The sequence below is a fragment of the Carcharodon carcharias genome, chromosome 4 (genome assembly GCF_017639515.1).
Source record: "Carcharodon carcharias isolate sCarCar2 chromosome 4, sCarCar2.pri, whole genome shotgun sequence".
Taxonomy (NCBI): domain Eukaryota; kingdom Metazoa; phylum Chordata; class Chondrichthyes; order Lamniformes; family Lamnidae; genus Carcharodon; species Carcharodon carcharias.
In genome coordinates, this window is record NC_054470.1 from 117,830,684 (window position 1) to 117,899,100 (window position 68,417).

The following is a 68,417-nucleotide window of genomic DNA, read 5'->3' on the forward strand; positions in this document are numbered from 1 at the left end:
CTGAGTGCGAGGTGCTAAGAGGCTGAATGCGAGGCGCTGAGACACAGTGCGAGGCGCTGAGTGCGAGGCGCTGAGACGCTGAGTGCGAGGCGCTGAGACTCAGAGTGCGAGGCGCTGAAGCGCTGAGTGCGAGGAGCTGAGACGCTGAGTGTGAGGCGCTGAGTGCGAGGCGCTGCGACGCTGAGTGCGAGGCACTGAGAGACTGAATGCGAGGCGCTGAGACGCAGAATGCGAGGCGCTGAAGCGCTGAGTGCGAGGCGCGGAGTGCGAGGCGCTGAGACGCTGAGCTCGAGTCGCTAAGATGCTGAAAACGAGGCGCTAAGACGCTGAGAGCGAGGCGCTGAGCACGAGGCGCTGTGCCGCTGAGTGCGAGGCACTGAATGCAAGACTCTGAGATGCTGAGCGCGAGTCGCTGAGACGCTGAGTGCGAGGCACTGAGTGCGAGGCGCTGAGAGGCTGAATGCGAGGCGCTGAGACTCAGTGCGAGGCGCTGAGGCGCTGAGTGTGAGGTGCTGAGTTTAGTCGCTGAGGCACTGAGTGCGAGGCTCTGAGACGCTGAGTGCGAGGCACTGAGATGCTGAGTGCGAGTCGCTGAGTGCGAAGCACTGAGATGCTGAGGGCAAGGCGCTGAGACGCTGAGTGCGAGGCGCTGAGACACTGAGTGCGAGTCGCTCAGAAGCTGAGTGCGAGGCGCTGAGCGCGAGTCGCTGAGACGCTGAGTGCGAGGCGCTGAGCGCGAGTCACTGAGACGCTGAGTGTGAGGCGCTGAGACGCTGAGGCTCTGAGATGCTGAGCACGAGTCACTGAGACTCTGAGCGCGAGGCACTGAGACGCTGAGTGCGAGGTGATGAGTGCGAGGCACTGAGACGCTGAGGGCGAGGCGCTGAGATGCTGAGTGCGAGTCACTAAGACGCTGAGAGCTACGCGCTGAGACGCTGAGCACGAGACGCTGAGAGCGAGGTTCTGAGGTGCTGAGTGCAAAGTGCTGAGATGCTGAGTGCGAGGTTCTGAGGTGCTGAGTGCAAAGTGCTGAGACGCTGAGTGCGAGGCGCTGAGACGCTGAGACGCTGAGTGCGAGGCGCTGAGACGCTGAGTGCGAGTCGCCGAGACGCTGAGTGCGAGTCGCCGAGACGCTGAGTGCAAGTCGCCGAGACGCTGAGTGCGAGTCGCTGAGACGCTGAGTGCGAGTCGCCGAGAAGCTGAGTGCGAGGCGCTAAGACGCAGAGTGTGAGGCGCTGAGACTCCGAGTGCGAGGCGCCGAGACGGTGACCGCAAGGCGCCGAGATGCTGAGCTCGAGTCGCTGAGACTCTGAGCGCGAGGCGCTGAGACGCTGAGTGCGAGGAGCCGAGACGCTGAGTGCGAGGCTCTGAGACGCTGAGTGCGAGGTGCTGAGATGCTGAGTGCGAGGCGCTGAGTGCGAGGCACTGAGGTCCTGAGACACTGAGTTCAAGGCGCTGAGTGCGAGACACTGAGCACGAGTCGCTAAGACTCTGAGACCGAGGCGCTGAGCACGAGGCGCTGTGACACTGAGTGCGAGGCGCTGAGACGCTGAGTGCGAGGCGCTGAGACGCTGAGACGCTGAGCGCGAGGCACTGAATGCGAGGTGCTGAGACGCTGAGTGCGAGGCACTGAGCACGAGTCGCTGAGACTCAGAGAGCAAGGTGCTGAGATGCTGAGCATGAGTCGCTAAGATGCTGAGAACGAGGCGCTGAGAACGAGACGCTAAGACGCTGAGAGCGAGGCGCTGAGCACGAGGCGCTGTGCCGCTGAGTGCGAGGCGCTGAGACGCTGAGACGCTGAGCGCGAGGCACTGAATGCAAGGCTCTGAGATGCTGAGCGCGAGTCGCTGAGACTCTGAGCGCGAGGCGCTGAGACGCTGATTGCGAGGCACTGAAAGGCTGAATGCAAGGCGCTGAGACTCAGTGCGAGGCGCTGAGGCGCTGAGTGTGAGGCGCTGAGTGCGAGTCGCTGAGGCACTGAGTGCGAGGCTCTGAGACGCTGAGTGCGAGGCACTGAGTGTGAGGCGCTGAGACGCTGAGTGCGAGGCACTGAGTGTGAGGCGCTGAGACGCTGAGTGCGAGGCACCGAGACGCTGAGTGCAAAGCGCCGAGACGCTGATTGCGAGGCGCCGAGACGCTGAGGGAGAGGCACTGAGACGTTGAATGCGAGGCACCAAGACGCTGAGTGCGAGGCGCTGAGTGCGAAGCACTGAGACGCTGAGGGCAAGCCGCTGAGACGATGAGTGCGAGGTGCTGAGACGCTGAGTGTGAGGCGCTGAGTGCGAGACACTGAGGCGCTGAGTGCGAGGCGCTGAGGTCCTGAGACACTGAGTTCAAGGCGCTGAGTGCGAGGCACTGAGCACGAGTCGCTGAGACTCTGAGAGCAAGGCGCTGAGACGCTGAGCACGAGTCGCTAAGATGCTGAGAGCGAGGCGCTAAGATGCTGAGAGCGAGGCGCTGAGCACGAGGCACTGAGTGCAAGGCTCTGAGATGCTGAGCGCGAGTCGCTGAGACTCTGAGCGCGAGACGATGAGTGCGAGGCACTGAGTGTGAGGCGCTAAGACGCTGAGAACGAGGCGCTGAGCACGAGACGCTGTGCCGCTGAGTGCGAGGCGCTGAGGCGCTGAGTGCGAGGCACTGAGAGGCCGAATGCGAGGCGCTGAGACTCAGTGCGAGGCACTGAGGCACTGAGTGTGAGGCACTGAGTGCGAGTCGCTGAGGCACTGAGTGCGAGGCACTGAGACGCTGAGTGCGAGGCGCTGAGTGCGAAGCACTGAGACTCTGAGGGCAAGGTGCTGAGACGATGAGTGCGAGGCACTGAGTGTGAGGCGCTGGGACGCTGAGTGCGAGGCGCTGAGCACGAGGCGCTGAGACGCTGAGTGCGAGGCGCTGAGACGCTGAGATGCTGAGCGCGAGGCACTGAATGCAAGGCTCTGAGATGCTGAGCGCGAGTCGCTGAGACTCTGAGCGCGAGGCGCTGAGACGCTGAGTGCGAGGCACTGAGAGGCTGAATGCGAGGCGCTGAGACTCAGTGCGAGGTGCTGAGGCGCTGAGTGTGAGGTGCTGAGTGCGAGTCGCTGAGGCACTGAGTGCGAGGCTCTGAGACGCTGAGTGCGAGGCACTGAGTGTGAGGCGCTGAGACGCTGAGTGAGAGGCGCTGAATGCGAAGCAATGAGACGCTGAGGGCAAGGCGCTGAGACGATGAGAGCGAGGCACTGAGTATGAGGCGCTGAGACGCTGAGTGCGAGGCGCCGAGACGCTGAGTGCAAAGCGCCGAGACGCTGATTGCGAGGCACCGAGACGCTGAGGGAGAGACGCTGAGACGCTGAATGCAAAGCGCTGAGACCCTGAGTGCGAGGTGCTGAGATGCTGAGTGCGAGGCTCTGAGACGCTGAGTGCGAGGTGCTGAGACGCTGAGTGCGAGGCACTGAGTGCGAGACACTGAGGCGCTGAGTGCGAGGCGCTGAGTGCTAGGCGCTGAGGTCCTGAAACACTGAGTTCAAGGCGCTGAGTGCGAGGCACTGAGCACAAGTCGCTGAGACTCTGAGTGCGAGGCGCTGAGACGCTGAGTGCGAGTCGCTCAGAAGCTGAGTGCGAGGCGCTGAGACGCTGAGTGTGAGGCGCTGAGTGCGAAGCACTGAGACGCTGAGTGCGAGGCACTGAGACGCTGAGTGAGAGGCGCTGAGGCGCTGAGTGCAAGGCGCTGAGAGGCTGAATGCGAGGCGCTGAGTGCGAGTCGCTGAGGCACTGAGTGCGAAGCTCTGAGACGCTGAGTGCGAGGCACTGAGACGCTGAGTGCGAGGCGCTGAGACGCTGAGTGCGAGTCACCGAGACGCTGAGTGTGAGTCGCTGAGACGCTGAGTGCGAGTCGCCGAGAAGCTGAGTGCGAGGCGCCGAGACGCAGAGTGTGAGGCACTGAGACTCTGAGCGCGAGGCGCTGAGACGCTGAGTGCAAGGAGCCGAGACGCTGAGTGCGAGGAGCCGAGACGCTGAGTGCGAGGCTCTGAGGCGCTGAGTGCGAGACACTGAGGCGCTGAGTGCGAGGTGCTGAGTGCGAGGCGCTGAGGCCCTGAGGCACTGAGTTCAAGGCGCTGAGTGCGAGGCACTGAGCACGAGGCACTGAGACGCTGAGCGAGAGTCGCTAAGATGCTGAGAACGAGGCGCTAAGACGCTGAGAGCGAGGCGCTGAGATTCTGAGCGCGAGGTGCTGAGACGCTGAGTGCGAGGCGCTGAGACGCTGAGCACGAGTCGCTAAGGCGCTGAGAGTGAGGCGCTGAGCACGAGGCGCTGTGACACTGAGTGCGAGGCGCTGAGCACGAGGCGCTGTGCCGCTAAGTGCAAGGCGCTGAGACGCTGAGCGTGAGGCACTGAATGCAAGGCTCTGAGATGCTGAGACTCTGAGCGTGAGGCACTGAGAGGCTGAATGCGAGGCGCTGAGACTCAGTGCGAGGCGCTGGGGCGCTGAGTGTGAGGTGCTGAGTGCGAGTCGCTGAGGCACTGAGTGCGAGGCTCTGAGACGCTGAGTGCGACTCACTCAGAAGCTGAGTGCGAGGCGCTGAGTGCGAGTCGCTGAGACATTCTGTGTGAGGCGCTGAGGTGCTGAGTGCGAGACGCTGAGTGCGAGACGCTGAGGGCGAGGTTCTGAGGTGCTGAGTGCAAGGTGCTGAGACGCTGAGTGCGAGGCACTGAGACGCTGAGTGCGAGGCGCTGAGGCGCTGAGTGCGAGGCGCTGAGAGGCTGAATGCGAGGCGCTGAGTGCGAGTTGCTGAGGCACTGAGTGCGAGGCTCTGAGACGCTGAGTGCGAGGCACTGAGATGCTGAGTGCGAGGCGCTGTGACGCTGATTGCGAGTCACCAAGACGCTGAGTGCGAGTCGCTGAGACGCTGAGTGCGAGTCGCCGAGAAGCTGAGTGCGAGGCGCCGAGATGCTGAGCTCGAGTCACTGAGACTCTGAGCGCGAGGCGCTGAGACGCTGAGTGCGAGGCTCTGAGGCACTGAGTGCGAGGCGCTGAGGCCCTGAGGCACTGAGTTCAAGGCGCTGAGACGCTGAGTGCGAGGCTCTGAGACGCTGAGCGCGAGTCGCTAAGATGCTGAGAGCGAGGCGCTAAGACGCTGAGAGCGAGGCGCTGAGCACGAGGCACTGAATGCAAGGCTCTGAGATGCTGAGTGCGAGGCACTGAGAGGCTGAATGTGAGGCGCTGAGACTCAGTGCGAGGCGCTGAGGCGCTGAGTGTGAGGTGCTGAGTGCGAGTCGCTGAGGCACTGAGTGCGAGGTTCTGAGACGCTGAGTGCGAGGCACTGAGGGAGAGGCACTGAGACGCTGAATGCGAGGCGCCGAGACGCTGAGTGCAAAGCGCCGAGACGCTGAGTGCGAGGCGCTGAGACACTGAGGGAGAGGCACTGAGACGCTGAATGCGAGGCGCCGAGACGCTGAGTGCGAGGCGCTGAGTGCGAAGCACTGAGACGCTGAGGGCAAGGCGCTGAGACGATGAGTGCGAGGCACTGAGTGTGAGGCGCTGAGACGCTGAGTGCGAGGCGCCGAGACGCTGAGTGCAAAGCGCCGAGACGCTGATTGCAAGGCGCCGAGACGCTGAGGGAGAGACGCTGAGACGCTGAATGCAAAGCGCTGAGACCCTGAGTGCGAGGTGCTGAGATGCTGAGTGCGAGGCTCTGAGACGCTGAGTGCGAGTCTCTGAGACGCTGAGTGCGAGGTGCTGAGACGCTGAGTGTGAGGCGCTGAGTGCGAGACACTGAGGCGCTGAGTGCGAGGCGCTGAGGTCCTGAGACACTGAGTTCAAGGCGCTGAGTGCGAGGCACTGAGCACGAGTCGCTGAGACTCTGAGAGCAAGGCGCTGAGACGATGAGCACGAGTCGCTAAGATGCTGAGAACGAGGCGCTAAGACGCTGAGAACGAGGCGCTGAGCACGAGGCGCTGTGCCGCTGAGTGCGAGGCGCTGAGACGCTGAGCGTGAGGCACTGAATGCAAGGCTCTGAGATGCTGAGCGCGAGTCGCTGAGACTCTGAGCGCGAGGCACTGAGACGCTGAGTGCGAGGCACTGAGAGGCTGAATGCGAGGCGCTGAGACTCAGTGCGAGGCGCTGAGGCGCTGAGTGTGAGGTGCTGAGTGCGAGTCGCTGAGGCTCTGAGTGCGAGGCTCTGAGACGCTGAGTGCGAGACACTGAGTGTGAGGCGCTGAGACGCTGAGTGCGAGGCGCCGAGACGCTGAGTGCAAAGCGCCGTGACGCTGATTGCGAGGCGCCGAGACGCTGAGGGAGAGGCACTGAGACGCTGAGGGCAAGGCGCTGAGACGATGAGTGCGAGGCACTGAGTGTGAGGCGCTGAGACGCTGAGTGCGAGGCGCCGAGACGCTGAGTGCAAAGCGCCGAGACACTGATTGCGAGGCGCCGAGACGCTGAGGGAGAGACGCTGAGACGCTGAATGCAAAGCGCTGAGACCCTGAGTGCGAGGTGCTGAGATGCTGACTGCAAAGCGCTGAGACGCTGAATGGAAAGCGCTGAGACGCTGACTGCAAAGTGCCAAGAAGCTGAGTGCGAGTCGTTGAGGGCGAGTTGCTGAGACGCTGAGATCGAGTTGCTGAGACTCTGAGCACGAAGCACCGAAACGCTGAGTGCAAAGCGCTGAGATGCTGAGTGCGAGGAGCCCAGACGCTGAGTGCGAGGCTCTGAGACGCTGAGTGCGATGTGCTGAGACGCTGAGTGCGAGACGCTGAGGTGCTGAGTGCGAGTCACTGAGTGCTAGGCGCTGAGGTCCTGAGACACTGAGTTCAAGGCGCTGAGTGCGAGGCACTGAGCACGAGTCGCTGAGACTCTGAGAGCAAGGCGCTGAGACGCTGAGCACGAGTCGCTAAGATGCTGAGAACGAGGCGCTAAGACGCTGAGAGCGAGGCGCTGAGCACGAGGCACTGAATGCAAGGCTCTGAGATGCTGAGACGCTGAGACGCTGAGCGTGAGGCACTGAGCACGAGTCGCTGAGACGCTGAGGGCGAGTCGCTGAGACGCTGAGTGCTAGGTGCTGAGGTCCTGAGACGCTGAGTTCAAGGCGCCGAGTGCGAGGCCCTGAGACGCCGAGTGCGAGGCACTGAGTGCGAGGCTCTGAGACGCTGAGCGCGAGGCACTGAATGCAAGGCTCTGAGATGCTGAGCGCGAGTCGCTGAGACTCTGAGCGCGAGGTTCTGAGACGCTGAGTGCAAGGTGCTGAGACGCTGAGTGCGAGTCGCTCAGAAGCTGAGTGCGAGGCGCTGAGCACGAGTCGCTGAGACGCTGAGCGCGAGTCGCTGAGACGCTGAGTGTGAGGTGCTGAGACGCTGAGGCTCTGAGATGCTGAGCGCGAGTCGCTGAGATGCTGAGTGCGAGGCGCTGAGTGCGAGACACTGAGACGCTGAGCGCGAAGCGCTGAGACGCTGAGCGTGAGGTGCTGAGACACTGAGACACTGACCGCGAGTCGCTAAGACGCTGAGAGCTACGCGCTGAGACGATGAGCGTGAGACGCTGAGAGTGAGCTTCTGAGGCGCTGAGTGCGAGGCGCTGAGACACTTATTGCGAGTCGCTCAGAAGCTGAGTGCGAGGCACTGAGTGCGAGGCGCTGAGACACCTAGTGCGAGTCGCTCAGAAGCTGAGTGCGAGGCGCTGAGTGCGAGGCGCTGAGACGCTGAGTGCGAGGCGCTGAGCGCGAGTCGCTGAGACGCTGAGCGCGAGTCACTGAGACGCTGAGTGCGAGGCGCTGAGCGCGAGTCGCTGAGACGCTGAGCGCGAGTCGCTGAGACGTTCTGTGTGAGGTGCTGAGACGCTGAGTGCAAGGCGCTGAGATGCTGAGTGCGAGGTGCTAAGAAGTGAATGCAAGGCGCTGAGACACAGTGCGAGGCGCTGAGGTGCTGAGTGCGAGGCGCTGAGCCGCTGAGTGCAAGGCACTGAGACGCTGAGTGCGAGGCACTGAAAATCAGTGTGAGGCACTGAGACTCAGAGCACGAGGTACTGAGGCGCTGAGAGGCTGAATGCGAGGCGCTGAGACACAGTGCGAGGCACTGAAGTGCTGAGTGCGAGTTGCTGAGGCGCTGAGTGCGAGGAGCTGAGAGGCTGAATGCGAGGCGCTGAGACTCAGTGCGAGGCGCTGAGACTCAGAGTGCGAGGCGGTGAGTGCGAGTCGCTGAGGCGCTGAGTGCGAGTCACCGAGACGCTGAGTGCGAGTTGCCGAGACGCAGAGTGCGAGGCGCCGAGACGCAGAGTGCGAGGCGCCGAGACGCAGAGTGCGAGGCGCCGAGACTCAGAGTGCGAGGCGCCGAGACGCTGACCGCAAGGCGCCGAGACGCTGAGCTCGAGTCGCTGAGATTCTGAGCGCGAGGCGCTGAGACGCTGAGTGCGAGGCACTGAGCGCGAGGCACTGAGATGCTGAGGGCGAGGCGCCGAGACGCTGAGCTCGAGTCGCTGAGATTCTGAGCACGAGGCGCTGAGACGCTGAGTGCGAGGCACTGAGTGCGAGGCGCTGAGACGCTGAGTGCGAGGCGCCGAGACGCTGAGCTCGAGTCGCTGAGATTCTGAGCGCGAGGCACTGAGACGCTGAGTGCGAGGCACTGAGTGTGAGGCGCTGAGATGCTGAGTGCGAGGTGCTAAGAGGCTGAATGCAAGGTGCTGAGAATCAGTGCGAGGCGCTGAGGCGCTGAGTGCGAGGCGCTGAGGCGCTGAGTGCGAGGCACTGAGGTGCTGAGTGCGAGGCACTGAGGCGCTGAGTGTGACGCGCTGAGGCGCTGAGTGTGAGGCACTGAGGCGCTGAGTGCGAGGCGCTGAAAATCAGTGTGAGGCACTGAGACTCAGAGCACGAGGTGCTGAGGCGCTGAGAGGCTGAATGCGAGGTGCTGAGACACAGTGCGAGGCGCTGAAGTGCTGAGTGCGAGTTGCTGAGGCGCTGAGTGCGAGGAGCTGAGAATCAGTGCGAGGCGCTGAGACTCAGAGTGCGAGGCGGTGAGTGCGAGTCGCTGAGGCGCTGAGTGCGAGTCACCGAGACGCTGAGTGCGAGTTGCCGAGACGCTGAGTGCGAGGCGCCGAGACGCAGAGTGCGAGGCGCTGAGACTCAGAGTGCGAGGCGCCGAGACGCTGACCGCAAGGCGCCGAGACACTGAGCTCGAGTCGCTGAGATTCTGAGCGCGAGGCACTGAAACGCAGAGTGCGAGGCGCCGAGACTCAGAGTGTGAGGCGCCGAGACGCTGACCGCAAGGCACCGAGACGCTGAGCTCGAGTCGCTGAGATTCTGAGTGCGAGGCGCTGAGACGCTGAGTGCGAGGCACTGAGTGTGCGGCGCTGAGACGCTGAGTGCGAGGCGCCGAGACGCTGAGCTCGAGTCGCTGAGATTCTGAGCGCGAGGCACTGAGACGCTGAGTGCGAGGCACTGAGTTTGAGGCACTGAGATGCTGAGTGCGATGTGCTAAGAGGCTGAATGCAAGGTGCTGAGAATCAGTGCGAGGCGCTGAGGCACTGAGTGCGAGGCACTGAGGTGCTGAGTGTGAGGCACTGAAGTGCTGAGTGTGACGCGCTGAGGCGCTGAGTGTGAGGCACTGAGGCGCTGAGTGCGAGGCGCTGAGACGCTGAGTGCGACACACTGAGAGGCTGAATGTGAGGCGCTGAGAATCAGTGCAAGGCGCTGAGACTCAGAGTACGAGGTGCTGAGGCGCTGAGTGCGAGGCGCTGAGTCGCTGAGTGCGAGGCGCTGAGGCGCTGATTGCGAGATGCTGAGACGCTGAGTGTGAGGAGCTGAGACGCTGAGTGCGAGGCGATGAGATGCTGAGTGCGAGGCGCTAAGAGGCTGAATGCGAGGCACTGAGATTCAGTGCGAGGCACTGAGGCGCTGAGTGTGAGGCGCTGAGGCGCTGATTGCGAGTCGCTGAGACGTTGAGCGCGAGGCGCTGAATGCGAGACGCTGAGTGCGAGGTTCTGAGGCGCTGAGTGCAAGGTGCTGAGACGCTGAGTGCAAGGCGCTGAGACGCTGAGTGCGACTCACTCAGAAGCTGAGTGCGAGATGCTGAGTGCGAGTCGCTGAGACATTCTGTGTGAGGTGCTGAGGTGCTGAGTGCGAGACTCTGAGCGCGAGATGCTGAGGGCGAGGTTCTGAGGTGCTGAGACGCTGAGTGCGAGGCGCTGAGACGCTGAGTGTGAGGCGCTGAGACGCTGAGGCTCTGAGATGCTGAGCGCGAGTCGCTGAGACTCTGAGCGCGAGGCACTGAGATGCTGAGTGCGAGGTGCTGAGTGCGAGGCGCTGAGTGCGAGGCAATGAGACGCTGCGGGCGAGGCGCTGAGACCCTGAGTGTGAGGTGCTGAGACGCTGACCGTGAGTCGCTAAGACGCTGAGAGCTATGCGCTGAGACGCTGAGCGCGAGACGCTGAGAGCGAGGTTCTGAGGCGCTGAGTGCGAGGTGCTGAGACGCTGAGTGCGAATCGCTCAGAAGCTGAGTGCGAGGCGCTGAGCGCGAATCGCTGAGACGTTCTGTGTGAGGCGCTGAGATGTTGAGTGCGAAGCTCTGAGACACTGAGTGCGTGGCGCTGAGAGGCTGAATGCGAGGCGCTGAGAATCAGTGCGAGGTGCTGAGATGCTGAGCACGAGGCACTGAATGCAAGGCTCTGAGATGTTGAGCGCGAGTCGCTGAGACTCTGAGCGCGAGGTGCTGAGACGCTGAATGCGAGGCACTGAGTGCGAGGCACTGAGAGGCTGAATGCGTGGCGCTGAGACTCAGTGCGAGGCGCTGAGGCGCTGAGTGTGACGTGCTGAGTGCAAGTCGCTGAGGCACTGAGTGCGAGTCGCTCAGAAGCTGAGTGCGAGGCGCTGAGACGCTGAGTGCGAGTCACTCAGAAGCTGAGTGTGAGGCACTGAGACGCTGAGTGTGAGGCGCTGAGTGCGAAGCACTGAGACGCTGAGTGCGAGTCACTCAGAAGCTGAGTGCGAGGCGCTGAGCGCGAGTCGCTGAGACGCTGAGTGTGAGGCGCTGAGACGCTGAGGCTCTGAGACTCTGAGCACGAGGCGCTAAGACGCTGAGCGCGAGACGCTGAGAGCGAGGTTCTGAGGTGCTGAGTGCAAGGTGCTGAGATGCTGAGTGCGAGTCGCTGAGACACTTAGTGCGATTCACTCAGAAGCTGAGTGCGAGGCGCTGAGGCGCTGAGTGCGAGGCGCTGAGAGGCTGAATGCGAGGCGCTGAGTGCGAGTCGCTGAGTCACTGAGTGCGAGGCTCTGAGACGCTGAGTGCGAGGCACTGAGACGCTGAGTGCGAGGCGCTGAGACGCTGAGTGCGAGTCACCGAGACGCTGAGTGCGAGTCGCTGAGACGCTGAGTGCGAGTCGCCGAGACGCTGAGTGCGAGGTGCCGAGACGCAGAGTGTGAGGCGCTGAGACTCAGAGTGCGAGGCACCGAGACGGTGACCGCAAGGCGCCGAGACGCTGAGCTCGAGTCGCTGAGACTCTGAGCGCGAGGCGCTGAGACGCTGAGTGCGAGGAGCCGATACGCTGAGTGCGAGGCTCTGAGGCGCTGAGTGCGAGATACTGAGGCGCTGAGTGCGAGGCACTGAGCACGAGGCGCTGAGATGCTGAGCGCGAGTCGCTGAGATGCTGAGAACGAGGCGCTAAGACGCTGAGAGCGAGGCGCTGAGACTCTGAGCGCGAGTCGCTGAGACGCTGAGTGCGAGTCGCTGAGGCACTGAGTGCGAGGCTCTGAGACGCTGAGTGCGAGGCACTGAGTGTGAGGCGCTGAGAGCGAGGTTCTGAGGTGCTGAATGCGAGGTGCTGAGACACTGAGTGCGAGTCGCTCAGAAGCTGAGTGCGAGGCGCTGAGCGCGAATCGTTGAGACGTTCTGTGTGAGGCGCTGAGACGTTGAGTGCGAGGCTCTGAGACACTGAGTGCGTGGCGCTGAGAGGCTGAATGCGAGGCGCTGAGAATCAGTGCGAGGTGCTGAGGCGCTGAGTGCGACGCGCTGAGGCGCTGAGTGCGAGGCACTGAGACGTTGAGTGCGAGGCTCTGAGACACTGAGTGCATGGCGCTGAGAGGCTGAATGCGAGGCGCTGAGAATCAGTGCGAGGCACTGAGACTCAGAGCACGAGGTGCTGAGGCACTGAGTGCGAGGCGCTGAGTCGCTGAGTGCGAGGTGCTGAGGCGCTGATTGCAAGGTGCTGAGATACTGAGTGCGAGGCGCTGAGGTGCTGAGTGCAAGGCGCTGAGGCGCTGAGTGCGAGGCGCTGAGAGTCTGAATGCGAGGCGCTGAGACTCAGTGCGAGGCAATGAGACTCAGAGTGCGAGGCGGTGAGTGCGAGTCGCTGAGGCGCTGAGTGCGAGACGCCGAGACGCTGAGTGCGAGTCGCCGAGACGCTGAGTGCGAGGCGCTGAGTGCGAGGCGCTGAGTGCGAGGCAATGAGACGCTGAGGGCGAGGCGCTGAGACCCTGAGTGTGAGTCACTAAGACGCTGAGAGCTACGCGCTGAGACACTGAGAGCGAGGCGCTGAGACGCTGACTGCGAGGCTCTGAGAGGCTGAATGCGAGGCGCTGAGAATCAGTGCGAGGCACTGAGTGTGAGGTGCTGAGATGCTGAGTGCGAGGCGCTGAGGCGCTGAGGTGCTGAGTGTGAGGCGCTGAGTGCGAGACACTGAGGTGCTGAGTGCGAGGCGCTGCGACGCTGAGGGCGAGGCGCTGAGACTCTGAGCGCGAGGCGCTGAGACGCTGAATGCGAGGCACTGAGTGCGAGGCAGTGAGACGCTGAATGCGAGGCGCTGAGTGCGAGGCAGTGAGACGCTGAGGGCGAGGCGCTGAGGCGCTGATGTGCTGAGACGCTGACCGTGAGTCGTTAAGGCACTGATTGCGAGGCGCCGAGATGCTGTGTACAAAGTGCTGAGACACTGAGTGCGAGGCGCTGAGGCACTGATTGCGAGGCGCTGAGTGCGAGATGCTGAGACGCTGACGGTGAGGCGCTGAGACGCTTAGTGCAAAGCGCTGAGACGCTGAGTGCGAGGCGCTGAGGGCAAGTGGCTGAGGGCGAGTTGCTGAGACGCTGAGCTCGAGTCGCTGAGACTCTGAGTGCGAGGCGCTGAAACGCTGAGTCCGAGTCGCCGAGACGCTGAGTGCGAGTCGCCGAGACGCTGAGTACGAGGCGCCGAAATGCAGAGTGTGAGGCGCCGAGATTCAGAGTGCGAGGCTCCGAGACGCTGACCGCAAGGCGCCGAGACGCTGATCTCGAGTCGCTGAGATTCTGAGTGCGAGGCGCTGAGACGCTGAGTGCGAGGCGCCGAGATGCTGAATGCAAAGTGCCGAGACGCTGATGGCGAGGCGCCGAGACACTGAGGGCGAGGCGCTGAGATGCTGAGTGCGAGGCGCTGAGGCGCTGAGGTGCTGAGTGTGAGGCGCTGAGTGCGAGACACTGAGGCGCTGAGTGCGAGGCGCTGCGACGCTGAGGGCGAGGCGCTGAGACTCTGAGCGCGAGGCGCTGAGACGCTGAATGCGAGGCGCTGAGTGCGAGGCAGTGAGACGCTGAATGCGAGGCGCTGAGTGCGAGGCAGTGAGACGCTGAGGGCGAGGTGCTGAGGCGCTGAGTGTGAGGTGCTGAGACGCTGACCGTGAGTCGTTAAGGCACTGATTGCGAGGCGCCGAGATGCTGTGTGCAAAGTGCTGAGACACTGAGTGCGAGGCGCTGAGGCACTGATTGCGAGGCGCTGAGTGCGAGATGCTGAGACGCTGACGGTGAGGCGCTGAGACGCTTAGTGCAAAGCGCTGAGATGCTGAGTGCGAGGCGCTGAGGGCAAGGTGCTGAGGGCGAGTTGCTGAGACGCTGAGCTCGAGTCGCTGAGACTCTGAGTGCGAGGCGCTGAAACGCTGAGTCCGAGTCGCCGAGACGCTGAGTGCGAGTCGCCGAGACGCTGAGTACGAGGCGCCGAAATGCAGAGTGTGAGGCGCCGAGATTCAGAGTGCGAGGCGCCGAGACGCTGACCGCAAGGCGCCGAGACGCTGATCTCGAGTCGCTGAGATTCTGAGTGCGAGGCGCTGAGGCGCTGAGTGCGAGGCGCCGAGATGCTGAGTGCAAAGTGCCGAGACGCTGATGGCGAGGCGCCGAGACACTGAGGGCGAGGCGCTGAGATGCTGAGTGCGAGGCACTGAGATGCTGAGTGCGAGGCACTGAGATGCTGAGTGCGAGGCGCTGAGGCACTGATTGCGAGGCGCCGAGATGCTGGGTGCAAAGTGCTGAGACACTGAGTGCGAGGCGCTGAGACGCTGAGCATGAAATGCTGAGGCGCTGAGCGCCAGGCGCTGCGATGCTGAGTGCGAGGCGCTGAGTGTGAGTCGCTGAGGGTGAGGCGCTGAGGGCAAGGTGCTGAGGGCGAGTTGCTGAGACGCTGAGCTCGAGTCGCTGAGACTCTGAGTGCGAGGCGCTGAAACGCTGAGTGCGAGGCACTGAGATTCTGATTGCAAAGCGCTGAGACCCTGAGTGCGAGGTGCTGAGATGCTGACTGCAAAGCGCTGAGACGCTGAGTGCAAAGTGCCGAGATGCTGAGTGCGAGTCATTGAGGGCGAGTTGCTGCGACGCTGAGATCGAGTCGCTGAGACTCTGAGCACGAGGCGCTGAAACGCTGAGTGCGAGGCACTGAGACTCTGATTGCAAAGCGCCGAGACGCTGAGTGCAAAGCGCCGAGACGCTGAGTGCGAGACGCCGAGACGCTGAGTGCGAGTCTCTGAGACGCTGAGTGCGAGACGCCGAGACGCTGAGTGCGAGGCGCTGAGGCGCTGAGTGCAAGTCTCTGAGGCGCTGAGTGTGAGGCACTGAGATGCTGAGTGCGAGGCACTGAATGCAAGGCTCTGAGATGCTGAGCGCAAGTCGCTGAGACTCTGAGCGCGAGCCTTGAGATGCTGAGTGTGAGGCACTGAGTGCGAGGCGCTGAGACGCTGAGCGTGAGTCGCTAAGACGCTGAGAGCTACGCGCTGAGATGCTGAATGTGAGATGCTGAGGGTGAGGTTCTGAGGCGCTGAGTGCAAGGTGCTGAGACGCTGAGCGCGAGGCGCTGAGACGCTGAGCGCGAGGTGCTGAGACGCGGAGCGCGAGACGCTGAGCGCGAGGCGCTGAGACGCTGAGTGTGAGGCGCTGAGACGCTGAGTGCGAGGTGCTGAGACGCTGAGTGCGAGGCGCTAAGAGGCTGAATGTGAGGCTCTGAGATGCTGAGTGCGAGGCGCTGAGCGGCTTAGTGCGAGGCGCTGAGGCATTGATTGCGAGGCACTGAGGCGCTGAGTGCGAGGCGCTGAGGCACTGATTGCGAGGCGCTGAGGGCGAGGCGCTGAGACGCTTAGTGCAAAGCGCTGAGACGCTGAGTGCGAGGCGCTGAGGGCAAGGTGCTGAGCTCGAGTCGCTGAGATTCTGAGCGCGAGGCGCTGAGACGCTGAGTGCGAGGCACTGAGTGTGAGGTGCTGAGATGCTGAGTGCGAGGTGCCGAGACGCTGAGGGCGAGGCGCTGAAACGCTGATTGCAAAGCGCTGAGACGCTGAGTGCGAGGTGCTGAGAAGCTGAGTGCGAGGCGCTGAGGCGCTGATTGCGAGGCGCTGAGGTGCTGAGTGCGAGGAGCTGAGACGCTGAGTGCGAGGTGCTGAGATGCTGAGTGCGAGGCGCTGAGACGCTGATTGCGAGGCGCTGAGGCGCTGAGTGCGAGGAGCTGAGGCACTGATTGCGAGGCGCTGAGGGCGAGGCGCTGAGACGCTGAGTGCGAGGCGCTGAGGGCAAGGTGCTGAGGGTGAGTTGCTGAGATGCTGAGCTCGGGTCGCTGAGACTCTGAGCGCGAGGCGCTGAAACGTTGAGAGCGAGTCGCCGAGACGCTGAGTGCGAGTCGCTGAGACGCTGAGTGCGAGGCGCCGAGATGCAGAGTGTGAGGCGCTGAGACTCAGAGTGCGAGAAGCCGAGTCGCTGACCGCAAGGCGCCGAGACGCTGAGCTCGAGTCGCTGAGATTCTGAGCGCGAGGCGCTGAGACGATGAGGGCGAGGCTCTGAGACGCTGATTGCAAAGCGCTGAGACGCTGAGTGCGAGGTGCTGAGATGCTGAGTGCGAGGCGCTGAGGCGCTGATTGCGAGGCGCTGAGGCGCTGAGTGCGAGGAGCTGAGGCACTGATTGCGAGGCGCTGAGGGCGAGGCGCTGAGACTCAGAGTGCGAGGCGCCGAGACGCTGAGCTCGAGTCGCTGGGATTCTGAGTGCGAGGTGCCGAGACGCTGAGTGCGAGGCGCTGAGGCGCTGATTGCGAGGCGCTGAGGCGCTGAGTGCGAGGCGCTGAGGCACTGATTGCGAGGCGCTGAGGGCGAGGCGCTGAGACGCTTAGTGCAAAGCGCTGAGACGCTGAGTGCGAGGCCCTGAGGGCAAGGTGCTGAAGGTGAGTTGCTGAGACGCTGAGCTCGAGTCGCTGAGACTCTGAGCGCGAGGCGCTGAAACGTTGAGTGTGAGTCGCCGAGACACTGAGTGCGAGTCGCCGAGACGCTGAGTGCGAGGCGCCGAGATGCAGAGTGTGAGGCGCTGAGACTCAGAGTGCGAGGCGCCGAGTCGCTGACCGCAAGGCGCCGAGACGCTGAGCTCGAGTCGCTGAGATTCTGAGCGCGAGGTGCTGAGACGATGAGTCCGAGGCGCTGAGACGATGAGTGCGAGGCACTGAGTATGAGGCGCTGAGACGCTGAGTGCGAGGCGCCGAGACGCTGAGTGCAAAGCGCCGAGACGCTGATTGCGAGGTGCCGAGACGCTGAGGGAGAGGCGCTGAGATGTTGAATGCAAAGCGCTGAGACCCTGAGTGCGAGGTGCTGAGTTGCTGAGTGCGAGGCTCTGAGACGCTGAGTGCGAGGTGCTGAGACGCTGAGTGTGAGGCGCTAAGTGCGAGACACTGAGGCGCTGAGTGCGAGGCGCTGCGACGCTGAGGGCGAGGCGCTGAGACTCTGAGCGCGAGGCGCTGAGACGCTGAATGCGAGGCGCTGAGTGCGAGGCAGTGAGACGCTGAATGCGAGGCGCTGAGTGCGAGGCAGTGAGACGCTGAATGCGAGGCGCTGAGTGCGAGGCAGTGAGACGCTGAGGGCGAGGCGCTGAGGCGCTGAGTGTGAGGTGCTGAGACGCTGACCGTGAGTCGTTAAGGCACTGATTGCGAGGCGCCGAGATGCTGTGTGCAAAGTGCTGAGACACTGAGTGCGAGGCGCTGAGGCACTGATTGCGAGGCGCTGAGTGCGAGATGCTGAGACGCTGACGGTGAGGCGCTGAGACGATTAGTGCAAAGCGTTGAGACGCTGAGTGCGAGGCGCTGAGGGCAAGGTGCTGAGGGCGAGTTGCTGAGACGCTGAGCTCGAGTCGCTGAGACTCTGAGTGCGAGGCGCTGAAACGCTGAGTGCGAGTCGCCGAGACGCTGAGTGCGAGTCGCCGAGACGCTGAGTACGAAGTGCTGAAATGCAGAGTGTGAGGTGCCGAGATTCAGAGTGCGAGGCGCCGAGACGCTGACCGCAAGGCGCCGAGACGCTGATCTCGAGTCGCTGAGATTCTGAGTGCGAGGCGCCGAGATGCTGAGTGCAAAGTGCCGAGGCGCTGATGGCGAGGCACCGAGACGCTGAGGGCAAGGCGCTGAGATGCTGAGTGCGATGCACTGAGATGCTGAGTGCGAGGCGCTGAGGCACTGATTGCGAGGCGCCAAGATGCTGGGTGCAAAGTGCTGAGACACTGAGTGCGAGGCGCTGAGACGCTGAGCATGAAACGCTGAGGCGCTGAGCGCCAGGTGCTGCGACGCTGAGTGCGAGGCGCTGAGTGTGAGTCGCTGAGGATGAGGCGCTGAGGGCAAGGTGCTGAGGGCGAGTTGCTGAGACGCTGAGCTCGAGTCGCTGAGATTCTGAGTGCGAGGCGCTGAGACGATGAGGGCGAGGCTCTGAGACGCTGATTGCAAAGCGCTGAGACGCTGAGTGCGAGGTGCTGAGATGCTGAGTGCGAGGCGCTGAGGCGCTGATTGCGAGGCGCTGAGGCGCTGAGTGCGAGGAGCTGAGGCACTGATTGCGAGGCGCTGAGGGCGAGGCGCTGAGACTCAGAGTGCGAGGCGCCGAGACGCTGAGCTCGAGTCGCTGGGATTCTGAGTGCGAGGTGCCGAGACGCTGAGTGCGAGGCGCTGAGGCGCTGATTGCGAGGCGCTGAGGCGCTGAGTGCGAGGCGCTGAGGCACTGATTGCGAGGCGCTGAGGGCGAGGCGCTGAGACGCTTAGTGCAAAGCACTGAGACGCTGAGTGCGAGGCCCTGAGGGCAAGGTGCTGAAGGTGAGTTGCTGAGACGCTGAGCTCGAGTCGCTGAGACTCTGAGCGCGAGGCGCTGAAACGTTGAGTGTGAGTCGCCGAGACACTGAGTGCGAGTCGCCGAGACGCTGAGTGCGAGGCGCCGAGATGCAGAGTGTGAGGCGCTGAGACTCAGAGTGCGAGGCGCCGAGTCGCTGACCGCAAGGCGCCGAGACGCTGAGCTCGAGTCGCTGAGATTCTGAGCGCGAGGTGCTGAGACGATGAGTCCGAGGCGCTGAGACGATGAGTACGAGGCACTGAGTATGAGGCGCTGAGACGCTGAGTGCGAGGCGCCGAGACGCTGAGTGCAAAGCGCCGAGACGCTGATTGCGAGGTGCCGAGACGCTGAGGGAGAGGCGCTGAGACGTTGAATGCAAAGCGCTGAGACCCTGAGTGCGTGGTGCTGAGTTGCTGAGTGCGAGGCTCTGAGACGCTGAGTGCGAGGTGCTGAGACGCTGAGTGTGAGGCGCTAAGTGCGAGACACTGAGGCGCTGAGTGCGAGGCGCTGCGATGCTGAGGGCGAGGCGCTGAGACTCTGAGCGCGAGGCGCTGAGACGCTGAATGCGAGGCGCTGAGTGCGAGGCAGTGAGACGCTGAATGCGAGGCGCTGAGTGCGAGGCAGTGAGACGCTGAATGCGAGGCGCTGAGTGCGAGGCAGTGAGACGCTGAGGGCGAGGCGCTGAGGCGCTGAGTGTGAGGTGCTGAGACGCTGACCGTGAGTCGTTAAGGCACTGATTGCGAGGCGCCGAGATGCTGTGTGCAAAGTGCTGAGACACTGAGTGCGAGGCGCTGAGGCACTGATTGCGAGGCGCTGAGTGCGAGATGCTGAGACGCTGACGGTGAGGCGCTGAGACGCTTAGTGCAAAGCGTTGAGACGCTGAGTGCGAGGCGCTGAGGGCAAGGTGCTGAGGGCGAGTTGCTGAGACGCTGAGCTCGAGTCGCTGAGACTCTGAGTGCGAGGCGCTGAAACGCTGAGTGCGAGTCGCCGAGACGCTGAGTGCGAGTCGCCGAGACGCTGAGTACGAGGTGCCGAAATGCAGAGTGTGAGGTGCCGAGATTCAGAGTGCGAGGCGCCGAGACGCTGACCGCAAGGCGCCGAGACGCTGATCTCGAGTCGCTGAGATTCTGAGTGCGAGGCGCTGAGGTGCTGAGTGCGAGGCGCCGAGATGCTGAGTGCAAAGTGCCGAGGCGCTGATGGCGAGGCGCCGAGACGCTGAGGGCAAGGCGCTGAGATGCTGAGTGCGAGGCACTGAGATGCTGAGTGCGAGGCGCTGAGGCACTGATTGCGAGGCGCCGAGATGCTGGGTGCAAAGTGCTGAGACACTGAGTGCGAGGCGCTGAGACGCTGAGCATGAAACGCTGAGGCGCTGAGCGCCAGGCGCTGCGACGCTGAGTGCGAGGCGCTGAGTGTGAGTCGCTGAGGATGAGGCACTGAGGGCAAGGTGCTGAGGGCGAGTTGCTGAGACGCTGAGCTCGAGTCGCTGAGACTCTGAGTGCGAGGCGCTGAAACGCTGAGTGCGAGGCACTGAGATTCTGATTGCAAAGCGCTGAGACCCTGAGTGCGAGGTGCTGAGATGCTGACTGCAAAGCGCTGAGACGCTGAGTGCAAAGTGCCGAGACGCTGAGTGCGAGTCGTTCAGGGCGAGTTGCTGCGACGCTGAGATCGCGTCGCTGAGACTCTGGGCACGAGGCGCTGAAACGCTGAGTGCGAGGCACTGAGACTCTGATTGCAAAGCGCCGAGACGCTGAGTGCAAAGCACCGAGACGCTGAGTGCGATACGCCGAGACGCTGAGTGCGAGTCTCTGAGACGCTGAGTGCGAGACGCCGAGACGCTGAGTGTGAGGCGCTGAATGCAAGGCTCTGAGATGCTGAGCGCAAGTCGCTGAGACTCTGAGCGCGAGCCTTGAGATGCTGAGTGTGAGGCACTGAGTGCGAGGCGCTGAGACGCTGAGCGCGAGTCGCTAAGACGCTGAGAGCTACGCGCTGAGATGCTGAATGTGAGATGCTGAGGGTGAGGTTCTGAGGCGCTGAGTGCAAGGTGCTGAGACGCTGAGCGCGAGGCGCTGAGACGCTGAGCGTGAGGCGCTGAGACGCTGAGTGTGAGGCGCTGAGACGCTGAGTGCGAGGCGCTGAGACGCTGAGTGCGAGGCACTAAGAGGCTGAATGTGAGGCGCTGAGACGCTCAGTGCGAGGCACTGAGTGTGAGGCACTGAGACGCTGAGCGCAAGGCGCTGAGCGCGAGTCGCTGAGACGCTGAGTGTGAGGTGCTGAGACGCTGAGTGCGAGGCACTGAGACGCTGAGTGCGAGGCGCTAAGAGGCTGAATACGAGGCGCTGAGACGCTGAGTGTGAGGCACTGAGTGTGAGGCACTGAGACGCTGAGTGCGAGGCGCCGAGACGCTGAGTGCAAAGCACCGAGACGCTGATTGCGAGGCACTGAGTGTGAGGCACTGAGATGCTGAGTGCGAGGCACCGAGACGCTAAGGGCGAGGCGCTGAGATGCTGAATGCAAAACGCTGAGACACTGAGTGCGAGGTGCTGAGATGCTGAGTGCGACGCGCTGAGACGCTGAGTGCGAGGCACTGAGAGGCTGAGTGCGAGGCTCTGAGATGCTGAGTGCGAGGCGCTGAGCGGCTTAGTGTGAGGCGCTGAGGCATTGATTGCGAGGCACTGAGGCGCTGAGTGCGAGGCGCTGAGGCACTGATTGCGAGGCGCTGAGGGCGAGGCGCTGAGACGCTTAGTGCAAAGCGCTGAGACGCTGAGTGCGAGGCGCTGAGGGCAAGGTGCTGAGCTCGAGTCGCTGAGACTCTGAGCGCGAGGCGCTGAAACGCTGAGTGCGAGGCACTGAGATTCTGACTGCAAAGCGCTGAGACGCTGAGTGGAAAGAGCCGAGATGCTGAGTGCAAAGTGCCGAGACGCTGAGTGCGAGTCGTTGAGGGCAAGTTGCTGAGACGCTGAGATCGAGTCGCTGAGACTCTGAGCACGAGGCGCTGAGACACTGAGTGCGAGGCGCTGAGATGCTTAGTGCGAGTCGCCGAGACGCTGAGTGCGAGTCGCCGAGACGCTGAGTGCGAGTCGCCGAGACGCTGAGTGCGAGTCGCCGAGACGCTGAGGGAGAGGCGCTGAGATGCTGATTGCAAAGCGCTGAGACGCTGAGTGCGAGGTGCTGAGATGCTGAGTGCGAGGCGCTGAGGCGCTGATTGCGAGGCGCTGAGGCGCTGAGTGCGAGGCGCTGAGGCACTGATTGCGAGGCGCTGAGGGCGAGGTGTTGAGACGCTTAGTGCAAAGCGCTGAGACACTGAGTGCGAGGCGCTGAGGGCGAGGCGCTGAGATGCTGAGCTCGAGTCGCTGAGACGCTGAGTGCGAGTCGCCGAGACGCTGAGTGCGAGGCGCCGAGATGCAGAGTGTGAGGCGCTGAGACTCAGAGTGCGAGGCGCTGAGTCGCTGACCGCAAGGCGCCGAGACACTGAGCTCGAGTCGCTGAGATTCTGAGCGCGAGGCACTGAGACGATGAGTGCGAGGCACTGAGTATGAGGCGCTGAGACGCTGAGTGTGAGGCGCCGAGATGCTGAGTGCAAAGCGCCGAGACACTGATTGCGAGGCACCGAGATGCTGAGGGAGAGGCGCTGAGACGTTGAATGCAAAGCGCTGAGACCCTGAGCGCAAGGTGCTGAGTTGCTGACTGCAAAGCGCTGAGACGCTGAGTGGAAAGTGCTGAGCCGCTGAGTGCGAGTCGTTGAGGGCGAGTTGCTGAGACGCTGAGATCGAGTCACTGAGACTCTGAGCGCGAGGCGCTGAAACGTTGAGTGCGAGTCGCCGAGATGCTGAGTGCGAGTCGCCGAGACGCTGAGTGCGAGGCGCCGAGATGCAGAGTGTGAGGCGCTGAGACTCAGAGTGCGAGGCGCCGAGTCGCTGACCGCAAGGCGCCGAGACGCTGAGCTCGAGTCGCTGAGATTCTGAGCGCGAGGCGCTGAGACGATGAGTGCGAGGCACTGAGTATGAGGCGCTGAGACGCTGAGTGCGAGGCACCGAGACGCTGAGTGCAAAGCGCCGAGACGCTGATTGCGAGGCGCCGAGACGCTGAGGGAGAGGCGCTGAGACGTTGAATGGCAAAGCGCTGAGACCCTGAGTGCGAGTCGTTGAGGGCGAGTTGCTGAGACGCTGAGATCGAGTCGCTGAGACTCTGAGATCGAGTCGCTGTGACTCTGAGCACGAGGCGCTGAAACGCTGAGTGCGAGACGCTGCGACTCTGATTGCAAAGCGCCGAAACGCTGAGTGCAAAGCGCTGAGATGCTGAGTGCGAGGAGCCGAAACGCTGAGTGCGAGACACCGAGACGCTGAGTGCGAGGCTCTGAGACGCTAAGTGTGAGGCGCTGAGATGCTGATTGCGAGGCGCTGAGTGCGAGGCACTGAGGCGCTGAGTGCGAGGCGCTGAGGCGCTGAGTGCCAGGCGCTGAGGCCCTGAGGCACTGAGTTCAAGGCGCTGAGTGCGAGGCACTGAGCACGAGTCGCTGAGACTCAGAGAGCAAGGTGCTGAGACGCTGAGTGCGAGTCGCTAAGATGCTGAGAACGAGGCGCTAAGACGCTGAGAGCGAGGCGCTGAGCACGAGGCGCTGTGACACTGAGTGCAAGGCGCTGAGATGCTGAGCGCGAGGCACTGAATGCAAGGCTCTGAGATGCTGAGCGCGAGTCGCTGAGACTCTGAGCGCGAAGCGCTGAGACGCTGAGTGCGAGGCACTGAGCATGAGGCGCTGAGAAGCTGAGCACGAGTCGCTAAGATGCTGAGAATGAGGCGCTAAGATGCTGAGTGCGAGGCGCTGAGACGCTGAGTGCAAATCGCTCAGAAGCTGAGTGCGAGGCACTGAGCGTGAGTAGCTGAGGCGCTGAGTGTGAGGCGCTGAGACGCTGAGTGCGAGACACTGAGAAGCTGAATGCGAGGCGCTGAGTGCGAAGCACTGAGACACTGAGGGCAAGGCGCTGAGACGCTGAGCGCGAGTCGCTGAGACGCTGAGTGTGAGGCTCTGAGATGCTGAGGCTCTGAGATGCTGAGCTCGAGTCGCTGAGACTCTGAGCGCGAGGCGCTGAGACACTGAGTGCGAGGCGCTGAGTGCGAGGCACTGAGACGTTGAGGGCGAGGCGCTGAGACTCTGAGCGCGAGGCACTGAGACGCTAAGTATGAGGTGCTGAGACGCTGAGTGTGAGGCGCTGAGACGCTGAGTGCGAGGCGCCGAGATGCTGAGTGCAAAGTGCCGAGACGCTGATGGCGAGGCGCCGAGACACTGAGGGCGAGGTGCTGAGATGCTGAGTGCGAGGGGCTGAGATGCTGAGTGCGAGGCACTGAGATGCTGAGTGCGAGGCGCTGAGGCACTGATTGCGAGGCACCGAGATGCTGAGTGCAAAGTGCTGAGACACTGAGTGCGAGGCGCTGAGACGCTGAGCATGAAGCGCTGAGACTCTGAGTGCGAGGCGCTGAAACGCTGAGTGCGAGGCACTGAGATTCTGATTGCAAAGCGCTGAGACCCTGAGTGCGAGGTGCTGAGATGCTGACTGCAAAGCGCTGAGACCCTGAGTGGAAAGCGCCGAGACGCTGAGTGCAAAGTGCCGAGACGCTGAGTGCGAGTCGTTGAGGGCGAGTTGCTGCGATGCTGAGATCGAGTCGCTGAGACTCTGAGCACGAGGCGCTGAAATGCTGAGTGCGAGGCACTGAGACTCTGATTGCAAAGCGCCGAGACACTGAGTGCAAAGCGCCGAGACGCTGAGTGCGAGATGCTGAGTGCAAAGCGCCGAGACACTGAGTGCAAAGCGCCGAGACGCTGAGTGTGAGACGCCGAGACGCTGAGTGCGAGGCGCTGAGGCGCTGAGTGCGAGTCTCTGAGACGCTGAGTGCGAGGCGCTGAGTTAGAGGCACTGAGACGCTGAGCGCGAGGCGCTGAGCATGAGTCGCTGAAACGCTGAGTATGAGGCCCTGAGACGCTGAGTGCGAGGCACTGAGACGCTGAGTGCGAGGCGCTAAGAGGCTGAATGTGAGGCGCTGAGACACTGAGTGTGAGGCACTGAGTGTGAGGCACTGAGACGCTGAGTGCGAGGCGCCGAGACGCTGAGTGCAAAGCACCGAGATGCTGATTGCGAGGCACTGAGTGTGAGGCACTGACACACTGAGTGCGAGGCGCCAAGACGCTAAGGGCGAGGCGCTGAGACGCTGAATGCAAAACGCTGAGACGCTGAGATGCTGAGTGCAAGTCTCTGAGATGCTGATTGCGAGGCACTGAGAGGCTGAGTGCGAGGCTCTGAGATGCTGAGTGCGAGGCGCTGAGCGGCTGAGTGCGAGGCGCTGAGGCATTGATTGCGACGCACTGAGGCACTGAGTGCGAGGCACTGAGGCACTGATTGCGAGGCGCTTAGGGCGAGGCGCTGAGACGCTTAGTGCAAAGCGCTGAGACGCTGAGCTCGAGTCGCTGAGACTCTGAGCGCGAGGCGCTGAAACGCTGAGTGCGAGGCACTGAGATTCTGACTGCAAAGCGCTGAGATGCTGAGTGGAAAGAGCCGAGACGCTGAGTGCAAAGTGCCGAGATGCTGAGTGCGAGTCGTTGAGGGCAAGTTGCTGAGACGCTGAGATCGAGTCGCTGAGACTCTGAGCACGAGGCGCTGAAACGCTGAGTGCGAGGCACTGAGACTCTGATTGCAAAGCGCCGAGACTCTGAGTGCAAAGCGCCAAGATGCTGAGTGCAAAGTGCTGAGACACTGAGCGCGAGGCGCTGAGACGCTGAGCACGAAGTGCTGAGACGCTGAGTGCGAGTCGCCAAGACGCTGAGTGCGAGTCGCCAAGACGCTGAGTGCGAGTCGCCGAGACGCTGAGTGCGAGGCGCCGAGATGCAGAGTGCGAGGCGCTGAGACTCAGAGTGCGAGGCGCTGAGACTCAGAGTGCGAGGTGCCGAGATGCTGAGCTCGAGTCGCTGAGATTCTGAGTGTGAGGCGCTGAGACGCTGAGTGCGAGGCACTGAGTGTGAGGTGCTGAGATGCTGAGTGCGAGGTGCCGAGACGCTGAGTGCGAGGCGCCGAAATGCAGAGTGTGAGGCGCCGAGATTCAGAGTGCGAGGCTCCGAGACGCTGACCGCAACGCTCCGAGACGCTGAGCTCGAGTCGCTGAGATTCTGAGCGCGAGGCGCTGAGGCGCTGAGTGCGAGGCACTGAGTGTGAGGCGCTGAGACGCTGAGTGCGAGGCGCCGAGATGCTGAGTGCAAAGTGCCGAGACGCTGATGGCGAGGCGCCGAGACACTGAGGGCGAGGCGCTGAGATGCTGAGTGTGAGGGGCTGAGTTGCTGAGTGCGAGGCACTGAGATGCTGAGTGCGAGGCGCTGAGGCACTGATTGCGAGGCACCGAGATGCTGAGTGCAAAGTGCTGAGACACTGAGTGCGAGGCGCTGAGACGCTGAGCATGAAGCGCTGAGACTCTGAGTGCGAGGCGCTGAAACGCTGAGTGCGAGGCACTGAGATTCTGATTGCAAAGCGCTGAGACCCTGAGTGCGAGGTGCTGAGATGCTGACTATAAAGCGCTGAGACGCTGAGTGGAAAACGCCGAGACGCTGAGTGCAAAGTGCCGAGACGCTGAGTGCGAGTCGTTGAGGGCGAGTTGCTGCGATGCTGAGATCGAGTCGCTGAGACTCTGAGCATGAGGCGCTGAAATGCTGAGTGCGAGGCACTGAGACTCTGATTGCAAAGCGCCGAGACACTGAGTGCAAAGCGCCGAGACGCTGAGTGCGAGATGCTGAGTGCAAAGCGCCGAGACACTGAGTGCAAAGCGCCGAGACGCTGAGTGCGAGACGCCGAGACGCTGAGTTCGAGGCGCTGAGGCGCTGAGTGCGAGTCTCTGAGACGCTGAGTGCGAGGCGCTGAGATGCTGAGTGCGAGGCGCTGAGTGCGATGCACTGAGGCGCTGATTGCGAGGCGCTGAGTGCTAGGCGCTGAGGTCCTGAGACACTGAGTTCAAGGCGCTGAGTGCGAGGCACTGAGCATGAGTCACTGAGACTCTGAGAGCAAGGCGCTGAGATGCTGAGTGCGAGGCACGGAATGCAAGGCTCTGAGATGCTGAGCGCAAGTCGCTGAGACTCTGAGCGCGAGGTGCTGAGATGCTGAGTGCGAGGCACTGAGTGCGAGGCGCTGAGACGCTGAGTGCGAGTCGCTAAGACGCTGAGAGCTACGCGCTGAGATGCTGAATGTGAGATGCTGAGGGTGAGGTTCTGAGGCACTGAGTGCAAGGTGCTGAGATGCTGAGTGCGAGGTGCTGAGAAGCTGAGCGCGAGGTGCTGAGATGCTGAGCGCGAGGTGCTGAGAGGCTGAATGTGAGGCGCTGAGACGCTGAGTGCGAGGCACTGTGTGTGAGGCACTGAGACACTGAGCGCGAGGCACTGAGCGCGAGTCACTGAGACGCTGAGTGTGAGGCGCTGAGACGCTGAGTGCGAGGCACTGAGACGCTGAGTGCGAGGCGCTAAGAGGCTGAATGCGAGGCGCTGAGACACTGAGTGTGGGGCACTGAGTGTGAGGCACTGAGACGCTGAGTGCGAGGCGCCGAGACGCTGAGTGCAAAGCACCGAGATGCTGATTGCGAGGCACTGAGTGTGAGGCACTGAGACACTGAGTGCGAGGCGCCGAGACGCTAAGGGCGAGGCGCTGAGACGCTGAATGCAAAACGTTGAGACACTGAGTGCGAGGCGCTGAGACGCTGAGTGCGAGGCGCTGAGACGCTGAGTGTGAGGCGCTGAGTGCGATGCACTGAGGCGCTGATTGCGAGGCGCTGAGTGCTAGGCGCTGAGGTCCTGAGACACTGAGTTCAAGGCGCTGAGTGCAAGGCACTGAGCACGAGTCGCTGAGACTCTGAGAGCAAGGCGCTCAGATGCTGAGTGCGAGGCACTGATTGCAAGGCTCTGAGATGCTGAGCGCAAGTCGCTGAGACTCTGAGCGCGAGGCGCTGAGATGCTGAGTGCGAGGCACTGAGTGCGAGGCGCTGAGACGCTGAGTGCGAGTCGCTAAGACGCTGAGAGCTACGCGCTGAGATGCTGAATGTGAGATGCTGAGGGTGAGGTTCTGAGGCGCTGAGTGCAAGGTGCTGAGATGCTGAGCGCGAGGTGCTGAGATGCTGAGCGCGAGGCGCTGAGACGCTGAGCGCGAGGCGCTAAGAGGCTGAATGTGAGGCGCTGAGACGCTGAGTGCGAGGCACTGAGTGTGAGGCACTGAGACGCTGAGCTCGAGTCGCTGAGACGCTGAGTGTGAGGCGCTGAGACGCTGAGTGCGAGGCACTGAGACGCTGAGTGCGAGGCGCTAAGAGGCTGATTGCGAGGTGCTGAGACACTGAGTGTGAGGCACTGAGCGTGAGGCACTGAGACGCTGAGTGCGAGGCGCCGAGACGCTGAGTGCAAAGCACCGAGATGCTGATTGCGAGGCGCTGAGTGTGAGGCACTGAGATTCTGACTGCAAAGCGCTGAGATGCTGAGTGGAAAGAGCCGAGACGCTGAGTGCAAAGTGCCGAGACGCTGAGTGCAAGTCGTTGAGGGCAAGTTGCTGAGACGCTGAGATCGAGTCGCTGAGACTCTGAGCACGAGGCGCTGAAACGCTGAGTGCGAGGCACTGAGACTCTGATTGCAAAGCGCCGAGACGCTGAGTGCAAAGCGCCAAGATGCTGAGTGCAAAGTGCTGAGACACTGAGCGCGAGTCTCTGAGACGCTGAGTGCGAGTCGCCGAGATGCTGAGTGCGAGTCGCCGAGACGCTGAGTGCGAGGCGCCGAGACGCAGAGTGCGAGGCGCTGAGTCTCAGAGTGCGAGGCGCTGAGACTCAGAGTGCGAGGCGACGAGACGCTGAGCTCGAGTCGCTGAGATTCTGAGCGTGAGGCGCTGAGATGCTGAGTGCGAGGCACTGAATGTGAGGTGCTGAGATGCTGAGTGTGAGGTGCCGAGATGCTGAGGGCGAGGCGCTGAGATGCTGAATGCAAAGCGCTGAGACCCTGAGTGCGAGGTGCTGAGATGCTGAGTGCGAGGCGCTGAGGCGCTGATTGCGAGGCGCTGAGGCGCTGAGTGCGAGGCACTGAGGCACTGATTGCGAGGCGCTGAGGGCGAGGCACTGAGACGCTTAGTGCAAAGCACTGAGACGCTGAGTGCGAGGCCCTGAGGGCAAGGTGCTGAGGGCGAGTTGCTGAGACGCTGAGCTCGAGTCGCTGAGACTCTGAGCGCGAGGCACTGAAACGCTGAGTGCGAGTCGCCGAGACGCTGAGTGCGAGTCGCCGAGACGCTGAGTGCGAGTTGCTGAGACGCTGAGTGCGAGGCGCCGAGATGCAGAGTTTGAGGCGCTGAGACTCAGAGTGCGAGGCGCCGAGTCGCTGACCGCAAGGCGCCGAGACGCTGAGCTCGAGTCGCTGAGATTCTGAGCATGAGGCGCTGAGACGATGAGTGCGAGGCGCCAAGACGCTGAGTGCAAAGCGCCGAGACGCTGATTGCGAGGCGCCGAGACACTGAGGGAGAGGCGCTGAGACGTTGAAAGCAAAGCGCTGAGACCCTGAGTGCAAGGTGCTGAGACGCTGAGTGGAAAGTGCTGAGACGCTGAGTGCAAGTCGTTGAGGGCGAGTTGCTGAGACGCTGAGATCGAGTCGCTGAGACTCTGAGATCAAGTTGCTGAGACTCTGAGCACGAGGTGCTGAAACGCTGAGTGCAAAGCGCTGAGATGCTGAGTGCGAGGAGCCGAAATGCTGAGTGCGAGACACCAAGACGCTGAGTGCGAGGCTCTGAGACGCTGAGTGCGAGGCCCTGAGATGCTGATTGCGAGGCGCTGAGTGCGAGGCACTGAGGCGCTGAGTGCAAGGCGCTGAGGCCCTGAGGCACTGAGTTCAAGGCGCTGAGTGCGAGGCACTGAGCACGAGTCGCTGAGACTCAGAGAGCAGGTGCTGAGACGCTGAGTGCGAGTCGCTAAGATGCTGAGAACGAGGTGCTAAGACGCTGAGAGCGAGGCGCTGAGCACGAGGCGCTGTGACACTGAGTGCGAGGCGCTGAGACTTTGAGACGCTGAGCGCGAGGCACTGAATGCAAGGCTCTGAGATGCTAAGCGTGACTCGCTGAGACTCTGAGCGCGAGGCGCTGAGACGCTGAGAGCGAGGTGCTGAGACGCTGAGCATGAGTCGCTAAGATGCTGAGAATGAGGCGCTAAGACGCTGAGTGCGAGGCGCTGAGACGCTGAGGGCAAGGCGCTGAGACGCTGAGTGCGAGGCGCTGAGACGCTAAGTGCAAGTCGCTCAGAAGCTGAGTGCGAGGCGCTGAGCGCGAGTCGCTGAGAAGCTGAGTGTGAGGCGCTGAGACGCTGAGTGCAAGGCGCTAAGCGGTTGAATGCGAGGCGCTGAGACTCAGTGCGAGGCACTGAGGTGCTGAGTGTGAGGCGCAGAGGCGCTGAGTGCGAGTCGCTGAGATGTTGAGCACGAGGCGCTGAGTGCGAGATGCTGAGAGCGAGGTTCTGAGGCACTGAGTGCAAGGTGCTGAGACGCTGAGTGCGAGTCACTCAGAAGCTGAGTGCGAGACGCTGAGTGCGAGTCGCTGAGACGTTCTGTGTGAGGCGCTGAGACGCTGAGTGCGAGGCGCTGAGAGGCTGAATGCGAGGCGCTGAGACTCAGTGCGAGGCGCTGAGGCACTGAGTGTGAGGTGCTGAGTGCGAGTCGCTGAGGCACTGAGTGCGAGGCTCTGAGATGCTGAGTGCGAGGCACTGAGACGCTGAGTGCGAGGCGCTGAGTGCGAAGCACTGAGACGCTGAGGGCAATGCGCTGAGACGCTGAGTGTGAGGCTCTGAGACGCTGAGGCTCTGAGATGCTGAGCGCGAGTCGCTGAGGCACTGAGTGCGAGGCTCTGAGACGCTGAGTTCGAGTCGCTCAGAAGCTGAGTGCGAGGCCCTGAGTGCGAAGCACTGAGGCGCTGAGCGCGAGTCGCTGAGATGCTGAGTGTGAGGCTCTGAGACGCTGAGGCTCTGAGATGCTGAGCGCGAGTCGCTGAGACTCTGAGCGCGAGGCGCTGAGACGCTGAGTGCGAGTCGCTGAGTGCGAGGCACTGAGACGCTGAGGGCGAGGCGCTGAGACTTTGAGCGCGAGGCGCTGAGACGCTGAATGCGAGGCGCTGAGGGCGATGCACTGAGACGCTGAGGGCGAGGCACTGAGACTTTGAGCGCGAGGCGCTGAGACGCTGAATGCGAGGCGCTGAGTGCAAGGCAGTGAGATGCTGAGGGCGAGGCGCTGAGACGCTGAGTGTGAGGTGCTGAGACGCTGACCGTGAGTCGCTAAGACACTGAGAACTACGCGCTGAGACGCTGAGCGCGAGACGCTGAGAGCGAGGTTCTGAGGCGCTGAGTGCGAGGCGCTGAGACACTGATTGCGAGGCGCTGAGACGCTTAGTGCGAGTCGCTCAGAAGCTGAGTGCGAGGCGCTGAGACGTTCTGTGTGAGGCACTGAGACGCTGAGTGCGAGGTGCTGAGATGCTGAGTGCGAGGTGCTAAGAGGCTGAATGCGAGGCGCTGAGACTCAGTGCGAGGCGCTGAGGTGCTGAGTGCGAGGCGCTGAGATGCTGAGTGCGAGGAGCTGAGAGGCTGAATGCGAGGCGCTGAGACTCAGAGTACGAGGTGCTGAGGCGCTGAGTGCGAGGAGCTGAGTCACTTAGTGCGAGGCGCTGATTGCGAGGTGCTGAGACGCTGAGTGCGAGGCGCTTAAGCGTTGAGTGCGAGGCGCTAAGGCGCTGAGTGCGAGGCGCTGAGGCACTGAGGGCAAGGTGCTGAGTTCGAGTTGCTGAGACGCTGAGGTCCAGTCGCTGAAACGGTGAGTGTGAGGCGCCGAGATGCTGAGTGCGAGTCGTCGAGACGCTGAGTGCGAGGCGCCGAGATGCAGAGTGTGAGGCGCCGAGACTCAGAGTGCGAGGCGCCGAGACGCTCACCGCAAGGCGCCGAGACGCTGAGCTCGAGTCACTGAGATTCTGAGTGCGAGGCACTGAACGTGAGGTGCTGAGACGCTGATTGCGAGGCGCTGAGATGCTGAGTGCGAGGCGCTGAGCGGCTGAGTGCGAGGCGCTGAGGCGCTGATTGCGAGGCGCTGATGCGATGAGTGCGAGGCGCTGAGGCACTGATTGCGAGGCGCCGAGATGCTGTGTGCAAAGTGCTGAGACACTGATTGCGAGGCGCTGAGTGCGAGATGCTGAGACACTGAGGGTGAGGCGCTGAGGGCAAGGTGCTGAGGGCGAGTTGCTGAGACGCTGAGCTCGAGTCGCTGAGACTCTGAGTGCGAGGTGCTGAAACGCTGAGTGCGAGTCGCCGAGACGCTGAGTGCAAGTCGCCGAGACGCTGAGTGCGAGTCGCCGAGACGCTGAGTGCGAGGCGCCGAGATGCAGAGTGTGAGTCGACGAGATTCAGAGTGCGAGGCGCCGAGACGCTGACCGCAACGCGCCGAGACGCTGAGCTCGAGTCGCTGAGATTCTGAGCGCGAGGTGCTGAGGCGCTGAGTGCGAGGCACTGAGTATGAGGCGCTGAGACGCTGAGTGCGAGGCGCCGAGATGCTGAGTGCAAAGTGCCGAGACGCTGATGGCGAGGTGCCGAGACGCTGAGGGCGAGGCGCTGAGACCCTGAGTGCGAGGGGCTGAGATGCTGACTGCAAAGCGCTGAGATGCTGAGTGCGAGGCGCTGAGATGCTGAGTGCGAGGCGCTGAGGCACTGATTGCTAGGTGCCGAGATGCTGAGTGCAAAGTGCTGAGACACTGAGTGCAAGGCGCTGAGACGCTGAGCATGAAGCGCTGAGACGCTGAGCGCGAGGCACTGCGACGCTGAGTGCGAGGCGCTGAGTGCGAGGCGCTGAGTGCGAGGCGCTGAGTGCAAGGTGCTGAGGGCGAGTTGCTGAGACGCTGAGCTCGAGTCGCTGAGACTCTGAGTGCGAGGCACTGAAACGCTGAGTGCGAGGTGCTGAAACGCTGAGCGCGAGTCGCCGAGACGCTGAGTGCGAGTCGCTGAGGGTGAGGCGCTGAGGGCAAGGTGCTGAGGGCGAGTTGCTGAGACGCTGAGCTCGAGTCGCTTATACTCTGAGCGCGAGGCGCTGAAACGCTGAGTGCGAGGCACTGAGATTCTGCTTGCAAAGCGCTGAGACCCTGAGTGCGAGGTGCTGAGATGCTGACTGCAAAGCGCTGAGACGCTGAGTGGAAAGAGCCGAGACGCTGAGTGCAAAGTGCCGAGACGCTGAGTGCGAGTCGTTGAGGGCGAGTTGCTGCGACGCTGAGATCGAGTCGCTGAGACTCTGAGCACGAGGCGCTGAAACGCTGAGTGCGAGGCACTGAGACTCTGATTGCAAAGCGCAGAGATGCTGAGTGCAAGATGCCGAGACGCTGAGTGCAAGACGCCGAGATGCTGAGTGCGAGTCTCTGAGACGCTGAGTGAGAGGCGCTGAGACGCTGAGTGCGAGGCGCTGAGTGCGATGCACTGAGGCGCTGATTGCAAGGCACTGAGTGCTAGGCGCTGAGTTCCTGAGACACTGAGTTCAAGGAGCTGAGTGCGAGGCACTGAGCATGAGTCGCTAAGACGTTGACAGCGAGGCGCTGAGCGCGAGGCGCTGAGATGCTGAGAGCGAGGTGCTGAGACGCTGAGCGCAAGTCACTAAGATGTTGAGAGCGAGGCGGTGAGCGCGAGGTGCTGAGGCGCTGAGCGCGAGGCTCTGAGGCGCTTAGCGTGAGTCGCTGAGATGCTGAGTGCGAGGCGCTGATACACTGAGTGTGAGGCACTGAGTGCGAGGCACTGAGACGCTGAGCGCGAGGCGCTGAGGCACTGAGGGCGAGGCGCTGAGACGCTGAGGGCGAGGCAATGAGCGCGAGGAGCTGAGTGCGAGGCGCTGAGTGCGAGGCACTGAGACGCTGAGGGCGAGGTGCTGAGATGCTGAGTGCGAGGCGCTGAGTGCGAGGCGCTGAGTGCGAGGCGCTGAGATGCTGAAGGCAAGACGCTGAGACGCTGAATGCGAGGCACTGAGATGCTGAGGGCAAGATGCTGAAATGCTGAGACGCTGAGTGCAAGGCACTGAGTGCGAGGCGCTGAGTGCGAGGCGCTGAGTGCGAGGCGCTGAGTGTGAGGCACTGAGTGCGAGGCGCTGAGCGTGAGGCGCTGAGATGCTGTGGGTGAGACGCTGAGTGCGAGGCGCTGAGTGCAAGGTGCTGAGTGCGAGACTCTGAGCGTGAGGCGTTGAGAGGCTGTGGGCGAGGTGCTGAGGGTGAGGTGCTAAGGGCGAGGTGCTGCGATGCTGAATGCGATGCGCTGAGACGCTGAGTGCGACTCGCTCAGAAGCAGAATGCGAGGCGCTGAGAGCAAGGTGCTGAGTACCAGGTGCTGAGTGCGAGGCGCTGAAGGCGAGGTGCTGAGTGCGAGGCGCTGAGGGTGAGGTGCTGCGATGCTGAGTGCGAGGTGCTGAGATGCTGAGAGCGAGCCGGTGAGACACTGACTGCGTGGCGCTGAGAGACTGAGGGCGAGGCTCTGAGATGCTGAGCGCAAGACGCTGAGATGCTGAGAGCGAGGCGCTGAAACGCTGAGTGCGAGGCACTGAGACACTGAGTGCGAGGCACTGAGACGCAGAGTGCGAGGCACCGAGACGCTGAGTGCGAGGCACTGAGACACTGAGCGCAAGACGCTGAGGCTCTGAGCGCGAGGCTCTGAGGCGCTTAGCGTGAGTCGCTGAGATGCTGAGTGCGAGGCGCTGATACGCTGAGTGTGAGGCACTGAGTGTGAGGTGCTGAGACGCTGAGCACGAGGCGCTGAGGCGCTGTGGGCGAGGCGCTGAGCGCGAGGAGCTGAGTGCGAGGCGCTGAGTGTGAGGCGCTGAGACGCTGAGCGCGAGATGCTGAGACGCTGAGTGCGAGGCGCTGAGGCACTGAGGGCGAGGCGCTGAGGCACTGAGTGCGAGGCGCTGAGTGTGAAGCGCTGAGACGCTGAGCGCGAGACGCTGAGACGCTGAGCGCGAGGCGCTGAGGCGCTGAGGGTGAGGCGCTGAGGCACTGAGTGCGAGGTGCTGAGTGTGAGGCGCTGAGACGCTGAGCGCGAGATGCTGAGATGCTGAGCGCGAGGCGCTGAGGGCGAGGCGCTGAGGCGCTTAGCGTGAGTCGCTGAGATGCTGAGTGCGAGGTGCTGATACGCTGAGTGTGAGGCACTGAGTGCGAGGTGCTGAGGCACTGAGGGCACGGCAATGAGCGCGAGGAGCTGAGTGCGAGGCACTGAGTGCGAGGCGCTGAGACGCTGAGGGCGAGGCGCTGAGATGCTGAGTGCGAGGCGCTGAGTGCGAGGCACTGAGTGCGAGACGCTGAGCGTGAGGCGCTGAGATGCTGTGGGTGAGGTGCTGATGGTGAGGTGCTAAGGGCGAGGTGCTGCGATGCTGAATGCGAGGCGCTGAGACGCTGAGTGCGAGTCGTTCAGAAGCAGAATGCGAGGCACTGAGAGCAAGGCGCTGAGTACCAGGTGCTGAATGCGAGGCGCTGAAGGCGAGGCGCTGAGTGCGTGGTGCTGAGGGTGAGGTGCTGCGATGCTGAGTGCAAGGTGCTGAGATGCTGAGAGCGAGCCGGTGAGACACTGAGTGCGAGGCGCTGAGACGCTGAGGGCGAGGCTCTGAGATGCTGAGTGCGAGGCGCTGAGACTCTGCGCGCGAGGCGCTGAGATGCTGAGAGCGAGGCACTGAAACCCTGAGCGCGAGGCCCTGAGACGCTGAGTGCAAGGCACTGAGTGCGAGGCGCTGAAACCTGAGCATGAGGAACTGAGACTCTGAGGGTGAGGCGCTGAGACGCTGAGTGCGAGGCGCTGAGACGCTAAGTGCGAGGCGCTGAGGGCGAGGCGCTGAGACGCTGAGTGTGAGGCGCTGAGACACTGAGTACGAGGCACTGAGTGTGAGGCACTGAATGCGAGGCGCTGAGACGCTGAGCACGAGGCACTGCGACGTTGAGTGCGAGTCGCTGAGGGCGAGGCGCTGAGGGTGAGTTGCTGAGACGCTGAGATCGAGTCGCTGAGACTCTGAGCGCGAGGCTCTGAAAAGCTGAGTGCGAGGCACTGAGACTCTGATTGCAAAGCGCCGAGACGTTGAGTGCGAGGCGCTGAGACGCTGAATGCGAGGCGCTGAGACTCAGAGTGCGAGGTGCTGAGATGGTGAGGGCGAGGCGCTGAGACCCTGAGTGCGAGGCGCTGAGACGCTGAGTGCGAGTCACTAAGACGCTGAGAGCTACGCGCTGAGATGCTGAGTGCAAGACACTGAGAGCGAGGTTCTGAGGCGCTGAGTGCAAGTCCTTTAGAAGCTGAGTGCGAGGTGCTGAGGGCAAGGCGCTGAGGCGCTGAGCGCGAGTCGCTGAGACTCTGATTGCAAAGCGCCGAAACGCTGAGTGCAAAGCACTGAGACGCTGAGTGCGAGTAGCCGAGACGCTGAGTGTGAGGCGCCGAGACGCTGAGTGCAAAGAGTCAAGACGCTGAGTGCGAGGCACTGAGACTCAGAGTGCGAGGTGCTGAGATGGTGAGGGCGAGGCGCTGAGACTCAGAGTGCGAGGCGCTGAGACGCTGAATGCGAGGCTCTGAGACTCAGTGCGAGGCGCTGAGACTCAGAGTGTGAGGCGCTGAGGCGCTGAGTGCGAGGCGCTGAGACGCTGAGTGCGAGTCGCTGAGGCACTGAGTGCGAGTCGCTGAGGCACTGAGTGCGAGGCGCTGAGACGCTGAGTGCGAGGCGCTGAGGCACTGAGTGCGAGGCGCTGAGTGCGAGGCGCTGAGGTCCTGAGACGCTGAGTTCAAGACGCTGAGTGCGAGGCACTGAGCACGAGTCACTAAGACTCTGAGAGCAAGGTGCTGAGACGCTGAGCGCAAGTCGCTAAGATGCTGAGAGCGAGGCGCTGAGCACGCGGCGCTGCGACGCTGAGAGCGAGGCGTTGAGACGCTGATCGTGAGGCGCTGAGACGCTGAGCACGAAGCACTGTGTACGAGGCACTGAGTGCGAGGTGCTGAGCGTGAGGCTCTGAGATGCTGAGCGCGAGTCGCTGAGACTCTGAACATGAGGCGCTGAGACGCTGAGTGCGAGGCGCTGAGTGCGAGGCGCTGAGACGCTGAGTGCGAGGCGCTGAGACGCTGAGCGTGAGATGCGGAGTACGAAGCGCTGAGACGCTGAGTGCGAGGCACTGAGACACTGAGCGCGAGACACTGAGAGCGAGGTTCTGAGGCGCTGAGTGCAATGTGCTGAGACGCTGAGTGCGAGTCGCTCAGAAGCTGAGTGTGAGGTGCTGAGCGCGAGTTGTCAAGACGCTGAGCGCGAGGCGCTGAGATGCTGAGCGCGAGGCGCTGAGATGCTGAGCACGAGTCGCTAAGATGCTGAGAGCTACGCGCTGAGATGCCGAGAGCGGGACGCTGAGAGCGAGGTTCTGAGGCGCTGAGTGCAAGGTGCTGAGACGCTGAGTGCGAGGCGCTGAGACGCTGAGCGTGAGACGCGGAGTACGAGGTGCTGAGACGCTGAGTGCGAGGCACTGAGACACTGAGCGCAAGATGCTGAGAGCGAGGTTCTGAGGCGCTGAGTGCAATGTGCTGAGACACTGAGTGCGAGTCGCTCAGAAGCTGAGTGCGAGGCGCTGAGCGCGAGTTGCTGAGATGCTGAGCGCGAGTCGCTGAGAGCTACGTGCTGAGCGCGAGTCGCTGAGACGCTGAGCGCGAGTTGCTGAGAGCTACGTGCTGAGATGCTGAGTGCGAGACGCTGAGAGTGAGTTTCTGAGGCGCTGAGTGCAACGTGCTGAGACGCTGAGTGCGAGGCGCTGATACGCTGAGCACGAGGCGCTGAGGTGCTGAGTGCGAGGCGCTGAGGCGCTAAGTGCGAGGTGCCGTGACGCTGAGCGTGAGGTGCTTTGACGCTGAATGCGAGGCACTGAGATGTTGAGCTCGAGGCACTGCGACGCTGAGTGCTAGTCACTGAGGGCGAGGCGCTGAGGGTGAGTTGCTGAGACGCTGAGCTCGATTCGCTGAGACTCTGAGCACGAGGCGCTGAAGCGCTGAGTGCGAGGCGCTGAGGCGCTAAGTGCAAGGCGCTGCGACGCTGATCGTGAGGCGCTTTGACACTGAGTGCGAGGCGCTGAGTGCGAGGTGCTGAATGCGAGGCGCTGAGATGCTGAGGGCGAGGCACTGTGACGCTGAGTGTGAGTCGCTGAGGGCGAGGCGCTGAGGGTGAGTTGCTGAGATGCTTAGATCGAGTCGCTAAGACTCTGAGCACGAGGTGCTGAAATGCTGAGTGCGAGGCACTGAGACTCTGATTGCAAAGCGCTGAAACGCTGAGTGTGAGGCGCTGAAACTCAGAGTGCGAGGTGCTGAGATGGTGAGTGCGAGGCGCTGAGACGCTGAGTGCAAAGCGCCGAGATGCTGAGAAGCTGAGAGCGAGGCGGTGAAATGCTGAGTGCGAGGCGCTGAGATGCTGAGGGTGAGGCGCTGAGACGCTGAGTGCGAGGCGCTGATACGCTGAGTGTGAGGCACTGAGTGCGAGGCACTGAGTGCGAGGCACTGAGACACTGAGCGCAAGTCGCTGAGACGCTGAGTGCAAGGCACTGAGTGCGAAGCGCTGAGACGCTGAGCACGAGGCGCTGAGGCGCTGAGGGCGAGGCACTGAGTGCGAGGCACTGAGACACTGAGCGCAAGTCGCTGAGGCGCTGAGGGCGAGGCACTGAGTGCGAGGCACTGAGACACTGAGCGCGAGTCGCTAAGACACTGAGAGCTATGCGCTGAGATGCTGTGTGCGAGACGCTGAGAGCGAGGTTCTGAGGCGCTGAGTGCAAGGTGCTGAGATGCTGAGTGCGAGGCGCTGAGACGCTGAGTACAAGTCGCTTAGAAGCCGAGGGCGAGGCACTGAGTGCGAGTCGCTGAGAGGCTGAGAGCGAGACGGTGAAATGCTGAGTGCGAGGCGCTGAGATTCTGAGGGCGAGGCGCTGAGATGCTGAGCGTGAGTCGCTGAGATGCTGAGTGCGAGGCGCTGATACGCTGAGAGTGAGGCACTGAGTGCGAGGTGCTGAGATGCTGAGTGCGAGGCGCTGAGGCACTGACGGCAAGGCGCTGAGATGCTGAGGGTGAGGCACTGAGCACGAGGAGCTGAGTGCGAGGCGCTGAGTGCGAGGTGCTGAGTGCGAGGCGCTGAGACGCTGAGGGCAAGGCGCTGAGATGCTGAGGGCGAGGTGCTGAGGCGCTGAGTGTGAGGCGCTGAGTGCAAGGCGCTGAGATGCTGAGGGAAAAACGCTGAGATGCTGAGGGCGAGACTCTGAGTGCGAGGCGCTGAGATGCTGTGGGCGAGGTGCTGAGGGTGAGGTGCTGAGGGCGAGGTGCTGCGATGCTGAATAAAAGGCGCTGAGGCGCTGAGTGTGAGGTGCTGAGATGCTGAGTGCGAGTCGCTCAGAAGCAGAATGCGAGGCGCTGAGTGCAAGGCGCTGAGTACGAGGCGCTGAGTGCGACTCACTGAGGGCGAGGTGCTGAGTGCGAGGTGCTGAGGGTGAGGTGCTGCGATGCTGAGTGCGAGGCGCTGAGACTCTGAGGGCAAGGCTCTGAGATGCTGAGCGTGAGGCGCTGAGACTCTGAGTGTGGGGCGCTGAGAGCGAGGCACTGAGGCGCTGAGTGTGAGGCACTGAGGCACTGAGTGCTAGGCGCTGAGGTCCTGAGACACTGAGTTCAAGACGCTGAGTGCGAGGCACTGAGCACGAGTCGCTAAGACTCTGAGAGCAAGGCGCTGAGACGCTGAGCGCGAGTCGCTAAGATGCTGAACACGAGGTGCTGCGACGCTGAGCGCGAGGCGCTGAGACGCTGATCGTGAGGAGCTGAGACGCTGAGCACGAAGCACTGTGTGCGAGGCACTGATTACGAGGTACTGAGCGTGAGGCTCTGAGAGGCTGAGAGCGAGGCACTGAGACGCTGAGTGCGAGGTGCTGAGGGCAAGGCGCTGAGGCGCTGAGTGTGAGTTGCTGTGACGCTGAGCGCGAGGCGCTGAGGCGCTGAGTGCGAGGCGTTGCGATGCTGAGCGTGAGGCGCTTTGACGCTGAGTGTGAGGCGTTGAGTGCGAGGTGCTGAATGTGAGGCACTGAGACGCTGAGCGCGAGGCACTGCAACGTTGAGTGCGAGTCGCTGAGGGCGAGGCATTGAGGGTGAGTTGCTGAGATGGTGAGCTCAAGTCGCTGAGACTCTGAGCGCGAGGCTCTGAAACACTGAGTGTGAGGCGATGAGACTCTGATTGCAAAGCGCTGAGATGCTGAGTACGAGGCGCCGAGACGCTGAGTGCGAGGCGCTGAGACTCAGAGTGCGAGGTGCTGAGATGGTGAGGGTGAGGCGCTGAGATGCTGAGCGCGAGGCGCTGACATGCTGAGCACGAGTCACTAAGACACTGAGAGCTACGCACTGAGATGCTGAGTGCGAGACGCTGAGAGCGAGGTTCTGAGGCGCTGAGTGCAAGGTGCTGAGAGGCTGAGTGCGAGGCGCTGATACGCTGAGCACGAGGCGCTGAGGTGCTGAGTGCGAGGCGCTGAGGCGCTAAGTGCGAGGCGCCGCAATGCTGAGCGTGAGGTGCTTTGACGCTGAGTGCGAGGCGCTGAGTGCGAGGCGCTGAGATGCTGAGCTCAAGGCACTGCGACGCTGAGTGCTAGTCGCTGAGGGTGAGGCGCTGAGGGTGAGTTGCTGAGACGCTGAGCTCGATTCGCTGAGACGCTGAGAGCTACGCGCTGAGATGCTGAGTGCGAGATGCTGAGAGCGAGGTTCTGAGGCGCTGAGTGCAAGGTGCTTAGAAGCTGAGGGCGAGGCACTGAGCGCGAGTCATTGAGAGGCTGAGAGCGAGGCGCTGAGATGCTGAGTGCGAGGCGCTGAGATGCTGAGGGCGAGGCACTGAGGCGCTGAGACGCTGAGGGTGAGGCGCTGAGGGCAAGGCGCTGAGATGCTGAGCATGAGGCACTAAGAATCTGAGCGGGAGGCGCTGAGACGCTGAGAGCAATGCGCTGAGATGCTGAGTGCGAGGCACTGAGTGCGAGGTGCTGAGACGCTGAGCGGGAGGCACTGAGGCACTGAGTGTGAGGCACTGAAATGCTGAGCGCGAGTCGCTGAGACTCTGAGAGCTACGCGCTGAGACGCTGAGTGTGAGACGCTGAGATGCTGAGTGCAAGATGCTGAGGGCGAGGGTCCGAGGCGCTGAGCGTGAGTCGCTGAGGGGCTGAGTGCAAGGTGCTGACACGCGGAGTGCAAGACGCTCAGAAGCTGAGGGCGAGGCGCTGAGATGCTGAGAGCGAGGTGCTGAGACGCTGAGTGCGAGGAGCTGAGACGCTGAGCGCTACGCGCTGAGATGCTGAGTGCGAGATGCTGAGGGCGAGGTTCTGAGGCACTGAGTGCAAGGTGCTGAGACGCTGAGAGCGAGGTTCTGAGACGCTGAGTGCAAATCGCTTAGAAGCTGAGGACGAGGCGCTGAGCGCGAGTCGTTGAGAGGCTGAGAGCGAGGTGCTGAGACGCTGAGTGTGAGGCGCTGAGACGCTGAGGGCAAGGCACTGAGATGCTGAGCACGAGGCGCTGAGACGCTGAGGGCAAGGCACTGAGACGCTGAGTGCGAGACGCTGAGAGCGAGGTTCTGCAGCGCTAAGTGCAAGGTGCTGAGACGCTGAGTGCGACTCACTCAGAAGCTGACTGGGAAGTGCTGAGCGTGAGTCACTGAGACGCTGAGCACAAGGCGCTGAGACGCTGAGCAGGAGGCGCTGAGACGCTGAGTGTGAGACGCTGAGAGCGAGGTTCTGAGGTGCTAAGTGCAAGGTGCTGAGACGCTGAGTGCGAGTCGCTCAGAAGCTGAGTGGGAGGTGCTGAGCGCGAGTCACTGAGACGCTGAGTGCTAGGCGCTGAGACGCTGAGCGCAAAGCGCTGAGATGCTGAGCGCGAGTCGCTAAGACGCTGAGACGCTGAGCGCGAGTCGCTGAGACGCTGAGAGTGAGTCACTGAGATGCTGAGAGCGAGGTGCTGAGTGTGAGGTACTGAGCCCGAGTCGCTGAGACTCTGAGAGCAGAGCGCTGAGACGCTGAGCGTGAGATGCGGAGTACGAGGCGCTGAGACACTGAGCGCGAGTCGGTAAGTTGCTGAGGGCGAGGTGCTGAGACGCTGAGTGTGAGGCGCTGAGGTGCTGAGACATTGAGGGTGTGGTGCTGAGGCGCTGAGGGTGAGGCGCTGAGGGTGAGGCGCTGAGACGCTGAGCGCCAGGTGCAGAGAATCTGAGCGGGAGGCGCTGACCATGAGGTGCTGAGTTCGAGACGCTGAGTGCCAGGCGCTGAGACTCTGAGCGCCAGGCGCTGAGATGCTGAGGGTGAGGCACTGAGTGCGAGGCGCTGAGACGCTGACTGTGAGGCACTGAGATGCTGAGGGCAAGGCACTGAGATGCTGAGCGCGAGGCGCTGAGACGCTGAGCGTGAGGCACTGAGACGCTGTCCGTGAGGCGCTGAGACACTGAGGGCGAGGCGCTGATATGCTCCATGTGACGCACTGAGTGGGAGGCGCTGAGATGCTGACTGTGAGGCACTGAGACGCTGAGGGCGAGGCGCTGAGATGCTGAGCACGAGGCGCTGAGACGCTGAGCGCGAGGCACTGAGACACTGTCCGTGAGGCGCTGAGATGCTTAGGGCGAGGCGCTGAGACGCTGAGTGCAAGGCGCTGAGACGCTGAGTGCGAGTCGCTTAGAGCTGAGTGCGAGGCGCTGAGTGCGAGTCGCTGAGACGCTGAGAGCGAGGGTCTGAGACGCAGAGTGCGAGGGGCTGAGACGCTGAGCATGAGTCGCTAAGACGTTGAGAGCAAGGCGCTGAGCTCAAGTCGCTGAGACTCTGAGAGCAAGGCGCTGAGACGTGGAGTGCGAGACGCTGAGACGCTGAGCGCGAGTCGCTGAGACTCTGAGCGCGAGGCGCTGAGACCCTGAGCGCGAGGCGCTGAGATGCTGAGTGCGAGGTGCTGAGACGCTGAGTGTGAGTCGCTGAGACTCTGAGCGCGAGGCGCTGAGACCCTGAGCGCGAGGCGCTGAGACCCTAAGGGTGAGATGCTGAGACACTGAGTGCGAGGCACTGAGACGCTGAGCGAGAGGCACTGAAACGCTGAGAGTGAGGCACTGAGACCCTGAGGGCGAGGCGCTGAGACGCTGAGCGCTAGTGACTGAGAATCTGAGTGCGAGGCGCTGAGATGCTGAGTGCAAGGCGCTAAGACGCTGAGTGAGAGGCACTGAGGTGCTGAGTGCGAGTCGCTGAAACGCTGAGTGTGAGGCACTGAGACTCTGAGGGCGAGGCACTGAGAGCAAGGCGCTGAGATGCTGAGCGAGAGGCGCTGAGTGCGAGGCGCTGAAACGCTGAGTGCGAGGCACTGAGACTCTGAGGGCGAGGTACTGAGATGCTGAGCATGAGGCACTGAGACGCTGAGCGCTAGTCGCTGAGACTCTGAGCGCGAGGCGCTGAGACGCTGAGCACGAGGCACTGAGATGCTGAGCGTGAGGCACTGAGGCACTGAGTGCGAGGCGCTGAAATGCAGAGTGCAAGGCACTGAGACTCTGAGGGCCAGGCGCTGAGTGCGAGGCACTGGGACTCTGAGGGCGAGGCGCTGAGACACTGAGCGTGAGACTCTGAGACTCTGAGCGCAAGGCGCTGAGACGCCGGGTGCGAGTCGCTCAGAGCTGAGTGCGAGGCGCTGAGTGCGAGGCACTGAGACGCTGAAGGCGAGGCGCTGAGATGCTGAGATGCTGAGACGCTGAGATGCTGAGGGCGAGGCACTGAGAAACTGAGCGCGAGGCACTGAGACTCTGAGCGCGAGGCGCTGAGACGCTGAGTGCGAGTCGCTCAGAGCTGAGTGTGAGGCGCTGAGTGCAAGGCACTGAGGCGCTGAGTGCGAGGCACTGAGACACTGGGCGCGATGCGCTGAGACTCTGAGCTTGAGGCGGTGAGACGCTGAGCGCGAGGCGCTGAGACGCTGAGTGCGAGATGCTGAGAGCGAGGTTCTGAAGCGCTGAGTGTAAGGCGCTGAGACGCTGAGTGCGAGGCGCTGAGACGTTGAGTGCGAGTCGCTCAGAAGCTGAGTGCGAGGCGCTGAGCGCGAGTCGCTGAGAGCGAGGCGCTGAGATGCTGAGCGTGAGGCGCTGAGATGCTGAGCGCGAGTCGCTAAGATGCTGAGAGCTACAAGCTGAGATGCTGAGTGCGAGAAGCTGAGGGCAAGGTTCTGAGGTGCTGAGTGCAAGGTGCTGAGACGCTGAGTGCAAGTCACTCAGAAGCTGAGGGTGAGGCGCTGAGCGCGAGTCGCTGAGATGCTGAGAGTGAGGCGCTGAGGCACTGAGTGCGAGTCGCTAAGACATTGAGAGCGAGGCGCTGAGCACGATGTGCTGAGCTCGAGTCGCTGAGACTCTGAGAGCAAGGCGCTGAGACACTGAGCGTGAGACGCGGAGTACGAGGTGCTGAGACGCTGAGTGCGAGGTGCTGAGACGCTGAGGGCGAGGCGCTGAGACGCTGAGCGCGAGGTGCTGAGACGCTGAGCGCAAGGCACTGACATGCTGAGCGCGAGGCGCTGAGACGCTGAGCGCGAGGTGCTGAGACGCTGAGCGCAAGGCGCTGACGTGCTGAGCGCGAGGCGCTGAGACGCTGAGTGCGAGACGCTGAGTGCGAGACGCTGAGAGCGAGGTTCTGAGGTGCTGAGTGCAAGGTGCTGAGACGCTGAGTGCGAGGCGCTGAGACGCTGAGTGCGAGGCGCTGAGACGCTGCGTGCAAGGCGCTGAGACGCTGAGTGCGAGACGCTGAGACGCGGAGTGCGAGGCGCTGAGATGCGGAGTGCGAGGCCCTGAGACGCTGAGTGCAAGGTGCTGAGACGCTGAGTGCGAGGCGCTGAGACGCTGAGTGTGAGACGCTGACAGTGAGGTTCTGAGGTGCTGAGCGCAAGGTGCTGAGACGCTGAGTGCGAGGCACTGAGACACTTAGTGCACGGCGCTGAGTGGCTGAATGCGAGGCGCTGAGACTCAGAGTGTGAGGCGCTGAAGCGCTGAGTGCAAGTCGCTAAGATGCTGAGAGCTACGCGCTGAGATGCTGAGTGCGAGACACTGAGGGTGAGGTTCTGAGGTGCTGAGTGCAAGGTGCTGAGACACTGAGTGCGAGGCACTGAGATGCTGAGCGCGAGGCGCTGAGAATCTGAGCAGGAGGCGCTGAGCATGAGGCACTGAGTTCGAGACGCTGAGCGTGAGGCGCTGAGCGCGAGACTCTGAGACGCTGAGCGCAAGGCTCTGAGACGCTGAGCACGAGGCACTGAGACGCTGAGTACGAGGCACTGAGTGCGAGGCGCTGAGACGCTGAGCGCGAGGCGCTGAGGTGCTGAGTGCGAGGCGATGAGACGCTGAACGTGAGGCTCTAAGACGCTGAGCGCGAGTTGCTGAGATGCTGAGTGCGAGGCGCTGATATGCTGCGTGTGAGGCACTGAGTGCGAGGTGCTGAGACGCTGACTGTGAGGCGCTGAGAAGCTGAGGTCGAGGCACTAAGACGCTGAGGGCGAGATGCTGAGACGCTAAGCGTGAGTCGCTGAGAGTCTGAGCACGAGGCACTGAGATGCTGAGCGCGAGGCGCTGAGACCCTGAGCGCGAGGTGCTGAGACGCTGAGCGTGAGGCGCTGAGACGCTGAGGGCGAGGTGCTGAGACGCTGAGCGAGAGGCAATGAGGCGCTGAGTGCGAGGCGCTGAAACGCTGAGTGCGAGGCACTGAGACTCTGAGGGCGAGGCACTGAGTTCGAGGCACTGAGACTCTGAGGGCGAGGCGCTGAGACGCTGAGCGAGAGGCTCTGAGACGCTGAGCGCGAGGCGCTGAGACGCTGAATGCGAGGCGCTGAGACACTGAGTGCGAGGCCCTGAGATGCTGAGCACGAGGCGCTGAGACACTGAGCACGAGGCGCTGAGACGCTGAGTGTGAAATGCTGACAGTGAGGTTCTGAGGTGCTGAGCGCAAGGTGCTGAGACGCTGAGTGCGAGGCACTGAGACACTTAGTGCACGGCGCTGAGTGGCTGAATGCGAGGCGCTGAGACTCAGAGTGTGAGGCGCTGAAGCGCTGAGTGCGAGTCGCTAAGATGCTGAGAGCTACGCGCTGAGATGCTGAGTGCGAGACACTGAGGGCGAGGTTCTGAGGCGCTGACTGCAAGGTGCTGAGACACTGAGTGCGAGACACTGAGATGCTGAGCGCGAGGCGCTGAGAATCTGAGCGGGAGGCGCTGAGCATGAGGCACTGAGTTCGAGACGCTGAGCGTGAGGCGCTGAGTGCGAGACTCTGAGACGCTGAGCGCAAGGCTCTGAGACGCTGAGCACGAGGCACTGAGACGCTGAGTACGAGGCACTGAGTGCGAGGCGCTGAGACGCTGAGCGCGAGGCGCTGAGGTGCTGAGTGCGAGGCGATGAGACGCTGAACGTGAGGCTCTAAGACGCTGAGCGCGAGTTGCTGAGATGCTGAGTGCGAGGCGCTGATATGCAGCGTGTGAGGCACTGAGTGCGAGGTGCTGAGACGCTGACTGTGAGGCGCTGAGAAGCTGAGGTCGAGGCGCTAAGACGCTGAGGGCGAGATGCTGAGACGCTAAGCGTGAGTCGCTGAGAGTCTGAGCACGAGGCACTGAGATGCTGAGCGCGAGGCGCTGAGACCCTGAGCGCGAGGTGCTGAGATGCTGAGCGTGAGGCGCTGAGACGCTGAGGGCGAGGTGCTGAGACGCTGAGCGAGAGGCAATGAGGCGCTGAGTGTGAGGTGCTGAAACGCTGAGTGCGAGGCACTGAGACTCTGAGGGTGAGGCACTGAGTTCGAGGCACTGAGACTCTGAGGGCGAGGCGCTGAGACGCTGAGCGAGAGGCTCTGATACGCTGAGCGCGAGTTGCTGAGATGCTGAGTGCGAGGCGCTGAGACCCTGAGCGCGAGGTGCTGAGACGCTGAGCATGAGGCGCTGAGACGCTGAGGGCGAGGCGCTGAGACGCTGAGCGAGAGGCAATGAGGCGCTGAGTGTGAGGCGCTGAAACGCTGAGTGCGAGGCACTGAGACTCTGAGGGCGAGGCACTGAGTTCGAGGCACTGAGACTCTGAGGGCGAGGCGCTGAGACACTGAGTGAGAGGCTCTGAGACGCTGAGCGCGAGTTGCTGAGATGCTGAGTGCGAGGCACTGATATGCTGTGTGTGAGGCACTGAGTGCGAGGTGCTGAGACGCTGGGGGCGAGGTGCTGAGAAGCTGAGGTCGAGGCGCTGAGACGCTGAGGGCGAGGTGCTGAGATGCTAAGCGCGAGTCACTGAGACTCTGAGCGCGAGGCACTGAGATGCTGAGTGCGAGGCGCTGAGACGCTGACTGCAAGTCGCTTAGAAGCTGAGGGTGAGGCACTGAGCGCGAGTCACTGAGAGGCTGAGAGTGAGGCGCTGAGACGCTGAGTGCGAGGCGCTGAGACGCTGAATGCGAGGCGCTGAGACACTGAGTGCGAGGCCCTGAGATGCTGAGCACGAGGCGCTGAGACACTGAGCACGAGGTGCTGAGACGCTGAGTGTGAGACGCTGACAGTGAGGTTCTGAGGTGCTGAGCGCAAGGTGCTGAGACGCTGAGTGCGAGGCACTGAGACACTGAGTGCACGGCGCTGAGTGGCTGAATGCGAGGCGCTGAGACTCAGAGTGCGAGGCGCTGAAGCGCTGAGTGCAAGTCGCTAAGATGCTGAGAGCTACGCGCTGAGATGCTGAGTGCGGGACACTGAGGGCGAGGTTCTGAGGTGCTGAGTGCAAGGTGCTGAGACACTGAGTGCGAGGCACTGAGATGCTGAGCGCGAGGCGCTGAGAATCTGAGCGGGAGGCGCTGAGCATGAGGCACTGAGTTCGAGACGCTGAGCGTGAGGCGCTGAGCGCGAGACTCTGAGACGCTGAGCGCAAGGCTCTGAGACGCTGAGCACGAGGCACTGAGACGCTGAGTACGAGGCACTGAGTGCGAGGCGCTGAGACGCTGAACGTGAGGCTCTAAGACGCTGAGCGCGAGTTGCTGAGTTGCTGAGTGTGAGGCGCTGATATGCTGCGTGTGAGGCACTGAGTGCGAGGTGCTGAGACGCTGACTGTGAGGCGCTGAGAAGCTGAGGTCGAGGCGCTAAGATGCTGAGGGCGAGATGCTGAGACGCTAAGCATGAGTCGCTGAGAGTCTGAGCGCGAGGCACTGAGATGCTGAGCGCGAGGCGCTGAGACCCTGAGCGCGAGGTGCTGAGACGCTGAGCGTGAGGCGCTGAGACGCTGAGGGCGAGGTGCTGAGACGCTGAGCGAGAGGCAATGAGGCGCTGAGTGCGAGGCGCTGAAATGCTGAGTGCGAGGCACTGAGACTCTGAGGGCGAGGCGCTGAGACGCTGAGCGAGAGGCTCTGAGACGCTGAGCGCGAGTTGCTGAGATGCTGAGTGCGAGGCGCTGAGACCCTGAGCGCGAGGTGCTGAGACGCTGAGCGTGAGGCGCTGAGACGCTGAGGGCGAGGCGCTGAGACGCTGAGCGAGAGGCAATGAGGCGCTGAGTGCGAGGCGCTGAAATGCTGAGTGCGAGGCTGAGACTCTGAGGGCGAGGCACTGAGTTCGAGGCACTGAGACTCTGAGGGCGAGGCGCTGAGACGCTGAGTGAGAGGCTCTGAGACGCTGAGCGCGAGTTGCTGAGATGCTGAGTGCGAGGTACTGATATGCTGTGTGTGAGGCACTGAGTGCGAGGTGCTGAGACGCTGGGGGCGAGGTGCTGAGAAGCTGAGGTCGAGGCGCTGAGACGCTGAGGGCGAGGTGCTGAGACGCTAAGCGCGAGTCACTGAGACTCTGAGCGCGAGGCACTGAGATGCTGAGCGCGAGGTGCTGAGACGCTGAGCGCGAGGCGCTGAGACACTGAGGGCGAGACGCTGAGATGCTGAGGGCAAGGTGCTGAGACGCTGAGCGAGAGGCACTGAGGCGCTGAGTGCGAGGCGCTGAAACTCTGAGTGAGAGGCTCTGAGACTCTGAGGGCGAGGCACTGAGTTCGAGGCACTGAGACTCTGAGGGCGAGGCGCTGAACCGCTGAGTGTGAGGCACTGAGACTCTGAGGGCGAGGCGCTGAGACACTGAGCGCTAGTCGCTAAGACTCTGAGTGCGAGGCGCTGAGACACTGAGTGCTAGTCGCTGAGACTCTGAGTGCGAGGCACTGAGACTCTGAGGGCGAGGCGCTGAGACACTGAGCGCTAGTCGCTGAGACTCTGAGTGCGAGGCGCTGAGACGCTGAGCGAGAGGCGCTGAGACACCGGGTGTGAGTCGCTCAGAGCTGAGTGCGAGGCGCTGAGTGCGAGGCACTGAGACGCTGAAGGCGAGGCGCTGAGATGCTGAGATGCTGAGACGCTGAGATGCTGAGGGCGAGGCACTGAGAAACTGAGCGTGAGGCACTGAGACTCTGAGCGCGAGGCGCTGAGACACTGGGCGCGATGCGCTGAGACTCTGAGCATGAGGTGCTGAGACGCTGAGCGCGAGACGCTGAGAGCGAGGTTCTGAAGTGCTGAGTGCAAGGCGCTGAGACGCTGAGTGCGAGGCGCTGAGTCGTTGAGTGCGAGTCGCTCAGAAGCTGAGTGCGAGGCGCTGAGCGCGAGTCGCTGAGAGCGAGGCGCTGAGATGCTGAGCGCGAGGCGCTGAGATGCTGAGCGCGAGTTGCTAAGACGCTGAGAGCTACGCGCTGAGATGCTGAGTGCGAGAAGCTGAGGGCAAGGTTCTGAGGTGCTGAGTGCAAGGTGCTGAGACGCTGAGTGCAAGTCACTCAGAAGCTGAGGGCGAGGCGCTGAGCGCGAGTCGCTGAGACGCTGAGAGTGAGGCGCTGAGGCGCTGAGTGCGAGTCGCTAAGACGTTGAGAGTGAGGCGCTGAGCACGATGTGCTGAGCTCGAGTCGCTGAGACTCTGAGAGCAAGGCACTGAGACACTGAGCGTGAGACGCAGAGTATGAGGTGCTGAGACGCTGAGTGCGAGGTACTGAGTGCGAGGCACTGAGATGATGAGGGCCAAGCGCTGAGACGCTGAGCGCGAGGTGCTGAGACGCTGAGCGCGAGGCGCTGACATGCTGAGCGCGAGGCGCTGAGACTCTGAGTGCGAGACGCTGAGTGCGAGGTTCTGAGTGCAAGGTGCTGAGACGCTGAGTGCGAGGTGCTGAGACGCTGAGAGCTACATGCTGAGACGCTGAGTGCCAGACGCTGAGAGTGAGGTTCTGAGGTGCTGAGTGCAATGTGCTGAGACGCTGAGTGCGAGGTGCTGAGACGCTGAGTGCGAGTCACTGAGACGCTGAGAGCGAGGCACTGAGACGCTGAGCGCGAGGCGATGAGAAGCTGAGCGCGAGTCACTAAGACGCTGAGGGCTACGCGCTGAGATGCTGTGTGCGAGACGCTGAGGGTGAGGTTCTGAGACGCTGACTGCAAGTCCCTTAGAAGCTGAGGGCGAGGCACTGAGCGCAAGTCGCTGACAGGCTGAGAGCGAGGTGCTGAGACGCTGAGTGTGAGACGCTGACAGTGAGGTTCTGAGGTGCTGAGCGCAAGGTGCTGAGACGCTGAGTGCGAGGCACTGAGACACTGAGTGCACGGTGCTGAGTGGCTGAATGCGAGGCGCTGAGACTCAGAGTGCGAGGCGCTGAAGCGCTGAGTGCAAGTCGCTAAGATGCTGAGAGCTACGCGCTGAGATGCTGAGTGCGGGACACTGAGGGCGAGGTTCTGAGGTGCTGAGTGCAAGGTGCTGAGACACTGAGTGCGAGGCACTGAGATGCTGAGCGCGAGGCGCTGAGAATCTGAGCGGGAGGCGCTGAGCATGAGGCACTGAGTTCGAGACGCTGAGCGTGAGGCGCTGAGCGCGAGACTCTGAGACGCTGAGCGCAAGGCTCTGAGACGCTGAGCACGAGGCACTGAGACGCTGAGTACGAGGCACTGAGTGCGAGGCGCTGAGACGCTGAGCGCGAGGCGCTGAGGTGCTGAGTGCGAGGCGATGAGACGCTGAACGTGAGGCTCTAAGACGCTGAGCGCGAGTTGCTGAGTTGCTGAGTGTGAGGCGCTGATATGCTGCGTGTGAGGCACTGAGTGCGAGGTGCTGAGACGCTGACTGTGAGGCGCTGAGAAGCTGAGGTCGAGGCGCTAAGATGCTGAGGGCGAGATGCTGAGACGCTAAGCATGAGTCGCTGAGAGTCTGAGCGCGAGGCACTGAGATGCTGAGCGCGAGGCGCTGAGACCCTGAGCGCGAGGTGCTGAGACGCTGAGCGTGAGGCGCTGAGACGCTGAGGGCGAGGTGCTGAGACGCTGAGCGAGAGGCAATGAGGCGCTGAGTGCGAGGCGCTGAAATGCTGAGTGCGAGGCACTGAGACTCTGAGGGCGAGGCGCTGAGACGCTGAGCGAGAGGCTCTGAGACGCTGAGCGCGAGTTGCTGAGATGCTGAGTGCGAGGCGCTGAGACCCTGAGCGCGAGGTGCTGAGACGCTGAGCGTGAGGCGCTGAGACGCTGAGGGCGAGGCGCTGAGACGCTGAGCGAGAGGCAATGAGGCGCTGAGTGCGAGGCGCTGAAACGCTGAGTGCGAGGCTGAGACTCTGAGGGCGAGGCACTGAGTTCGAGGCACTGAGACTCTGAGGGCGAGGCGCTGAGACGCTGAGTGAGAGGCTCTGAGACGCTGAGCGCGAGTTGCTGAGATGCTGAGTGCGAGGTACTGATATGCTGTGTGTGAGGCACTGAGTGCGAGGTGCTGAGACGCTGGGGGCGAGGTGCTGAGAAGCTGAGGTCGAGGCGCTGAGACGCTGAGGGCGAGGTGCTGAGACGCTAAGCGCGAGTCACTGAGACTCTGAGCGCGAGGCACTGAGATGCTGAGCGCGAGGTGCTGAGACGCTGAGCGCGAGGCGCTGAGACGCTGAGGGCGAGACGCTGAGATGCTGAGGGCAAGGTGCTGAGACGCTGAGCGAGAGGCACTGAGGCGCTGAGTGCGAGGCGCTGAAACTCTGAGTGAGAGGCTCTGAGACTCTGAGGGCGAGGCACTGAGTTCGAGGCACTGAGACTCTGAGGGCGAGGCGCTGAACCGCTGAGTGTGAGGCACTGAGACTCTGAGGGCGAGGCGCTGAGACACTGAGCGCTAGTCGCTAAGACTCTGAGTGCGAGGCGCTGAGACACTGAGTGCTAGTCGCTGAGACTCTGAGTGCGAGGCACTGAGACTCTGAGGGCGAGGCGCTGAGACACTGAGCGCTAGTCGCTGAGACTCTGAGTGCGAGGCGCTGAGACGCTGAGCGAGAGGCGCTGAGACACCGGGTGTGAGTCGCTCAGAGCTGAGTGCGAGGCGCTGAGTGCGAGGCACTGAGACGCTGAAGGCGAGGCGCTGAGATGCTGAGATGCTGAGACGCTGAGATGCTGAGGGCGAGGCACTGAGAAACTGAGCGTGAGGCACTGAGACTCTGAGCGCGAGGCGCTGAGACACTGGGCGCGATGCGCTGAGACTCTGAGCATGAGGTGCTGAGACGCTGAGCGCGAGACGCTGAGAGCGAGGTTCTGAAGTGCTGAGTGCAAGGCGCTGAGACGCTGAGTGCGAGGCGCTGAGTCGTTGAGTGCGAGTCGCTCAGAAGCTGAGTGCGAGGCGCTGAGCGCGAGTCGCTGAGAGCGAGGCGCTGAGATGCTGAGCGCGAGGCGCTGAGATGCTGAGCGCGAGTTGCTAAGACGCTGAGAGCTACGCGCTGAGATGCTGAGTGCGAGAAGCTGAGGGCAAGGTTCTGAGGTGCTGAGTGCAAGGTGCTGAGACGCTGAGTGCAAGTCACTCAGAAGCTGAGGGCGAGGCGCTGAGCGCGAGTCGCTGAGACGCTGAGAGTGAGGCGCTGAGGCGCTGAGTGCGAGTCGCTAAGACGTTGAGAGTGAGGCGCTGAGCACGATGTGCTGAGCTCGAGTCGCTGAGACTCTGAGAGCAAGGCACTGAGACACTGAGCGTGAGACGCAGAGTATGAGGTGCTGAGACGCTGAGTGCGAGGTACTGAGTGCGAGGCACTGAGATGATGAGGGCCAAGCGCTGAGACGCTGAGCGCGAGGTGCTGAGACGCTGAGCGCGAGGCGCTGACATGCTGAGCGCGAGGCGCTGAGACTCTGAGTGCGAGACGCTGAGTGCGAGGTTCTGAGTGCAAGGTGCTGAGACGCTGAGTGCGAGGTGCTGAGACGCTGAGAGCTACATGCTGAGACGCTGAGTGCCAGACGCTGAGAGTGAGGTTCTGAGGTGCTGAGTGCAATGTGCTGAGACGCTGAGTGCGAGGTGCTGAGACGCTGAGTGCGAGTCACTGAGACGCTGAGAGCGAGGCACTGACACGCTGAGTGCGAGGCGATGAGAAGCTGAGCGCGAGTCACTAAGACGCTGAGGGCTACGCGCTGAGATGCTGTGTGCGAGACGCTGAGGGTGAGGTTCTGAGACGCTGACTGCAAGTCCCTTAGAAGCTGAGGGCGAGGCACTGAGCGCAAGTCGCTGACAGGCTGAGAGCGAGGTGCTGAGACGCTGAGTGTGAGGCTCTGAGACGCTGAGTGCGAGGCGCTGAGACGCTGAGCGCGAGTCGCTAAGACGCTGAGAGCTACGCACTGAGATGCTGAGTGCGAGACGCTGAGGGCGAGGTTCTGAGGCGCTGAGTGCAAGTTGCTGAGACACTGAGTGCGATGTGCTGAGCTCGAGTCGCTGAGAATCTGAGAGCAAGGTGCTGAGACGCTGAGCGTGAGATGTGGAGTACGAGGCGCTGAGACGCTGAGTGTGAGGCACTGAGTGCGAGGCGCTGAGAAGCTAAGGGCGAGGCGCTGAGACGCTGAGCGTGAGGTGCTGAGATGCTGAGCGCGAGGCGCTGACATGCTGAGCGCGAGGCGCTGAGACGCTGAGTGTGAGACGCTGAGTGCAAGACGCTGAGAGCGATGTTCTGAGGTGCTGAGTGCAAGGTGCTGAGACGCTGAGTGCGAGGCGCTGAGACGCTGAGTGCAAGGCGCTGAGACGCTGAGTGCGAGGCGCTGAGACGCGGAGTGCGAGGCGCTGAGATGCTGAGTGCAAGGTGCTGAGACGCTGAGTGCGAGGCGCTGAGATGTTGAGTGCAAGGCACTGAGACGCTGAGCGCAAGTTGCTGAGACGCTGAGAGTGAAGCACTGAGACGCTGAGCACGAGGCGATGAGACGCTGAGTGCGAGTGGCTAAGATGCTGAGGGCTACGTGCTGAGATGCTGTGTGCAAGATGCTGAGGGCGAGGTTCTGAGACGCTGAGTGCGAGGCGCTGAGACACTCAGTGTGAGGCCCTGAGATGCTGAGCACGAGACGCTGAGACGCTGAGCACGAGGCACTGAGAGGCTGAGTGTGAGACGCTGACAGTGAGGTTCTGAGGTGCTGAGCGCAAGGTGCTGAGACGCTCAGTGCGAGGCGCTGAGACGCTGAGTGCACGGCGCTGAGTGGCTGAATGCGAGGCGTTGAGACTCAGAGTGCGAGGCGCTGAAGCGCTGAGTGCGAGGTGCTGAGCGCGAGTCGCTGAGACGCTGAGCGCGAGGTGCTGAGACACTGAGTGCGAGTCGCTAAGATGCTGAGAGCTACGCGCTGAGATGCTGAGTGCGAGACACTGAGGGCGATGTTCTGAGGCGCTGAGTGCAAGGTGCTGAGACACTGAGTGCGAGGCACTGAGATGCTGAGCGCGAGGCGCTGAGAATCTGAGCGGGAGGCGCTGAGCATGAGGCACTGAGTTCGAGACGCTGAGCGTGAGGCGCTGAGACGCTGAGTGCCAGGCCCTGAGACTCTGACCACCAGGCGCCGAGATGCTGAGAGCGAGGCGCTGAGCGCGAGACTCTGAGACGCTGAGCGCAAGGCTCTGAGACGCTGAGCACGAGGCACTGAGACGCTGAGTACGAGGCACTGAGTGCGAGGCGCTGAGACGCTGAGCGCGAAGCGCTGAGGTGCTGAGTGCGAGGCGATGAGACGCTGAACGTAAGGCTCTGAGACGCTGAGCGCGAGTTGCTGAGATGCTGAGTGCGAGGTGCTGAGTGCAAGGCACTGAGACGCTGAGTGCGAGGCGCTGAGATCTTGGAGCGAGGCGCTGAGACGCTAAGTGTGAGGCGCTGAGGGCAAGGCACTGAGACGCTGAGTGCAAGGCGCTGAGATCTTGGAGCGAGGCGCTGAGACGCTAAGTGTGAGGCGCTGAGGGCAAGGCACTGAGACGCTGAGTGCGAGGTGCTGAGATGCTGGGAGCGAGACGCTGAGATGCTGGGAGCAAGGCGCTGTGACGCTGAGTGTGAGGCACTGAGACGCTGAGTGCGAGGTGCTGAGATGCTGGGAGCGAGACGCTGAGATGCTGGGAGCAAGGTGCTGTGACGCTGAGTGTGAGGCACTGAGACACTGAGTGCGAGGTGCTGAGTGCAAGGCGCTGTGACGCTGAGTGCGAGGCGCTGAGATGCTGAGTGCGAGGCGCTGAGATGCTGAGTGCGAGGCGCTGAGACTCTGAGCGCGAGTCGGTAAGATGCTGAGAGCGAGGCGCTGAGACACTGAGTGTGAGGCACTGAGGTGCTGAGACGCTGAGTGCGAGTCGCTCAGAGCTGAGTGTGAGGCGCTGAGCGCGAGGCACTGAGACTCTGAGCGCGAGGTGCTGAGACGCTGAGTACAAGTCGCTCAGAGCTGAGAACGAGGCGCTGAGGCCCTGAGCGCGAGGCGCTGAGACGCTGAGGGCGAGGCGCTGAATGCGAGGCGCTGAATGCGAGGCGCTGAGCGTGAGGCACTGAGACGCTGAGTGCGAGGCGCTGAGATGCTGAGGGCGAGACGCTGAGATGCTGAGGGCAAGACGCTGAAACGCTGAGTGCAAGGCGCTGAGTGCGAGGTGCTGAGTGCGAGACGCTGAGCGTGAGGCGCTGAGATGCTGTGGGCGAGGTGCTGAGGGCGAGGTGCTGAGGGCGAGGTGCTGCAATGCTGAATGCGAGTCGCTCAGAAGCAGAATGCGAGGCGCTGAGAGCAAGGTGCTGAGTACAAGGCGCTGAGTGCGAGGCGCTGAGTGCGAGGTGCTGAGTGTGAGGCGCTGAGTGCGAGGCGCTGAGTGCGAGGTGCTGAGTGTGAGGCGCTGAGTGCGAGGTGCTGAGTGTAAGGTGCTGAGGGTGAGGTGCTGCGATGCTGAGTGCGAGGCGCTGAGATGCTGAGTGCGAGGCGCTGAGATGCTGAGAGCGAGCCGGTGAGACACTGACTGCGTGGCGCTGAGACGCTGAGGGCGAGGCTCTGAGATGCTGAGAGCGAGCCGGTGCGATGCTGACTGCGTGGCGCTGAGACGCTGAGGGCGAGGCTCTGAGACGCAGAGCGCGAGGCGCTGAGATGCTGACCGCAAGGCACTCAGTGCGAGGCACTGAGACGCTGAGCAAGAGGCACTGAGGCGCTGAGTGCGAGGCGCTGAAACCCTGAGCGCGAGGCACTGAGGCGCTGAGCAAGAGACACTGAGGTGCTGAGTGTGAGGCTCTGAGATAGTGAGCGCGAGGTGCTGAGGCGCTGAGTGCGAGGCACTGTGTTCGAGACGCTGAGCGTGAGGCGCTGAGATGTTAAGTGCGAGGCGCTGAGATCTTGGAGCGAGGCGCTGAGACGCTAACTGTGAGGCGCTGAGGGCAAGGCACTGAGACGCTGAGTGCGAGGTGCTGAGATGCTGGGAGCGAGACGCTGAGATGCTGGGAGCAAGGCGCTGTGACGCTGAGTGCGAGGCGCTGAGACACTGAGTGCGAGGCGCTGAAACCCTGAGCGCGAGGCACTGAGACGCTGAGCAAGAGGCACTGAGGCGCTGAGTGTGAGGCTCTGAGATGGTGAGCGCGAGGTGCTGAGGTGCTGAGTGCGAGGCACTGTGTTCGAGACGCTGAGCGTGAGGCGCTGAGATGTTAAGTGCGAGGCGCTGAGGGCGAGGTGCTGAGACGCTGAGTGCAAGACGCTGAGGGCAAGGCACTGAGACACTGAGTGCGAGGCGCTGTGACGCTGAGTGCGAGGCGCTGAGATACTGAGTGCGAGGCGCTGAGGGCAAGGCGCTGAGATGCTGAGTGCGAGGCGCTGAGATGCTGAGGGCGAGGTGCTGAGACTCTGAGGGCGAGGTGCTGAGACTCTGAGGGCGAGGCACTGAGACACTGTGTGCGAGGTGCTGAGACGCTGAGTGCGAGGTGCTGAGATGCTGGGAGCGAGACGCTGAGATGCTGGGAGCAAGGCGCTGTGACACTGAGTGAGAGGCACTGAGGCGCTGAGTGCGAGGCGCTGAAATGCTGAGTGCGAGGCACTGAGACTCTGAGGGTGAGGGGCTGAGACACTCAGGGCGAGGCGCTGAGATGCTGAGTGCGAGTCGCTCAGAGCTGAGTGCGAGGCGCTGAGCGCGAGTCGCTAAGACGTTGAGAGCGAGGCGGTGAGCTCGAGTCACTGAGACTCTGAGAGCAAGGCGCTGAGGGCAAGGCATTGAGACGCAGAGTGTGAGGCGCTGAGACGCGGAGTACGAGGCGCTGAGACGCTGAGCGCGAGTCGCTAAGATGCTGAGAGCGAGGCGCTGAGACGCTGAGCGTGAGGCGCTGAGCACAAGGCTCTGAGACGCTGAGTGCGAGGCGCTGAGATGCTGAGTGTGAGGCGCTGAGATGCTGAGTGCGAGGCACTGAGCACGAGGCTCTGAGACGCTGAGTGTGAGGCGCTGAGACGCTGAGTGCGAGGCGCTGAGACGCTGAGCGAGAGGCACTGAGGCACTGAGTGCGAGGCACTGAGACGCTGAGTGCGAGGCGCTGAGACGCTGAGCGAGAGGCACTGAGGCACTGAGTGCGAGGCACTGAGACGCTGAGCGCTAGTCGCTGAGACTCTGAGTGCGAGGCGCCGAGACGCTGAGCGAGAGGCACTGTGGCACTGAGTGCGAGGCGCTGAGATGCTGAGCACGAGGCGCTGAGATGCTGAGGGCGAGGTGCTGAGACGCTGAGGGCGAGGCGCTGAGTGCGAGGCGCTGAGATGCTAAGGGCGCGGCGCTGAGATGCTGAGGGGGAGGCGCTGAGATGCTGAGTGCGAGGCGCTGAATGCGAGGCGCTGAGTGCGAGGCGCTGAGCGCGAGGCACTGAGACGCTGAGTGCGAGGCGCTGAGATGCTGAGGGCGAGATGCTGAGATGCTGAGGGCAAGACGCTGAGACGCTGAGTGCGAGACGCTGAGTGCGAGGCGCTGAGTGCGAGATGCTGAGCGTGAGGCACTGAGATGCTGTGGGCGAGGCGCTGAGGGCGAGGTGCTGAGGGCAAGGTGCTGCGATGTTGAATGCGAGGCTCTGAGACGCTGAGTGCGAGTCACTCAGAAGCAGAATGCGAAGCGCTGAGAGCAAGGTGCTGAGTACGAGGCGCTGAGTGCGAGGCGCTGAGGGCGAGGTGCTGAGGGCGAGGTGCTGAGGGCGAGGTGCTGCAATGCTGAATGCGAGGCTCTGAGGTGTTGAGTGCGAGGCGCTGAGATGCTGAGTGCGAGTCGCTCAGAAGCTGAATGCGAGACGCTGAGAGCAAGGTGCTGAGTATGAGGCGCTGAGTGCAAGGCGCTGAGGGTGAGGTGCTGAGTGCGATGTGCTGAGGGCAAGGTGCTGCGACACTGACTGCGAGGCGCTGAGATGCTGAGCGTGAGGCGCTGAGGCACTGAGCGCGAGGCGCTGAGACGCTGACCGCGAGGCGCTGAGACACTGAGGGCGAGGCATTGAGTGCGAGGAGCTGAGTGCGAGGCGCTGAGTGCGAGGCGCTGGGTCACTGAGGGCAAGGTGCTGAGATGCTGAGGCGAGGCGCTGAGACGCTGAGTGCGAGGCGCTGAATGCGAGGCGCTGAATGCGAGGCGCTGAGCGTGAGGCACTGAGACGCTGAGGGCGAGACGCAGAAATGCTGAGTGCGAGGCGCTGAGATGCTGAGGGCGAGATGCTGAGTGTGAGGCGCTGAGTGCGAGGAGCTGAGTGCGAGGTGCTGAGTGCGAGACGCTGAGCGTGAGGCGCTGAGATGCTGTGGGCGAGGTGCTGTGGGCGAGGTGCTGAGGGTGAGGTGCTGCGATGCTGAATGCGAGGCTCTGAGGCGCTGAGTGCGAGGCACTGAGATGCTGAGTGCGAGGTGCAGAGACGCTGAGGGCGAGTCGCTCAGAAGCAGAATGCGAGGCGCTGAGAGCAAGGTGCTGAGTACGAGGCGCTGAGTGCGAGGCGCTGAGGGTGAGGCGCTGAGTGCAAGGTGCTGAGGGCAAGGTGCTGAGTACGAGGCGCTGAGTGTGAGGTGCTGAGGGTGAGGTGCTGAGCGCAAGGTGCTGAGGGTGAGGTGCTGAGATGCTGAGAGCGAGCCGGTGAGACGCTGACAGCGTGGCGCTGAGACACTGAGGGCGAGGCTCTGAGATGCTGAGCGTGAGGCGCTGAGACGCTGAGTGCGAGGCTCTGAGATGCTGAGCGCGAGGTGCTCTGGCGCTGAGTGCGAGCCACTGAGTTCGAGACGCTGAGCGCGAAGCGCTGAGACGTTAAGTGCGAGGTGCTGAGATCTTGGAGCGAGGCACTGAGATGCTAAGTGTGAGGCACTGAGGGCAAGGCGCTGAGACGCTGAGTGCGAGGCGCTGAGTGCAAGGCACTGAGACGCTGAGCACGAGGCGCTGAGCACGAGGCTCTGAGACGCTGAGTGCGAGGCACTGAGATGCTGAGTGTGAGGCGCTGAGATGCTGAGTGCGAGGCACTGAGCACGAGGCTCTGAGACGCTGAGTGCGAGGCACTGAAACGCTGAGTGTGAGGCGCTGAGATGCTGAGCGAGAGGCACTGAGGCACTGAGTGCGAGGCGTTGAGACTCTGAGCGCGAGGCGCTGAGACGCTGAGCAAGAGGCACTGTGGCACTGAGTGCGAGGCGCTGAGATGCTGTGGGCGAGGTGCTGAGACGCTGAGGGCGAGGCACTGAGTGCGAGGCGCTGAGATGCTAAGGGCACGGCGCTGTGATGCTGAGAGGAAGGCGCTGAGACGCTGAGTGCGAGGCGCTGAGTGCGAGGCGCTGAATGCGAGGCGCTGAGTGCGAGGCGCTGAGCGCGAGGCACTGAGACGCTGAGTGCGAGGCGCTGAGATGCTGAGGGCGAGATGCTGAGATGCTGAGGGCGAGATGCTGAGATGCTGAGGGCGAGACGCTGAGATGCTGAGTGCGAGGCACTGAGCGCGAGGCGCTGAGACGCTGACCGCGAGGCGCTGAGACACTGAGGGCGAGGCATTGAGTGCGAGGAGCTGAGTGCGAGGCGCTGAGTGCGAGGCGCTGGGTCACTGAGGGCAAGGTGCTGAGATGCTGAGGCGAGGCGCTGAGACGCTGAGTGCGAGGCGCTGAATGCGAGGCGCTGAATGCGAGGCGCTGAGCGTGAGGCACTGAGACGCTGAGGGCGAGACGCAGAAATGCTGAGTGCGAGGCGCTGAGATGCTGAGGGCGAGATGCTGAGTGTGAGGCGCTGAGTGCGAGGAGCTGAGTGCGAGGTGCTGAGTGCGAGACGCTGAGCGTGAGGCGCTGAGATGCTGTGGGCGAGGTGCTGAGGGCGAGGTGCTGAGGGTGAGGTGCTGCGATGCTGAATGCGAGGCTCTGAGGCGCTGAGTGCGAGGCACTGAGATGCTGAGTGCGAGGTGCAGAGACGCTGAGGGCGAGTCGCTCAGAAGCAGAATGCGAGGCGCTGAGAGCAAGGTGCTGAGTACGAGGCGCTGAGTGCGAGGCGCTGAGGGTGAGGCGCTGAGTGCAAGGTGCTGAGGGCAAGGTGCTGAGTACGAGGCGCTGAGTGTGAGGTGCTGAGGGTGAGGTGCTGAGCGCAAGGTGCTGAGGGTGAGGTGCTGAGATGCTGAGAGCGAGCCGGTGAGACGCTGACAGCGTGGCGCTGAGACACTGAGGGCGAGGCTCTGAGATGCTGAGCGTGAGGCGCTGAGACGCTGAGTGCGAGGCTCTGAGATGCTGAGCGCGAGGTGCTCTGGCGCTGAGTGCGAGCCACTGAGTTCGAGACGCTGAGCGCGAAGCGCTGAGACGTTAAGTGCGAGGTGCTGAGATCTTGGAGCGAGGCACTGAGATGCTAAGTGTGAGGCACTGAGGGCAAGGCGCTGAGACGCTGAGTGCGAGGCGCTGAGTGCAAGGCACTGAGACGCTGAGCACGAGGCGCTGAGCACGAGGCTCTGAGACGCTGAGTGCGAGGCACTGAGATGCTGAGTGTGAGGCGCTGAGATGCTGAGTGCGAGGCACTGAGCACGAGGCTCTGAGACGCTGAGTGCGAGGCGCTGAAACGCTGAGTGTGAGGCGCTGAGATGCTGAGCGAGAGGCACTGAGGCACTGAGTGCGAGGCGTTGAGACTCTGAGCGCGAGGCGCTGAGACGCTGAGCAAGAGGCACTGTGGCACTGAGTGCGAGGCGCTGAGATGCTGAGGGCGAGGTGCTGAGACGCTGAGGGCGAGGCGCTGAGTGCGAGGCGCTGAGATGCTAAGGGCACGGCGCTGAGATGCTGAGAGGAAGGCGCTGAGACGCTGAGTGCGAGGCGCTGAGTGCGAGGCGCTGAATGCGAGGCGCTGAGTGCGAGGCGCTGAGCGCGAGGCACTGAGACGCTGAGTGCGAGGCGCTGAGATGCTGAGGGCGAGATGCTGAGATGCTGAGGGCGAGATGCTGAGATGCTGAGGGCGAGACGCTGAGACGCTGAGTGCGAGGCGCTGAGTGCGAGGCGCTGAGTGCGAGATGCTGAACGTGAGGCACTGAGATGCTGTGGGCGAGGTGCTGAGGGCGAGGTGCTGAGGGCGAGGTGCTGCGATGCTGAATGCGAGGCTCTGAGGCGTTGAGTGCAAGGCGCTGAGATGCTGAGTGCAAGGCACTGAGACGCTGAGTGCGAGTCGCTCAGAAGCAGAATGCGAGGCGCTGAGAGCAAGGTGCTGAGTACGAGGCGCTGAGTGCGAGGCGCTGAGGGCGAGGTGCTGAGAGCGAGGTGCTGAGGGCGAGGTGCTGCAATGCTGAATGCGAGGCTCTGAGGTGTTGAGTGCGAGGCGCTAAGATGCTGAGTGCGAGTCGCTCAGAAGCTGAATGCGAGACGCTGAGAGCAAGGTGCTGAGTACGAGGCGCTGAGTGCGAGACGCTGAGGGTGAGGTGCTGAGTGCGATGTGCTGAGGGCAAGGTGCTGCGACACTGACTGCGAGGTGCTGAGATGCTGAGCGTGAGGCGCTGAGGCACTGAGCGCGAGGCGCTGAGACGCTGACCGCGAGGCGCTGAGATGCTGAGGGCGAGGCACTGAGCGCGAGGAGCTGAGTGCGAGGCGCTGAGTGCGAGGCGCTGGGTCACTGAGGGCAAGGTGCTGAGATGCTGAGGGCGAGGTGCTGTGACGCTGAGTGCGAGGCGTTGAATGCGAGGCACTGAATGCGAGGCGCTGAGCGTGAGGCACTGAGACGCTGAGGGCGAGACGCAGAAATGCTGAGTGCGAGGCGCTGAGATGCTGAGGGCGAGATGCTGAGTGTGAGGCGCTGAGTGCGAGGCGCTGAGTGCGAGGTGCTGAGTGCGAGACGCTGAGCGTGAGGCACTGAGATGCTGTGGGCGAGGTGCTGAGGGCGAGGTGCTGAGGGCGAGGTGCTGCAATGCTGAATGCGAGGCTCTGAGGCGCTGAGTGCGAGGCACTGAGATGCTGAGTGCGAGGTGCAGAGACGCTGAGGCGAGTCGCTCAGAAGCAGAATGCGAGGCGCTGAGAGCAAGGTGCTGAGTACGAGGCGCTGAGTGCGAGGCGCTGAGGGCGAGGCGCTGAGGGCAAGGTGCTGAGTACGAGGTGCTGAGTACGAGGTGCTGAGTGCGAGGCGCTAATGGCGAGGTGCTGAGCGCAAGGTGCTGAGGGTGAGGTGCTGAGATGCTGAGAGCGAGCCGGTGAGACGCTGACTGCGTGGCGCTGAGACACTGAGGGCGAGGCTCTGAGATGCTGAGCGCGAGGTGCTCTGGCACTGAGTGCGAGCCACTGAGTTCGAGACGCTGAGCGCGAGGCGCTGAGACGTTAAGTGCGAGGTGCTGTGGGCGAGGTGGTGAGACGCTGAGTGCGAGGCGCTGAGGGCAAGGCGCTGAGACGCTGAGTGCGAGGCACTGAGATCTTGGAGCGAGGCACTGAGATGCTAAGTGTGAGGCACTGAGGGCAAGGCGCTGAGACGCTGAGTGCGAGGCGCTGAGTGCAAGGCACTGAGACGCTGAGTGCGAGGCGCTGAGATGCTGGGAGCGAGGCGCTGTGACGCTGAGTGCGAGGTGCTGAGACACTGAGTGCGAGGTGCTGTGACGCAGAGTGCGAGGCGCTGAGATGCTGAGTGCGAGGCACTGAGGGCAAGGCGCTGAGATGCTGGGAGTGAGGCACTGTGACACTGAGTGCGAGGCGCGAGAAGCTGAGTGCGAGGTGCTGAGACACTGAGCACTAGTCGCTGAGACTCTGAGCGAGAGGCACTGTGGCGCTGAGTGCGAGGTGCTGAAATGCTGAGTGCGAGCCATTGAGACTCTGAGGGTGATGCGCTGAGTGCGAGGCACTGAGACTCTGAGGGAGAGGCGCTGAGATGCTGAGCGCGAGACGCTGAGACGCTGAGCGCGAGGCGCTGAGACGCTGACCGCGAGGTGCTTAGACGCTGACTGCGAGGCGCTGAGACGCTGAGGGCGAGGCGCTGAGACGCGGAGTGCGAGGCGCTGAGACGTGGAGTACGAGGCGCTGAGACAGTGAGCGCGAGTCGCTAAGATGCTGAGAGTGAGGCGCTGTGACGCTGAGCGCGAGTCGCTGAGACCCTGACCGCGAGCTGCTGAGACCCTGAGCGCGAGGCGCTGAGAAGCTGAGCTCGAGGCGCTGAGACGCTGAGGGCGAGGCACTGAGACACTGAGTGCGAGGTGCTGTGACGCTGAGTGCGAGGTGCTGTGACGCTGAGTGCGAGGTGCTGTGATGCTGAGTGCGAGGTGCTGTGACGCTGAGTGCGAGGCGCTGAGATGCTGGGAGCGAGGCGCTGTGACGCTGAGTGCAAGGCGCTGTGACGCTGAGTGTGAGGTGCTGTGACGCTGAGTGCGAGGTGCTGTGACGCTGAGTGCGAGGCGCTGAGATGCTGAGCGTGAGGCACTGAGACGCTGACCGCGAGGCGCTTAGACGCTGACTGCGAGGCGCTGAGTCGCTGAGGGCGAGGCGCTGAGATGCTGGGAGCGAGGCGCTGAGACACTGAGCACTAGTCGCTGAGACTCTGAGCGAGAGGCACTGTGGCGCTGAGTGCGAGGCGCTGAAATGCTGAGTGCGAGGCACTGAGACTCTGAGGGAGAGGCGCTGAGATGCTGAGCATGAGACTCTGAGACGCTGAGTGCTAGGCGCTGAGACGCTGAGTGTGAGGCACTGAGTGCGAGGCACTGAGATGCTGAGCGCGAGGCGCTGAGACGCTGACCGCGAGGCGCTTAGACGCTGACTGCGAGGCGCTGAGACGCTGAGGGCGAGGCGCTGAGACGCGGAGTGTGAGGCGCTGAGACGTGGAGTACGAGGCGCTGAGACGCTGAGCGCGAGTCGTTAAGATGCTGAGAGTGAGGCGCTGTGACGCTGAGCGCGAGTCGCTGAGACCCTGACCGCGAGCTGCTGAGACCCTGAGTGCGAGGCGCTGAGAAGCTGAGCTCGAGGCGCTGAGATGCTGAGCTCGAGGCGCTGAGACGCTGAGTGCGAGGTGCTGTGACGCTGAGTGCGAGGTGCTGTGACGCTGAGTGCGAGGCGCTGAGATGCTGGGAGCGAGGCGCTGTGACGCAGAGTGCGAGGCGCTGTGATGCTGAGTGCGAGGTGCTGTGACGCTGAGTGCGAGGTGCTGTGACGCTGAGTGCGAGGCGCTGAGACGCTGAGCGCGAGGCACTGAGACGCTGACCGTGAGGCGCTTAGATGCTGACTGCGAGGCGTTGAGACACTGAGGGCGAGGCGCTGAGACACGGAGTGCGAGGCGCTGAGACGTGGAGTACGAGGCGCTGAGACACTGAGCGCGAGTCGCTAAGATGCTGAGAGTGAGGCGCTGTGACGCTGAGCGCGAGTCGCTGAGACCCTGACCGCGAGCTGCTGAGACACTGAGCGCGAGGCGCTGAGAAGCTGAGCTCGAGGCGCTGAGACGCTGAGGGCGAGGCACTGAGACGCTGAGAGCGAGGTGCTGTGACGCTGAGTGCGAGGTGCTGTGACGCTGAGTGCGAGGCGCTGAGATGCTGGGAGCGAGGCGCTGTGACGCTGAGTGCGAGACGCTGTGACGCTGAGTGCGAGGCACTGAGATGCTGAGTGCGAGGCGCTGAGGGCAAGGCGCTGAGATGCTGAGGGCAAGGTGCTGAGACGCTGAGCGCTAGTCGCTGAGACTCTGAGCGTGAGGGGCTGAGACGCTGAGCGAGAGGCACTGTGGTGCTGAGTGCGAGGCGCTGAAATGCTGAGTGCGAGTCATTGAGACTCTGAGGGCGATGCGCTGAGTGCGAGGCACTGAGACTCTGAGGGCGAGGCGCTGAGATGCTGAGCGCGAGACTCTGAGACGTTGAGCGCGAGGCGCTGAGACGCTGACTGCGAGGCGCTGAGACGCGGAGTGCGAGGCGCTGAGACGTGGAGTACGAGGCGCTGAGATGCTGAGAGTGAGGCGCTGAGCGCAAGGCGCTGTGACGCTGAGCGCGAGTCGCTGAGACCCTGACCGCGAGCCGCTGAGACCCTGAGCACGAGGCGCTGAGAAGCTGAGCTCGAGGCGCTGAGACGCTGAGGGCAAGGCGCTGAAACGCTGAGTGCAAGGCACTGAGACTCTGAGGGTGAGGCGCTGAGACGCTGAGTGCGAGGCACTGAGACGCTGAGTGCAAGGCACTGAGACTCTGAGGGTGAGGCGCTGAGTGCAAGGCACTGAGACTTTGAGGGCGAGGCGCTGAGACACTGTGTGCGAGGTGCTGAGACGCTGAGTGTGAGGCACTGAGACACTGAGCGAGAGGCACTGAGGCACTGAGTGCGAGGCACTGAGACTCTGAGGGCGAGGTGCTGAGATGCTGAGCTCTAGTCGCTGAGACTCTGAGCACGAGGCGCTGAGAAGCTGAGTGTGAGGCACTGAGACGCTGAGCGAGAGGCACTGAGGTGCTGAGTGCAAGGCGCTGAAACGCTGAGTGCGAGACACTGAGACTCTGAGGGTGAGGCGCTGAGACGCTCAGGACGAGGCGCTGAGACGCTGAGTGCGAGTCGCTCAGAGCTGAGTGTGAGGCGCTGAGCGCGAGTCGCTGAGACGCTGAGAGCGAAGCTCTGAGAAGCAGAGTGCGAGGGGCTGAGACGCTGAGCGTGAGTCGCTAAGACGTTGAGAGCGAGGCGCTGAGCTCGAGTCGCTGAGACTCTGAGAGCAAGGCGCTGAGGGCAAGGGGCTGAGACGCGGAGTACGAGGCGCTGAGACGCTGAGCGCGAGTCGCTAAGATGCTGAGAGCGAGGCTCTGAGACGCTGAGTGTGAGGTGCTGAGACGCTGAGCGTGAGGCGCTGAGCGCGAGGTTCTGAGACGCAGAGTGCGAAGCGCTGAGACGCTGAGTGCGAGGCGCTGAGTGCGAGGTGCTGAGACGCTGAGCGAGAGGCACTGAGGCACTGAGTGTGAGGCGCTGAGACGCTGAGTGTGAGGCGCTGAGACGCTGAGCGAGAGGCACTGAGGCACTGAGTGCGAGGCGCTGAAATGCTGAATGCGAGGCTCTGAGACTCTGAGGGCAAGGTGCTGAGACACTGAGCGCTAGTCGCTGAGACTCTGAGCGCGAGGCGCAGAGACGCTGAGCGAGAGGCACTGTGGCACTGAGTGCGAGGCGCTGAAACGCTGACTGAGAGTCATTGAGACTCTGAGGGCGAGGCGCTGAGCAAGGTCCTGAAAGGCTGAGGGCGAGGCGCTGAGGCACTGAGGGCGAGGCACTGACAACCTGAGTGAGAGGCGCTGAGACGCTGAGGGCAAGGCACTGAGACGCTGAGAGCAAGGCACTGAGACGCTGAACACGAGGCGCTGAGACGCTGAGTGTGAGACACTGTGTGCGAGGCACTGCGACGCTGAGTGCGAGTCGCTGAGACTGAGCGCGAATCGCTGAAACTGTGAGCGCGAGTCGCTGAGATGCGAAGTGCGAGGTGCTGAGATGCTGAGCGCGAGGCACTGAGACTCTGAGCGTGAGAGGCTGAGACGCTGAGCCCGAGGTGCTGAGACGCTGAGAGCGAGGCTTTGAGACGCTGAGCGCAAGGCGCTGAGTTCGAGACGCTGAGAGCGAGGCACTGAGACGCTGAGCGCAAGTTGCTGAGATTCTGAGCACGAGGCGCAGAGACGCTGAGTGCGAGTCGCTAAGATGCTGAGAGCGAGGTGCTGAGAGCGAGGTGCTGAGACGCTGTGTGCGAGGCGCTGAGACGCTGAGCGCAAGGCACTGAGACGCGGAGCGCGAGTCGCTGAGATGCTGAGAACAAGGCGCTGAAACGCTGAGTGCGAGACACTGAGTTCGAGGCGCTGAGTGCGAGAATCTGAGGCTCTGCGCGTGAGGCTCTGAGACGCTGAGCGCGAGTCGCTAAGACGCAGAGAGCTATGCGTTGAGATGCTGAGTGCGAGACGCTGAGGGTGAGGTTCTGAGGCGCTGAGTGCAAGGTGCTGAGACGCTGAACACGAGGCGCCGAGTTCAAGATGCTGAGCGCCAGGCGCTGAGACTCAGAGTGCGAGTCGCGGAGATTATGAGCGCGAGGCGCAGAGACGCTGAGTGCGAGTCGCTAAGAAGCTGAGAGCGAGGCGCTGAGAGCGAGGTGCTGAGGCGCTGCACGCAAGGCTCTGAGACGCTGAGCGTGAGTCGCTAAGACGCAGAGAGCTACGCGCTGAGATGCTGAGTGCGAGACGCTGAGGGTGAGGTTCTGAGGCGCTGAGTGCAAGGTGCTGAGACGCTGAGTGCAAGTCGCTCAGAAGCTTAGGGTGAGGCGCTGAGTGCGAGTCACTGAGACACTGAGACCGAGGCACTGAGTCGCTGAGCACGAGGCGCTGAGACGCAGAGTGCGAGTCGCTAAAACGTTGAGCGCGACACGCTGAGACGCTGAGCATGAGTCGCTAAGATGCTGAGAGCTACGCGCTGAGATGCTGAGTGCGAGACGCTGAGGGCGAGGTTCTTAGGCGCTGAGTGCAAGTTGCTGAGATGCTGAGTGCGAGGCACTGTGACGCTGAGCGCGAGTTGCTAAGACGTTGAGAGCGAGGCGCTGAGCATGAGGCACTGAGCTCGAGTCACTGAGACTCTGAGAGCAAGGCGTTGAGATGCTGAGCATGAGTCGCTAAGATGCTGAGACTGAGGCGCTGAGCACAAGGCGCTGAGACACTGAGTACGAGGTGCTGAGATGCTGAGTGCAAGTTGCTAAGTTGCTGAAAGCGAGGCACTGAGACGCTGAGTGCAAGGTCCTGAAAGGCTGAGGGCGAGTCGCTGAGGCACTGAGGGCGAGGCGCTGAGAACCTGAGTGAGAGGCGCTGAGACGCTGAGGGCAAGGCACTGAGACGCTGAGAGCAAGGCGCTGAGACGCTGAGCACGAGGCGCTGAGACGCTGAGTGTGAGACACTGAGTGCGAGGCACTGCGACGCTGAGCGCGAGGCGCTGAGACACTGAGTGCGAGTCGCTGAGACGCTGAGCACGAGTCACTGAGACTCTGAGCGCGAGTCGCTGAGACTCTGAGCGCGAGTCGCTGAGACTGAGTGCGAATTGCTGAAACTGTGAGCGCAAGTCGCTGAGATGCGAAGTGCGAGGCGCTGAGATGCTGAGCGCGAGGCACTGAGACTCTGAGCGTGAGAGGCTGAGACGCTGAGCCCGAGACGCTGAGAGCGAGGCTTTGAGATGCTGATCGCAAGGCGCTGAGTTCGAGACGCTGAGAGCGAGGCACTGAGACGCTGAGCGCAAGTCGCTGAGATTCTGAGCGCGAGGCGCAGAGACGCTGAGTGCGAGTCGCTAAGATGCTGAGAGCGAGGCGGTGAGAGCGAGGTGCTGAGACGCTGTGTGCGAGGTGCTGAGACGCTGAGCGCAAGGCACTGAGACGCAGAGCGCGAGTCGCTGAGATGCTGAGAACGAGGCGCTGAAACGCTGAGTGCGAGACACTGAGTGCGAGGCGCTGAGTGCGAGAATCTGAGGCTCTGCGAGTGAGGCTCTGAGACGCTAAGCGCAAGTCGCTAAGACGCAGAGAGCTCTGCGTTGAGATGCTGAGTGCGAGATGCTGAGGGTGAGGT